General features: G+C 42.7%; 4 protein-coding genes across 4 annotated transcripts; 2 read left to right on the top strand and 2 right to left on the bottom strand.

Moving 5' to 3' along the window:
- Window positions 1-22,941: 22,941 nt before the first annotated feature.
- Window positions 22,942-25,718, bottom strand: LOC149276263 (transmembrane protein 138). Its single transcript, XM_089503811.1, has 4 exons — window positions 25,591-25,718; window positions 24,082-24,253; window positions 23,376-23,451; window positions 22,942-23,054 (listed from the first exon to the last, which is right to left on the bottom strand). The coding sequence occupies exons 1-4, from the start codon at window positions 25,716-25,718 to the stop codon at window positions 22,942-22,944; spliced, it is 489 nt and encodes a 162-aa protein (XP_089359937.1).
- Window positions 25,719-27,347: 1,629 nt separating this feature from the next.
- On the bottom strand, window positions 27,348-33,064 carry LOC149276262 (triokinase/FMN cyclase-like). Its single transcript, XM_089503813.1, has 16 exons — window positions 32,884-33,064; window positions 31,323-31,433; window positions 31,063-31,244; window positions 30,745-30,823; window positions 30,569-30,658; window positions 30,135-30,169; window positions 29,881-29,965; window positions 29,607-29,696; window positions 29,287-29,403; window positions 29,001-29,117; window positions 28,578-28,715; window positions 28,394-28,500; window positions 28,092-28,195; window positions 27,758-27,791; window positions 27,591-27,680; window positions 27,348-27,503 (listed from the first exon to the last, which is right to left on the bottom strand). The coding sequence occupies exons 2-16, from the start codon at window positions 31,414-31,416 to the stop codon at window positions 27,348-27,350; spliced, it is 1,518 nt and encodes a 505-aa protein (XP_089359939.1). The 5' UTR covers window positions 31,417-31,433; window positions 32,884-33,064.
- A 1,573-nt stretch (window positions 33,065-34,637) lies between these two features.
- On the top strand, window positions 34,638-44,874 carry LOC149276261 (DNA damage-binding protein 1). Its single transcript, XM_089503791.1, has 26 exons — window positions 34,638-34,698; window positions 36,341-36,489; window positions 36,773-36,889; window positions 37,331-37,667; window positions 38,152-38,249; window positions 38,371-38,529; window positions 38,642-38,725; window positions 39,074-39,190; window positions 39,264-39,366; window positions 39,548-39,623; window positions 39,701-39,809; window positions 39,907-40,085; window positions 40,497-40,660; window positions 40,770-40,877; window positions 41,085-41,292; window positions 41,502-41,597; window positions 41,677-41,788; window positions 41,873-41,996; window positions 42,141-42,305; window positions 42,559-42,653; window positions 42,745-42,915; window positions 43,182-43,291; window positions 43,564-43,733; window positions 43,831-43,933; window positions 44,411-44,534; window positions 44,791-44,874. Exons 1-26 carry the CDS (start codon window positions 34,638-34,640, stop codon window positions 44,872-44,874), a joined length of 3,423 nt encoding a protein of 1,140 aa, XP_089359917.1.
- A 3,418-nt stretch (window positions 44,875-48,292) lies between these two features.
- LOC149276260 (protein phosphatase 1 regulatory subunit 12A-like) lies at window positions 48,293-59,031 on the top strand. Its single transcript, XM_089503822.1, has 22 exons — window positions 48,293-48,559; window positions 49,125-49,255; window positions 51,975-52,093; window positions 52,551-52,710; window positions 52,988-53,132; window positions 53,462-53,536; window positions 53,655-53,740; window positions 54,085-54,236; window positions 54,400-54,476; window positions 54,938-55,227; window positions 55,483-55,587; window positions 55,703-55,793; window positions 55,918-56,076; window positions 56,211-56,334; window positions 56,467-56,597; window positions 56,731-56,787; window positions 57,061-57,080; window positions 57,230-57,317; window positions 57,584-57,688; window positions 58,163-58,213; window positions 58,365-58,415; window positions 58,945-59,031. The coding sequence occupies exons 1-22, from the start codon at window positions 48,293-48,295 to the stop codon at window positions 59,029-59,031; spliced, it is 2,571 nt and encodes an 856-aa protein (XP_089359948.1).
- The last annotated feature ends 9,065 nt before the right edge of the window (window positions 59,032-68,096 follow it).

The raw sequence follows: 68,096 nt of genomic DNA, 5'->3' as shown, positions 1-68,096 counted from the left end.
AAGTGTCGGGTTCTGTGTGAAGATAAGTTGTTGTAGGTGATGAACTTTCTATAGGAAGGTCTGTATTCAACCACAGAGTAGTTTCATGGACAAAATCCGTAGTTACATCTGAAATAGCCTGTGTAGAGACCTCATCAGTGGTATAAGAATCTGGAACAGATGAAGTTTCCAAAGTTGTTGTATCGGTGAAGCCATATCCTTCTGTAGTCCACCAAAAATACCTTGCAGGATTATTTGCCACCTCTCGTCTCTTGCGACCATAGGGTCTGTATTTGTAACTAAATGTCCCATCTCTGTATCTAAGGTATATGTCTTTTTGGGGAAAATCCTCCAAAACCAGCTCCATCACATACAGGCCCAAGGAAATTGTAGAGGAAAGTGATAGAATACAGCGGTTCTAAAATGGGGGGGGAAAAACCCACAGAATTTGTTGCTATTAGTATTGATGTCTGTATAGTGATAGAATTAAACTATAGAAGACTTCATATGCTTTACTCCCTTGACTATACATTTCTGACTTTCGAACTGCATATCATTATAAACGTATTTAGGTTGCATGATATTACATAAATTCTTTAATAAACCCAATTCTTTGGGGGGAAAAGCCCAACGCTATCCACCAGGACAAAAGTCCTTATCCACAGTTTTATTTAATTGTGTGAAAATACACTCACTTATATCTAAAAAGTACACGCCAGCCCTGTTTTCATATTATATGTATATTGGAGTTCATATTGCATGGGCTCCAGTGCATTTAACGGGATGGACGTCAGTGCAGGCATTCTTTAGTTATTGGTGATGGAAAATACACTTTCTGTCTCATTTAACTCCTCCCCCATCTGCCTCTATTGGAAACAGGAAGTGTTCATAGGTACGCTTCTTGCACATGCTCAGTAGCGCTCTCATTTAAACCAATGGCAGTAGTGGTAGCCAATGACATGTATGCTAGCTGAAGCCATTGACTTTATATACAGAAAGCATGCTTATATTTCCTGGTTTCAGTAGAGACAGCCAGAGGAGAGTTAAATGAGACAGAACGGGGCTGCGGGACAGAATGGGGGAGGGGTGGGGACTTTTTTTTTACATGGTGGATTAATCTAACGGTCTGCGGTGGAAATTTCGGTTGATACTTACCTGGTCTAAGCTGAAATATTGGTGTTTATTACAGCCATTACACTCCCCAGTCAATGGTTCTCCGTATCTACACCGTACAATGTCTCCATCGGGATCATGTGCCATTAAGTTTAAGGAGCTTGGACAGTTCTGAGGAACCCTAACAGATAAATACACATAACTTATTCAAGTGCTGACATTTTGTACCCTGCTTGAACTTTTGTGTGACCATTTAGGTTACCCAAACTAGAAGTGATCTCTGAAAGTGATTTCCATATCTATGCCGCACAATGTCGCCCATGTCATTTAGCATTTGAGGGCCATTACCTGATAACTGGTATTATATTGGTCTCTGGTGGGTTGTTGGGCATTGATGTGTCCGATCTGATTCCTAAATCCACAGCCGTTAGAAGATTCCATCCACTAACGCCAACCTTATTATTGACCCAGCAGCAACCGCCTTCACTGGAGAAAAGAACCACAACAAGGATGGATTTATTATATAAATGGATTACACAGCATCAAACCCCTACTTAAACCATTAAATGTGTGCCTGGGGCAAAACCAGCAGATGCCCCAGGTTCTGGCTAACCGTAGTTATGAGAACATCCAGACAATGAATGTTAGTGGTGAAAAGGTTATTTGAACATTGAATAATTGAAACCATACATTCATGGCTGGAGTCCAGCTTACCTGAGCTGAAATGGTTTATCGTTGTATAAGTGCCTGATGAAATGGCCCTCTGTTTGGTACCACGGATGTGGATATGAGCTGCTTTCCACGGGCGCATAGCTACTATATACAACAGATCCGCAGTCCCCAGAAGAGCAGAACCAGCTGAACTGATAATCATTATTCTGATCAAATGCTGCTTTGTACTTGAAGTCAACCTAAGAGAGTGAAAACATTATAATTATTGTAACTATTACTGTTATTTTAAATGACTGTATAAACCGCCAGGGCTCGGGTTAGTGGCGCCTGGATGCTGTATTTCTTAAAAGTTTCTGTGTGATAAAATCCTCATAGGGAAGAATACGGTTCCTTTAATGGGCAATCAACGGTCTTCTGATGATACAATTGCTTTAAATCAAATTGTTCAACTGTGTTAATGTTGTAAAACTATTGTAGCTGGAAACGGCAGATTTTTTATGGAATAACTTCGTCAGCGTACAGAGGCCCTTTATCACTCCCATCACTCCTGTGTTCCAATGGCCCTTTATCACTCCCATCACTCCTGTGTTCCAATGGCCCTTTATCACTCCTATCACTCCTGTGTTCCAATGGCCCTTTATCACTCCCATCACTCCTATGTTCCAATGGCCCTTTATCACACCCATCACTCCTGTGTTCCAATGGCCCTTTATCCCTCCCATCACTCCTGTGTTCCAATGGCCCTTTATCACTCCCATCACTCCTGTGTTCCAATGGCCCTTTATCACTCCCATCACTCCTGTGTTCCAATGGCCCTTTATCACTCCCATCACTCCTGTGTCCCAATGGCCCTTTTATCACTACCATCACTCCTGTGTTCCAATGGCCCTTTATCACCCCCATCACTCCTGTGTTCCAATGGCCCTTTATCACTCCCATCACTCCTGTGTCCCAATGGCCCTTTTATCACTACCATCACTCCTGTGTTCCAATGGCCCTTTATCACTCACATCACTCCTGTGTTCCAATGGCCCTTTATCACTCCCATCACTCCTTTGCTCCAATGGCACGTTGTGTTCTCTGATACAAGTTTAAGTTTAAAAGGTTAATTGATGGTTAGAAACCCTTTAGCAATTATGTTACAGCCAGAAATGTCCCTGTTTTCCAAACCCTTTGAGCGGTAGGTTATCTATAGCCAAAATACTTAATTGTTAACTGTTGGCTTACCACAAGTGCTCCATTATGATTTGTCCCTTTGAATCTGTAAGACATGAGACCCCCTTGCATATGGGAGGCAGACACTGCAGTGGAGACAGAATAATCCAAAATGAAATCCAGAATTACCATGTCAATACTCAATGAAAACCATGATAAGTAAAGAGTCCCATCGTATTATAAAGAGATCAAATAAGTGTTCCTTATAACAAAAACTGTTTCCTCGTCTACTTTAATGAGGCTTTTAGTATTTTTTAAAGAATATCTACATGATACATTTTAAAACATGCACAAAACCCACCATCAACTCTACTTTCAACTGCTACAAGGACGCATCTTAATTCCGACTGATACCTTTAGAAGAGAAAACAGGAGGTGTTATTTAGACAATCAGGTCCTCTATTACGTGTCGTGGAAAGGAGGACGATACTAACCTTTGGGAAGTTTCGGCTATGAAACAGAAAGGAATGTGGTCCCCTATATCACTGTCACTTGGTGTCCATTGGATTACTATGTCCTTTGTCGAAGAAGACCCGCTTTGGAAAATCCCACCTCTGGTTAAATTGGCCGGGCCGCTAACTTTAAAATCTGTGATGCTAGAACACAAAATAATAATTAATTATTATTATCGGTAATAGTAGTAATAATAATGTAACAAAGGCATAATGTGACTAAGTACCAAAAAAAACCCCCAAAAAACTTGTACTAGGTTTTAAGTAAGCTGTAATAGGATTATTGGGTATTTGCGGCTCATTTTATTTGCCAGTTTAACCCCTAAAGGGCCAGTAACAGGGCATATAGTTGGGGTCTTTAACAATGCTACCATGGCATAGAATCCCCTTAGCTCTGCAGGTGCATGTGAACCTTAAACAGGCAGAATGGCCAATTTAGGAATTTGCTTTTATCGACCATACACAGTATTTCATAAAAAGAAGAGGCGTAGGTACCCCCAAATAAATGTTGTTCTGATCAGGACCCTCTGAATTGGGCCAAAACAATTGGATCCAATGAAAGTTCAATTGTGGTAATTGGAAGAGCCTTTTTCTCTTACCGCAGTAAGCACCATGTTACATCTCATATTATTTTAAGATATTTCTGTACCTGGGGTACGATGCCTGCGCCGATAGATGTAGTTGGAATTCGGAACCTGCCGTGGCGTTCAATATTTCGCCATGAGAAGGAGTTGGATAGATGAACTGTGGTCTGTACAGTCCATATGCACAGGACGATAATCCACTAGTAACTAAAAACAAATTGCATTTAAATGATTTATAAATACCACTGAATTAATACATAATGATAATAATCTATTCACAATGTAAGACACCAGAGACAATATGTAATGGTGTATATATATAAGTATAATAAGCAAGATATTTGTATTTAATACCCACTTTATGGTATACTTCCTGTTCTTGATATGAATTATTATTATTATTACACCTGTGGTATGTTTTCTCTTTCCCATTAAAGTGCTGATTGATGCTGATTGGTTTAGACAGCCTTTGTAAGGGTTCAGAAGGAAACGGAAGAGAAATTCAAGCCAGGAAATTGATCAGAAAATGCTGGAGTTGCCACAGGCTGCCACTGATCTTAGATCATACGAGATTAACGTTTATATTCTCCATCTCCTAAATAATTCTATTGTTTGATAAGGAAAAAACACACAGTTGTGTGCGATAAAAGCTCTAGGGTCCATTATGGTAGAGTTTATCTGCTGACACTGGTCATAGAAAGGTCCTAGTTTATCTATTAAGCCTTATGGGGTACTTACCTTCCACTATAAACTGTAAAGGTATTTTACTCAGACCGTTCATGGGAGTCGTTGAAGGTTCTGAGGTTGTCTCCATAAAAGCACTCGTTACATCTACAGAGATACAATTTGTATTGGTCTTGATGAGGTTCAACGAAATAAGAGAGACTCATTGTTTAACGGAAACATACGGACTACAAAAAGTCAGAATGGGAAGTTAGAGGGTGGATAAGTGAAGTGAAACTTTGGTAAAATAAAAGAAATTACTGAATACTGTGACGTCAAAGACGCTTTGGAATGTAGACACATCTACACAGAAAGTCTTTTCATAGCTAATGGGCCAATTAGAAGACCCGAAAAGATCTTATCTACCATTAAATTCTGTAAAAACCCCATTGGAATTGGATTCTGTCCGGCGCTCATCTCCAAATACCTGTTTCACTTAACGTAGAGGTCTGCGTAGAACTCTGCGTGGTGGGGAATGCTTCAGAAGATACATCTGTATATGAGCTTGTGGTGGATCCCCAGTAATACCAGCGAGAGTTCTTGGGTACCTCTCCACTTTTGCTGTTATAGGGTCTGTATTTGTAAGCAATGGACCCGTCGTTGTATCTGAGGTATATGTTATTGCGTGGAAAATCCTCCAAAACCAGCTCAAGAACGTAAGTGCCCGTGGGCATTGAACTGGGAATGGAGAGAGAGCAGCGGGTCTAAAGATAAAAGGAAAGATTTTATACTTGGTGGTATAGTTTACTATACGGTTGGAGGTATTAGTGGCATCGGCCTCGCTTTTTGGCTTTATAGCTTCGGAAGTGAGGACCACCAGTGCGTTTGGATACTACCACCGCATCTGCTGACAAAGATGGCGCCAGGAAGTGACCGGCAGTATGGCAAGCGATGTATATTCTAGTACTGAAAAATTGTGCAAACCCTCTTTTATATATAAATATGGTTTGCTCAATAATTTTCTTGGGGTGATTAATAAATACATTTTTTATTTTTGTTACGCAGGAGAGCAGAAAAAAAGGCAAATTTATAAAAATATATTTTACTCCACACAAAAAAACCCAGAAAAAAGTAATTTTTAATAGTGATTGAATTCATAATAAAAAGCATTTATTTAAATAGCAATAATAATAATAACACAGTATTTAATTACTGTGCATGATAATAAACCCCCTTTAATATTGTAGTTAATCATATATGTATGGTTTATATCCATATATTTTTATGATCTATATGTTTATGATTTATATATGATCATGTAGAGATCACTTACTTCATCTAAGTAGATTTTCGGGGGCCGGTTACAGTTGGAGCATTCACCGGCCCAATATTGGCCATATCTGCACCTCACAATGTCACCATCCGGATCAAATGCCAATAGATTGATGTAGCTTTGGCAATTATTAGGGACCCTAAAATATAAAACACATTCATGATAGGATGCAATATATAAGTTGTATATTTTTTTTGGACAACAAAAAAATGATTTTTCCCACTTTTCTACAATTATCTTCGTGTAACTCCTGTGCTCCGGGTAAAAAGTTTCCCGCGGACAAGACGAAGCTCATAAGCCATACCTACAGCATGTTCCTAGAATGTTCCTACAGCATGTTCCCCCAAATCTTGCTTAACCTTAAAAATGTAATGTTTCATGTATAACTTATTTGGTTTTGACACTTTTTCTGCCACAAACTCTTCCCTAATTCATTGACTTTGCTCTTTTTACCGGCCATAGGATGTAGTGATTTATTTGAGCTCACTGATCCATTAACCCTTGGAGAAAAGCCTTTAACTGTTTCTTCTCATTATATTTTTGGATATGTGTCCCCCCTTAGTACCTAAATACCCTTTATCTACCTTTCCTGCCCTGATCGCAGGGTTCTACAGTCATAAAAATCACAATAATATCTAGAGAAGCATCAGAAATGCTGTGTTCAGGTCGTGAATTAAGCCACTTGAAAATGTTCAAAGCTCAATGGTTTCTTCTAATGTAGATTTCGGGGACTAGAAACATATTGCATTTATATATATAGACCAATAAAATGCAGTCCAGTACCTGATGACGGGTATTATGTTGGTCACTGGTGAGTTGTTCGGTTTGAAAGTATCAGATCTGGTTCCCAAATCTACCCCAGTTACAAGATTCCATCCAGAAGCACCAACGCTATTATACACCCAACAACAGCTGCCTTCTCTGGAGAAAAATAATAATAAAAAAAGGTTAATGTGACCTTTAATCTATAAATCACATGATCATAGTATCCAACTGTCCCTAATTTGGCCAAATAGTCTTGACCGAGGGAGCTCCTACCCTTCCCAAACAAACACAGGACAGCAAAGTATATCAACTTAAGAAAAGCTTTACTTCAGCTGTGGTTATATGGCCATGGTGCAATTCTACTTCTCCTCCCATGACACTTAACATACATACACATGTATTCCGAAAACATCATCAACATGGTTAATGACATCATCATCAACTAACACAAATGAAATATCGGGTTTCAGGATAAACTGTTTATTCCTGATGGAGATGCTGGCGTCCAAACCAACCATCCGCATTTACCGGGGTGTAGGGCCCTGGGACTGTTCTGAACTTATGCCCCTGGGCAGATGGTTAACGCCCCACCATACCAGCCACAATAGTGATAGCATCAAACACCAACAACCATAAACACCTTTTTCACCAAAAATTAGAATTTTAAGAGGTTAACCACAGGTTAACGGGAGCACCCTGTAGGAGCGTCTTACAGATACCACAAAGGGCTAACAGGTTTACAAAAGGCCCGTTAATTGCAAATTTCTCTGCTTAATAAACATTTCACCGACTTACGTAAGTTGGAACGGTTTATCGTTGTGTAAATGTCGGATAATGTAACCTTCCGTTTGGTACCAGGCGTTGGAGACACTCGTGGGCACAGTGCCATGCCATCTGTATACATCATATCCACAATCCCAACCAGAGCAATACCAGTAAAAGTCATTGCCGTAGCGATCTATAAACGCTGCTTTATACTTGAATTCCACCTAAAACAAAAGTTAGCGTTCTATGGTCATTAATGTATTTACAAAGCGCCAAATGTATTATTATATTATTTGTATACTAATTAGCCTAAACTCGTCTAATAAGGGCTGAGTACTTTCTGTATGTGTAATATATTCTTTATTAGAATGAGGAGATGGTGGGAGATTATCATACCTGGGAACCTTCTAGAGGAGATCCTTGAGATATTAACACTTTAATAGCCCATCGTGAAGGTTCTATGTAGTGCGTGGCCCAATGTGTTACCAAATGAGTCCCATATTGGCTTTCATGGAGAGCAATCATTAAATACTGGTAGCCAAAGCACCAGTTGGAAGCCTTAGATATTATTAAAGACGTTTAGAAGAAGGAGTCAGCTCCAGATTGTTGGCTCCTAGGAATCTGCCCCCTGAGACCCAGAGATTGGGGGCAAACCCCTGAAGACTCCAATCACCTCCGACTTTATGGCCTTGATCTTACCACGAAAGTTCCATCATCATTTCTCTCCCTGGCTCTGAACGTCATAAGTCCTCCTTGCATGTGGGACCCAGACGCCGCTGTGAAAACACAAAAACATAGGAATAAAACGTGGTAGGAAGCCATATTTACATTGTCCCCTCAACTGATCCAAGTGTCAAGACGCGCAAGCTTTTATACCCAGCGCCCAATGAAGTTAACCTTTGAGTTGGGAAAATGTCACGTCGTAAAGTAAACAGATTAAATACATCGCTGTCGGATTTAGGCAGTTTTAGAAACTTCATCAATCCACATACTTCACCGACGAAATAAGGAAGCAATCTGACAGTGGTTATAACGCCATAAATCTCCTTTTATATCGGCTCACAGTCGATAACTTAGCATATGATCATATTACGTTTTTATGGCTAAAACGTCAGTGTGTTATTTTCATAGTTTTTGTATCTTTGCTATTATCCAAAACAGTATAAAATAGGACAGAAAGATATAATTGATAATGATGACCTCTAGATTGTAAGCTCCTTTGAGCAGGACCCTCCTCACCTTTCGTCTCTGTAAGTCTAATTGTTATGTTATATATATACTTCTTCTTGTACCCTTTGTACAGCACTGCAGAATATGGTGGCGCTATGTAATAAATAATAATAATAAATAACCATCGGGGGCAGCAAGCAGGGTAATACACCCACTGTACACCGCTACAGAATATGACGGTGCCATATAAAACAATAAATAATAATAATAATACAGAAGCTAGAGCCAGGGGAGCTAATATGAAGAGCGACACGTTAAAACATGGGGCAAGTCGTATGAACAGGGGCTTATTCTCACTTAGGTCAACTAAGCATAGCATGTTTCCTCGTGTGTAGCTTGTTTCCGTGTGCGGGGTTTTTGGTGGATTTTCTGGTCATTTCACTTTGGGGATCAAGGACATCTTGGGAAATTACCTTTTTAACTAGATTACTTATTATCTTAACACTGGCGTGTGATGAGCCTTCGTATTACGTGTTGAAACGTGTCGTTTGCATCCTTGGCGTAATAGTAAAGAGGACTCATAACTTGATACATAAAATCCGAGAGTAATTTCTTGTAACCTTGCCGCCTGAATCTCCCCAGGTCTTAAACATTTTAGGTAGAGTTATATATTGTCTGCAAAGCAGCAGGCGGCCACAAATAATGTCTGTGAGCAAGGTTACGGAATCATAAAACACACCACGTAGCGGCAGGGCCGGCACTTTAAGGCCAGCGGTGGCCAATGATGTACGGGCCTCAACCGGCTGGATACACATGGACACATATTCCAATATTTATACTCGCACCGCGAGCCGCCGCGCGTATACGGTGGGCAGAGCGGCAGATCAGGGAAGTATTTAGTTCTATTGGCCACTGGCCTGGCAGGCATTTGCCGGATGGCCAGTCAAGGCCATCCTACTGGGGAAGTTTTTGGGGTGATAAACAGAGCCGGCCCTTACATGGGTGTCTGGATATGTGTTTCTTTCTGGGTATGTCAGTGTGTGTTTGGGTATGTTAGTATGTGTGGTTATGTGTATGTGTGTCTGTGTGGGTATGTTAGTATGTGTGATTATGTGTATGTGTGTCTGTCTGGGTATGTTAGTATGTGTGGTTATGTGTATGTGTGTCTGTCTGGGTATGTTAGTATGTGTGGTTATGTGTATGTGTGTCTGTCTGGGTATGTTAGTATGTGTGGTTATGTGTATGTGTGTCTGTCTGGGTATGTTAGTATGTGTGTTTATGTGTATGTGTGTCTGTCTGGGTGTGTTAGTATGTGTGTTTATGTGTGTCTGTCTGGGTATGTTAGTATGTGTGTTTATGTGTATGTGTGTCTGTCTGGGTATGTTAGTATGTGTGTTTATGTGTGTCTGTCTGGGTATGTTAGTATGTGTGTTTATGTGTATGTGTGTCTGTCTGGGTATGTTAGTATGTGTGTTTATGTGTATGTGTGTCTGTCTGGGTATGTTAGTATGTGTGTTTATGTGTATGTGTGTCTGTCTGGGTATGTTAGTATGTGTGTTTATGTGTATGTGTGTCTGTCTGGGTATGTTAGTATGTGTGGTTATGTGTATGTGTGTCTGTCTGGGTATGTTAGTATGTGTGTTTATGTGTATGTGTGTCTGTCTGGGTATGTTAGTATGTGTGGTTATGTGTATGTCTGTCTGGGTGTGTTAGTATGTGTGGTTATGTGTATGTGTGTCTGTCTGGGTATGTTAGTATGTGTGGTTATGTGTATGTGTGTCTGTCTGGGTATGTTAGTATGTGTGTTTATGTGTATGTGTGTCTGTCTGGGTATGTTAGTATGTGTGTTTATGTGTATGTGTGTCTGTCTGGGTATGTTAGTATGTGTGGTTATGTGTATGTGTGTCTGTCTGGGTATGTTAGTATGTGTGTTTATGTGTATGTGTGTCTGTCTGGGTATGTTAGTATGTGTGGTTATGTGTATGTGTGTCTGTCTGGGTATGTTAGTATGTGTGTTTATGTGTATGTGTGTCTGTCTGGGTATGTTAGTATGTGTGGTTATGTGTATGTCTGTCTGGGTGTGTTAGTATGTGTGGTTATGTGTATGTGTGTCTGTCTGGGTATGTTAGTATGTGTGGTTATGTGTATGTGTGTCTGTCTGGGTATGTTAGTATGTGTGTTTATGTGTATGTGTGTCTGTCTGGGTATGTTAGTATGTGTGTTTATGTGTATGTGTGTCTGTCTGGGTATGTTAGTATGTGTGGTTATGTGTATGTGTGTCTGTCTGGGTATGTTAGTATGTGTGGTTATGTGTATGTGTGTCTGTCTGGGTATGTTAGTATGTGTGGTTATGTGTATGTGTGTCTGTCTGGGTATGTTAGTATGTGTGGTTATGTGTATGTGTGTCTGTCTGGGTATGTTAGTATGTGTGTTTATGTGTATGTGTGTCTGTCTGGGTATGTTAGTATGTGTGTTTATGTGTATGTGTGTCTGTCTGGGTATGTTAGTATGTGTGGTTATGTGTATGTGTGTCTGTCTGGGTATGTTAGTATGTGTGTTTATGTGTATGTGTGTCTGTCTGGGTATGTTAGTATGTGTGTTTATGTGTATGTGTGTCTGTCTGGGTATGTTAGTATGTGTGTTTATGTGTATGTGTGTCTGTCTGGTTATGTTAGTATGTGTGGTTATGTGTATGTGTGTCTGTCTGGGTATGTAACTAAATGCAGCTTTGGAAACATCATTTATGTGAACAGAAAGAAGTTTGGAAACCACGTGTCAACCAATATAAGGTGAGTAAATAGAAACGGAAAGAACAATACTTCCCTTTAGATATGATCGGACTTTACAGCAGCAACCCTATAAACATCCTCCACAGAATGTTTGAAATATGGAACAAGCAAGACTTCTGTCAGGGGGCGCTTGAAATTCACGATCTTGTGTGACTCAATAAAAACAGATAAAAAATAAACAAAATATAGTGTAACACAGTAACACTATTACGGAAACCCAGGGCTATACTCCAATGGTTGCACTCACAATGTGTATGACCTTTAAAGCCTCCAGAATCCACTCCTTGGTGTATGTGTCAATCCATCCATATCATGAAACATATAAAACAGAAATCTATCATAGGGTGATATCTTTCTATATAGATGTACACGCAATGGTGGGATGCACTTACATTTAGGCAGATGTATCAGGCTTGTCTGTTGTATATCCTGGAGTTGTGCTGATGAGGCTGCAGCTCTGGATCTGGATCCTAATGAACTTCAAGGTCTTTGGGTCTTGGTGAGATAAGTCCTCTGGGTTCCAATGGCAGTGTTAAAAAAACTTTTTAAAGTGCAGGTGCAAATAATAATCCAACTTGGTAGTACTCAATAGATAATTAGTGTTCAGTATGTGTTATGTGCAATTCATGATTAATGGATGGATAGTGTATAAAACATGATTGAAAGAGTGAATAAATAAATAAGTAAATAATTTATTATGGGACTATTCCCCTAGATTCTGAAAGTATGGTTACAACTCATCAGTATAAAAAACAAATGTACTAAAAAAAAAGTGAATGTTTAAAAAATCGAATAAAAATCTGTTTTATATGTTTCATGATATGGATGGATTGACACATACACCAAGGAGTGGATTCTGGAGGCTTTAAAGGTCATACACATTGTGAGTGCAACCATTGGAGTATAGCCCTGGGTTTCCGTAATAGTGTTACTGTGTTACACTATATTTTGTTTATTTTTTATCTGTTTTTATTGAGTCACACAAGATCGTGAATTTCAAGCGCCCCCTGACAGAAGTCTTGCTTGAAACATCATTTATGGCAGTGTTGATCATAAGAGCTAATCCTAGAAATGATTATTTAATCACATATAATTTACGTTAATATATTGATGTTTCCCATGCAGTTTAAAGTAAAATAGATTGTTGAGTCTCCGCTCAGACTGACGTTATCCATTTATTTTATGACACTTGAGAAATGGCTAATAAAAGCCGACGCCTGATTTACTTCCCCTGGTGATTGATTTGGTGCTTAGGATGTAATCCATAACCAGATACCACAGGGAATCTTTGTAAATATTAGCGATATCCTTCCGATCGGTATAAAGGTTCAAAGTATTCCACGTGATAATTAATAATCTGCCTTTTTCATATTTCTACACAATAAATAAACCCAGCTAATCATGTTTATAGAGTAAAACAATAAAGCAATATGCTTACATATTTTAGAGCCACTTAATACAATGAGTGGAGGCATCCTAACTTCTTGTTGTCAGCACAGTTGGCAACTATGTGGCTAGTAGCCTTGCCAGCCACATTTTCAGTATAAAGGACTGAATGAATTAAACGAAACACAAAATGCGGCCAACCATTTAGAGACCAACGTATACATATACATATATACATATATACATATATACACACGTCCTCCAACCTATAAGATATCGCTGTTGAGTTATGCGTGTTTGTGGACGGCGACATAAAGATTTTTATCAGTTTTCATGGTCTGTCGATAAAGGTGGTAAATCCCTCATATAATGTTTGCGAGGAAGGAACGAGGAAGAGAGACGTCGCATTGAGTGTCGTATAAAGGTGCGGACGCCGGGGTTTGGCACAAAGTGCCTTCCGACAAGCATGGGTTCCTCGCTGCTCACGGTCTTGGTTTTCAGCCTGATCGCAGGTAACCTAGAACACCGTAACATAGAAACATAGAATCCGATGATAGATAAGACCCGCTCGGCCCGTCCAGTGTGCCCGTCGCCCTTAAACCTTTCATTTCCGTCCAGTGTGCCCGTCGCCCTTAAACCTTTCATTTCCGTCCAGTGCGCCCGTCGCCCTTAAACCTTTCATTTCCGTCCAGTGCGCCCGTGCCTGGCTGGGCATTATTAATAAACCCTCGGAATTATCTGCATAATACACAGATTTTCCTCTTCTTAAAACCGCGCGCTTTGTTGTTTTTTGTATTTTTTTTTTAACGTTTGTTTTAAATGTTTCAAGTTTTCATTCTTTTTTAGGCAAAAGATGTGTTTTTATTTGATTCTGATGTTCTCCCATCCAGGTTTAAAAGATAGTGTTGCTAGCAAATATGGCTTGATGATAAACAATAACGATGAATATAGCACATATACTATATATATATATATGTATATACTGTACATACATACATATATATATATATACAGTATATTATTCCAACTGTAAAGTCACAGATGTTTTATCATTTTATCATTTGTTTTATTATTTTTTTAAATGAAACATTGTTTTACACAACTTATTTATATATTTACCCCAACAATATATATATATATTAGATGATGATTATTATTATTTATATATTAGGGCAGTCATTTAAAGTAACATTTATATGTTACTTTAAATGCCTGCCCTAATAAATAAATAATAATAGTAATTATTTCTATTTCTATTAAAAGACAAGGGAGCATTTTGATGTCTGGATCCAGCACTAGTTTAAATGCAGAGGAAAAGCAGATATATATATATATATATATATATATAATTTTCCCTTAAAATACTGAATTTTCTCTGGGATTAGCTTTTATGAACGGATTGTGTAAATTCTTTTAACAGGGGCTGTATTAACCGAAGCAAATGCGATGAGTCCTGTAGAGGTAAGGATAGAAAAACCTAGTATTTGAGAAAAATATTGGATGAATAAAAATACTGATTTCTATATTTTTAAAATGATGTGAACTGCTTGAGCAGTGGTGGCAGCCTGTGGCAGAGCCAGGACTATGTCATAAAATCATTGTTATTTTGTGTGTCTGTGCAGCCTGTGTGCTCCAGATACACGAACGCGCCATGCAAGGATGAGTATAAACCACTGTGTGGGACGGACGGATACAACTATGGAAGTGAATGTCAGCTATGTATGGAAAATAGGTAAGGAGTATATATATATATATATATATATATATATATATATATACGGTGCAAAATTATATGACTTTATTCACTTTGGTTGGATTTGCATTAAATTCTGTAATTTTTTTTAAAAACAAACGCAAAATGTAGATTTATTAAATAAAATCACCCTGAATTTGCCCCGAGGCCCCACCTACTTCCTGCCCCTTTATCAGCTTTTGGATTCTAGCCCCGCCCATATTTACATCTGGAGCCACCCCCTTCTGTCTCGCTTAAGTAACAGAATTTCCTAACAGTGGCCAAGTATTGAGGACACACCAGATGTCCAACACATGTCCCAATTATTCACCACGTTAATAGATTGATTAGGGACCCAGACATACGGTAAATCACAATGAAATTATACATTTATTTCCTGCAATTGAAGACAATTTGTGTTTTCTTTTCACACTTTTGCTATAAAGGATTTTCTCTATTTCAGGCACAGATCAGAGAGAGTCCTAATTAAACACAATGGACGCTGCTGACTGCAAACAAAGTCTTCGTACCCAACAATCCCGAAGATGAAACTGTCAGCCAAGCGTCTTTTTCTGCAATAAAACTTTAATTCCTAATCATCGTCATATAATGTTATATGCAAAGTACAAATCCAGAACAATAAAAATAAAATACTGTTTAATATTTGGTATGTTTTACATTTGTTGTTTGAGATGCTCAACGCTAAACTTTTTTTTACAGGAATTCTGTATTGAAGCAGAGTAAAATGTGTGTTTTTTACACTATTATTTCATACTACACAAAATATACATCTGTTGGACCCAACGCTCAATGTCAAACATTCTCATCTTTCTTAACAAGTTGATATACCAAGAGGGAGAGGGACAGCACGCATTATACCTACAAACATCTCTCTCCTGTGCTTTAAAGCCAAAATGTGGTATAGTTTAGGGCTGATGAGGTCACAGAATGGTCCGGCGGGACAGGGACCACAGATTTTGTAAAGGATGCATAAAGTGATGTCATTTTATCCATTTTATGCACTCTAAAATGATATTTTCATCTGTGGACATAGTGAATTTTAGGTTGGTTCCAGACTTGGCCAAAGTCACCAGGATGTAGGCCATCTCCACTTTTAGGATGGTCAGCGGGTTTAGGTAGGAGGAAACCCAAGGTTGCAAGGTTTATCACAAAACCCAATGTCATCAAGATCAGAGTGAATACTTAAATCCAGAAGGTCTTACTTTTTGGGCAAGACCAAGAGGCATCAGCTTCGCCACAACCGATCCTACAGCTATGTGATGGTGATCGGCTCATAGAATCCAGTCTGATTCATTCAAGGTGCCATTGAAAAAAGGTCTTACAACCACAGCAGGATAAACACTTACATTACACAATATTACCTGAAAAAAAGGTTCCAAAAAACAGATCATTACTTAAATCACCGGATAACACTAAACACACAAAATATACCCTCTCAGCACATTGTAAATATAATCCTATATTGACCTCCAAGCTGCTCCAGACAAGAGAGAAATCATCAGTAGGTTTTTTTGTTTTTTTTTTAGCCTGGGGCCAGACTACTCTGCGCTTGACTATAATTAAAACCTTTAGATTTTATCGTATTTTATCATCTATTTGTTGTGTTCTGATGAACGTGCAAACCACATACAAGTCTATTTGTAACGGGACACGGTACGGTTAATGTGTGATAGTTTTGATAATATTTCCTCCGTTTCGTTCCGGTTGTTAATGGTTTTATATATAATTCGCTGTATGATTGTGCAGTATTGGATTTATGTCTTTAACATGGAATTATTCTCGTATTTTGAGGTCCTCCATGACACGGTATTCTCAGCGATGCTATTTAGCTGTTGACACATTGCAGCTGCTTTTAGGTCATTCGATGTCCCTCAAAATGGTCAATCATATGCCAAGAAGTCACCAGTTTGTGTGTCCTCCATGACCCTTTACATTTATCATTATAAAGGACTTTCAACCATTTAGTACTTAAACCACTGTGCAGGTGAGATAGAGGAGGGACAATGGAATAGGAAGGTGCTTCCTACACAAATATGATTGCAAGCTCTTTAGGTTAGATTTCAGTTAATGGAAAAGATGACAAAAATATTTACATTCAAGTCAGCTCTAACCCATCCTAATTCATATATAAATGTAAAAAGTGGACACCGTTAGATATTTGCCCAGGGTCCTAGCAGCATTAACAATGGTCTGTGAACCTGACACTAGGAGCTTGATATCTACTCTTTAGAAGCAGGCCTTTGGCAGACGAAGCGATCAAATTCTATATTGATGGCCCAACAAAAAAACAGTCAGCCTGGTTAGTTAAATAACAAAATACTTTCTATTTCAGATCCGCCATTACAGATCCAGAACAGCCATCAGACGGAATATGTGACGTTGTCTCCACCACCTCCCCTTCCACATGACATCCAGAAAGACACCTCCTAAATCCATGAATAACTAAAGGGAGCTTGATACGGAGAGATGAGAGACAGTTTTTCAAGAATAATTATATCCTGTCCACTGCGGCCATCACCTGAAGGGTCTCTATTAAAAGAGATCTTCAATATCTGTTTAGTTTCACCTTTTAATTCTGTTCTCTTCTCAGACACAGTTTGGATTGCCTGGGAAAATACAGTTCTAGTAAACCTTCAAGGACTATTAGAGAAAAGTGCAGATCTCCATATAAATAATCTTTTGTATGATATCAATCGATCCCAAATGCAGTTATGTATCACTAAAGAAGCCACGGACGAGGTATGTTGTATGTCACCCCTGTGTTAATCTGTACAGGACACGGGGGCATTTTCTCCAGTGACCACTTCTTCCTAGCACAAGGAGACAAACTGGACATGGAAACATCATGCAGACTGAAAAGGAAGCGCGATAATTGTAAACTGCGGAAGGGACTGAATTATCTGGCTGGGCTGGTTCTAGTTTGTACGGATAAGGCTTTAATCCATCTACTCTTATTGTTTTCGAAAGCCACCTAATTCAGTTACCAAAGAGGATACTGTACGTCCGTGGGGACGGAAGCTACCTAACGGCGGGCATCACCAGGGCACGGAGATCCTGGTAGAGTATAGTTTTATCCAAATATATACCAGCATGAATATCCCTCTTGAAGTAGGTGTTAACGCTTGGACAATAGATGGTCCTATATGAGTACGTTTGTGAATGGAAGTATTTTTTGCATATAAATAAAAAATAACCCTAAAAATATGTAATTTTGTTTTGTTTTTACAAAAAATATTTTTTTTTTTTTTTTTTTTTTGTACACAAGTAATATACACAGCTTTGAAATAAAAACACATCTTCACCTCTAAAACACACAGACAGTTGCCACGCTATGGTGGCTTACACAGAGCTGCAGAAAAATGAAAAGAAAACTTCACAGCATAGTGAATGAGGGTCTTGGAGATGTCACGACCCTGATGATTTGCACAGCAAACAGAGGAGGGTTAATCAGGAGACCAAGAGGGGCGTCCTGTTGTTCTTCAAACACTCAGTAGGATGGATCTCTGCGGACAACAGCAACAGTATTTAAAATTATGAGTTAAACTAGTTCTGTTTACTGGTATTATGGTTGACATTCTTGGAGGCTTTATCTGCATAGGAGACTATGAGTATGTTGTACAGAGGGAATAACAAGAGGAAGAAAACAAAATATATAGGCTACAAATAATATATATATATTATTTAAAGAAATGAAAGTTAACTAGGGATGTAAGAGGGTCTAGACCTTAGAACTTGGAGGGATTAGTGCAATGAACCATGCGACCGTGACGTTACCTGCAGAACGTGATCAAAGCAGTAACACTCAGTATGACCTCCAAGCCGTAGAAAACTAAGAGGATACAGCTCAGCACGGTCTCCAGGCGCAATGCGTATGTCTGAAGTAGCAGAAAATATAACGCCATCATTCCAGCTGGGACAGTGAGACCCACACTCACCACCAGGGGCAGCTTCCGTTCACAAAGGTTACCCCGACAACCTGTCGCAAAGAACAGACAGGTATTTATACATCTATACAGTCCATCAAAAGAGCTCTTAACCATAGTAAGGCAAAACAGCATAGATGAGTGTCCACGCTAAATGAAAATGACATTTTTATGTATGATATTGTTTTCATATTAGAACAAAAAGCTGTCTCTTTTCCGAACTTGGGATAAGAAGCTGCAGAGAGGTTTAAAGTTCCGATTATTACATAACTCCAGCCAAAAAGAAAAAGACAGCCCATGGGCCGCAGGACGCTATGAACCAAAAAACCCCCCCCCCAGATAATATTGATGGAAATCCAAAATGTCCTTATTAATTCATTAATATTGTTCTTCCCACGGGGGATCACCTGCCAACCAAAAAAGTCTCACCTAGATATAAACGTGTGACTTCAATACCAAGATAAAGAACTAGCATCACCACCTCCAGAACCAGGTTAGATGTGGGATAAGGTAGAATCAGCCCTGTGAACAAAAGAAGGAAAATGTTAACAGATTAAAAACAGCGCCTTTCAAAGTGTGCACCATGGACCATCACTCGCCCCTAGGACGGTATGACCCACACGTAACACAGGGTATATCTGTCTTTAAAAAGCGTATGTATGGGATCCACAGTAGGATCAGGAGAGGATTTTTTTTAGCCTGATATTGTAGATTTTATACTACTGCTGAAAGTAAATAGGAAGAAGAGGCAAAAAATAACTACTTTAAAGCCACAGTCAAGTCCCCAAAACTGTATTTTTATTGCATGTTGGAGACGCGTTTGCATGGACTAAACTACATTTTAATAAATGCAAACTGGAGCAAGTTATACAAGCACTGGTACCTTTAAGAAACCCGGCTTCTCTATTTTACATCGAGTTGCTTATGGTTTGCAATCACAGTGATTGGCAGTAATGAGAAAGTGAATACCTCTCCTGACGATCATTACGGGCAAACGCAGCACACTCACCTTTATACAGGAATACGAGGGCCTCGATTAGGAAGTAGGAGGCACAGTACCAACCATTTAGGAAGAAGAGGATTTCAAGAGGGGTGGAGGAGAGCTGATTTTTGTAAAGGAATAATCATTAAAAAAGGAGAGCACATATTTTAGTTAATACAACCAGAGGATCAAGCGGCATGATGCTGAGAAGTCACTAGTATAGAATTAGGTAGGAACACTTACCTCTTCAGATAAAAAAAAACATATTTAAAATAGGCTCTAAAAAACATTTTCTGTATATGGGTATTGTTTGTAACTATATAAATATATATTACTTATATACTTATTACTCTGGTGATGGAGGTATGGGAAATAGCACAGGCATCAATTGGTTCTTCTATAGATGATGGTCAACTATTTTTGTTATGATTGCAGTATCTCCCAATGTCTGCTATAGAATTTTCTTTGGCCGGTCCTGTTCTAAATGGAATGACAAGTGAAAGGCCAAAAAAGTGCCAACGACATGTGGTTTACCCATAACCCATGCCGACTGGGCCAGGTCGATTCAACTGAAGTAAGGATACAACAGCGCGTCTTCTGCCTGGGGAAGAAGCAAAGTCTTAGTTAGAGGACCATGCTTTAATGTACACCTCCCGAGTACCACCTTCAGGTACCCAAACCCCTCTGGTTTCTCTTCTGATCCTAAAATAATTTTGCCTTTACCCCTCGGTCTGCTTTTCCTGATGCCCATCTTCTCTAGGAACTTAAAGCTTTACAAGCTGTAATGTTCAACCATGTTTATAAATGTCATACAAGTAGCTATCCATGTGATCTGAGCTGTTTGAAATGTTGGGAGGTCTGTTGGTGTCATTATTTGGCACAGAAAGTGTCTTTATGTATAATATACAATCTCTCAGGCAACCTGTAAAATGTGGAGCAGTTACCATGGAAACCAATGGAACGTTTTAGGTATCTGCTCCACATGTGGCACGGTGCCCCTTAATTTCTCTCTGTAAATATGACTATATATAAGGCTACACACCCCCATAATAACGCATAACCCTCATTTATACCTGCAACCGTATTACTATATTGTTTTGCACATGAAGGTTCTAGAACCTGATGCATAACGTGAAATAAACACATGAACTGTAAGATCATACGTTCTAAGCCTCAAGCGAAACGCTAATACCAAGGAGGGGACGTAATATTTCTGCAGCGTTTATTGATCTGCCGCATTGTAGCGATCGGTAGAGACTGCTCACCTTTGGGCGCCATATTGCTGCTCCAAGGACGCTAGTGACGCCACTTCCTGGATACCGCAGCAAAGCTCCACGTCACGTGACTAGTAGCGAGCTGGGCGGAACTAGCATTGAGTTGCTGTCAGCTGTTGCTTCGTCTGCAGAACGACGACGAATTACAACGAATTATACAAAAAAAACCTGTGATTGCATTTGCTGTAAATTCTATTTATATGAAGATCTTCATAATATCTGCTGCTTCATCATATCCCCGGAGCCATGCCTGGCTACTGCATGCTGACCGGCACCTGCTTCTATGTCCCAGGCTTCCATATAGTTTGTGGATAACTCTTCACTTGCCTTTGTAGGAATACATTACATACGATGTGTGTGCATGTATATATATATATATATACACACATGCAGAATGTTGGTTTTTAAGTTATCATAGAGCATAAATGATCAGTTCCCTTTCATCCTCCAAAATGATGTCCTTACTGGTATACCCCAAGCAGGTGACCTCCACCTAGATGCTCCACCTGGGATCCAAAAAGCACCTGCTTCTACCCACCAGCAGGACAATGTCATATTTACCAATATTGTAAAAAAGATGTGCATGTGGACCTCCCACGTAGTGTCCTGGATTGACACACAGGGTCCCTCTTTTCCCACAGATCCAGGCAGATGTTTGAAGAATGGCTGAAACAGCTGGCACGCAGGGCATAAGCAACCAAATGCCAGGAGCCTATCGATCTTTGAGCTTAGGAACCACGGGAAAAACTCACACAAACACTAATAATATTAACAAACACCATTGTTTTTATTTTTCTGTATGCATTTTTAGGAACCTGTAAATTTTTACAAAAATAAATACAACAAACATTCATAGAAAATGATTCAGTTATGCAAAATATATTTAAAATGGTTACTTCTGTAATTTGTATCATAAGCCCCCGAAGGTATGGAACGCATAACATACTTGGATTAGCGAACACAGCGTGCCATTGGAACACAGGAGTGATTGGAGTAATAAAGGGCCTCTGTACGGTTATGAAGAGATTCCATTAAAAATCAGCTGTTTCCAGCTACAATAGTCATTTACAGCATTAACCCCGTCTGTGCTGGATTTCTGATCCATTCCATGTTAGACAAAATAAGCTTTTCTTTCAAAAACAAGGGCATTTCTAAGTGACCCCATACTTTTGAAAGGTAGTGTGTGTGTATCAAGCATATTAACTATTTGTTAGTTTAAGAATATTTGGCCTATCAACTTTAATATCCTCACAACTTTCAGGATGGTGTAACACCCCAAAAACATCACAAGGTGGCGACAAACAGCCATTTACGGTGCCCTTCAAGGGCTCGAACTACAACTCAGACTTCCAGGGGTCCCTAGATTCTCTCTCCTACACTCTCTACTAGAGTGCTGCACTGCATTAATTTTCAGACAGAATACAATATAAAAAATCTTGAATCTAACATAATCAGCAGTATATTCTAGAAGATAAAAACATAATGGAAGATGCTAACATCGTCTTCCGAATGTAAACGTTTAATAACTGCAGCTTGGCGTATTCGATACAAAAACCAAACAAGGCAGTTTGGGTTTTTTCGCTATAAAAATCACCCTACTTTAAGGGGATGCAAGGGGTACATTCACTAAACTACCCACTGCATTCAACTTCAAATATTCCATTTCATTAACATCACAATGCAGTATGGGAAGGAGATTGAATGTTTCATCTCACGACTTGGTGAATGAACGCCATTTATGACGATGACATTATTTCTCTGGGCAAATTTTATTTTAACTACTATTTCACAAACAAACGCTATTTATGCCGTTTCAGAAAGCCAGGGAGAAATCTCTTTTTTTTAACGAGGAATTTAAGGTGTCTAATATTTTAGTTCTTGACAACCAAGCTTTTCTTTAAAAATATATTATTGTAAAAACAAAAGTGGCCATAAAGATGTCATAAAGAGGTCTGTAAAACATGATACTTTGTGTTTAGCAATACTACTTGGTATCTGATCTACTGGCCTCATATGACAGAGGGATGTAACACGTTGGACCATGCATGTCAATACGCATGGTGTTCGCTGCTCCCACAGTGATCCAGCCATAAGATTACACTTTTCATCCCCAATGCAGAGTTTTATCCACGTATTCTTGCAAACTCCTTGCGCAGCCAGAGGGAGTCGCGGTAGAAGCGTGGATCTCCCAGGATCAGAGCTGTCCTCTTGTAGAAGTAGAAATACAGGACAGCCGCTGTCGGAACACATTAGGAAAGCATTAAAGGTAAAGGCAGGTAAAAGGGTATACAACGCCTACACCACCATATGCCCGAGTCTCTGCTCTCCAGACAGACTCTTATTGGGTCTATAAACAACTCCTGCAGGCCAAACACAGACAATTCCCCCAGTGTTCCCTCTAAGGCGAGTAGTCTTGAATGGCTACAGTTATAAGCAATCCTTTACAAAATGCGCTGTGCGACATCATACAGTATTAGAAGTATTTTTTAATGGTAATTCCTTTATTGATGATTGCTGCTCTTAGTGAGAACGCTGTGCTGTACGTGTGCTAACTTACCAAATCGTTGCAGCACATACAAAGCCTGTAGTCCGTCGGACCAGATAAAGGTGTTTTCACTTTTCCACCGTAGATTCTAGAAAGAAGAAACTGAAATCAGCTATTTTGCCATCATTTGGCAACAGTGTCCTTATTATAGGTCCTGTTAAAGCAATGCCTAAGGAAACAGCGTTTGGTGAAATGCCTATAGAAATGAAGTTTAGAAGAGCTATATGTAATACCCAATTTTAAAACCGTTCCCTTCTATTCCTACCTTGCCATGTATATATCTCTCAAGGGCTGCCCCTATCCGCTGGAACGCTCTCCCACAGTCTATCCGTCTTTCTCTCTACCTTTGGTCCTTCAAAAAAAATCACTCAAGACCAACTTCTTTAAGGACGCCTACGAACGTACACATTACCTGCCTTCCTCCCATCTTCCTTTAGCTCACCTTTCCTAGTCCCTCTCCTGCCTCCAGAAAATCCATATACTAGTGCGGCTGCTCCATCCCTAACAGAGGCACTTTAACCTCTTGCGTAAAACACCCTAACTCTCTCTAGATTGTAAGCTCCTTTACGCAGGGCTCTCCTCGCCTCGCCTCTTGTTTCTGTAAGTCACAGTGTTATGTTATATACTAGTAATGTCCTGTTTATCCATTGTGCAGCGCTGTGGAATATGATGGCGCTAAATAAAACAGACACTTTATAACATTCTAAAGGGGTCTCACCATGATCCAGACATGCAGGGACACGCTGAGGGCCAAGTAGAGAGCACACATCAGGACGGTGACCTGGAACCGCTGACACAGGAGGTTCAGAAGCCCGGCCTGGAATACGAACGTGTTGAACAGCATAAGGAAGAGGACGATTGCTGCAAAAAGAGTTCCCACATCCTGCAGTCTGAAAAACATGAAAGCACAGAAAAACTAGTAACGAGGACCCCAATGGTTACCACCATTACCCTGCTTCGTTAAAGGTGTTGTTCCACTTGGACAAAACATCCATTGCACGTTTTAGTATGTTAAGCAAATAAATCCTAGGCAAGTCTTTTTATTCTTTCTGCTAAAGGTTTAATTACATGAAAAAAACCCCACATTTTTCTATGGCAACAACCCAACAGTTTCTCCTTTTACATCACATGAGACTTAAGTGTTTTGGGAAAAGCTTTACATTAAAAACATTTATTCCTGGGAAGGCTTTGGGCATTCAGCGCTAGATGCAATGATGTCTCCAACGCTGCATTTAGCAAACAAAGTGTTAAACAGGCAAAACACTACATTTTAGGGAAGTGGACTGTAGGACTAAGGAAGGGACACAGAGTTATATAGTTAATAAGGCTGAAAAAAGACACATAGTCCATCAAGTTTAAACATTCCACAAACCCATTTACATGAATCCAGAAGAAGGCAAAAAACAGTAATCTCCAAGGGAAACAAATTCCTTCTTTATTCCAAGGCAGTCAGACTCACCCTGGATTAACGTTACCGTATTTACGTTTACCCGTTATAACCCTGCATGCATATCATATCTAGAGAAACATATAGTGAAAATCTAATATAGAGAGAGTTCAGAGGAGAGCTACAAAAATGATAAGCGGTTTGCAGGACAGACATTACCAGGAAAGGTTAAAAGATCTTAATACGTACGGCCTGGAGGAAAGGAGAGAGGGAAAGAAGATGCAATATAAACATTTCAATACTTAAAGGGACTTAACAAAGCACAGGAGGCAAGCCTATTTGAGGAGTAATGTTAGAACAAGAGGTCATGGTGTAAACCTTGAAGACCAGAGGCTTAGATGTTATGTAAGGTAGTTCTACTTTACTCAGAGGGTAGTAGATAAACGGAACAGTCTTCCAGCAGCAGTGGTAGAGGCTAATACAGTAAGGGAATTTAAACAAGCATGGGACAGACATAAAGCTTTCCCCACTACGGGACCTGACCAAAGACTGATGGGGCTTTAAACCCCTTACAGGAAAAATGGGCAGACTAGATGGGTCGAACGGTTCTTATCTGCCGTCACATTCTATGTTTAATAAAACCCAGATAATGTACTAAGTAAGAAAGCAATCTTGCCGTTGGTGACGGGTGTGAAAGAGAGATCTCTGCGGTCCCTTGCGTGGGATAGACAGGTAAGTCGTTTCCCCGGGTTATGCGTGTTGGGCTGGGATTTGGCATACTGACTAAATATGGCGAAGGTTGGTTCACAAGGCTTTCTGGTGGCGACAGATGATACTCACATGAAGAGGACCAGCTGGATGACAGGAGCCGAGCGCAGGAGCTCAGAGAAGGAATTCACAAAAAGGTCGAAGAAAAGGAGCAGGAACTGAAGGGAGAGAACCAAGCTGTAGTTACCGGGCTGGAGCATCCTTCACCGACAACCGACTGACCTGCAGGATGAGACAAACACACATTACGGTGACGGGAGAAAGACAGCAGCGACAGAGACATCCGACAGTGCCAAAAATTAAAGGCGCAACCGCGGAGGCGTCCTCCGTTACTCGCTAATTCACGGTTATTTCATGGGATAAACACAGGGCGCCTTTCTGTATTAGCGTGCACCAGTGATACGATAACAATCACATTGAGCATGTCGGCTAATAAATAGTTAGAGATGTCGTTAGCTGCCGGCATCAAAGGCTCCACCGAGAAGGAAGGAGAATCAAAATGAATTGGGTTCTCTGTCATTTAAATTTCTACCCTACGCACCCGGAAATCTGGGCAACATTCGCTAAACGATTATAGTGAGAAACGCACGAAAAGAGAACATAATAACAAAAATAGGACACGCAAAGTGGCGTGGAGACTTAATATGCACATGGCATGGTAACCAGGGCTAGAAGGACAACTCCCATCATGTTCAGCCAGACTCCTCATGATTGAGGATTATGGTAATCGTAGTCCTGGGAGAACCAGTATGGATTTGTTTATTAACAGCTAAAGGGGGGGGGGGGGGCTCAAACAAACGAGAACGAAATCATCCCTCACCACCCCGGTTCAAGTCTACCCTCAATAATCCCGGTGCTTCCGGTCGTCTTTAGTCCCCGCGGAGCTCTCGAGCTTCGGCTGCCATGACAACCATTAGCTGTGGGATCACGTGACAACAAAAAAACCCGTTCACAGCGAATTCCGGCGTGGCGAAGCTTCTCAGCCAATGAAAGACGAGCTTCTACGTCATATCACCCTGGCGGCCATATTGCTTTTGGGAATCGGCCCATTTAGGGCAAAGGATCAGATGGACTTTTTAAAACCTTGCTTATTTTCAGGGATAATTAGTCAGCGGTACTGTTTACAGACTCCATCAATATTAATTATATTATATATATATTTTTTAATTAAAACATTAATTTAATTTATGAGTACCTATTAAATAGTATAATATAAAAAAATACTCTCCACATATAATCTGTGACATGTTTGCAGGATACATTTTCCTATTCTTCCCGCTGTGATCATGTATAAGTCTGTCTGTCGGTTCTGGTTTTGTCGGACCCTTTGAATGTATGAAATGTAAGCAATGCTGGAGGAATTGTTGGCGCTATATAAATAAAAGATAATACCGAATTGAATGAATAAACACATTTCTGCTGTTTCTATACAAATTGTTGTGTTTTATTGGAAAGCAATCACTACCGCCGGTCCAGTGGAAGTTGACTTTATTTAATGTATTGTTTTTTATAGTATATGAATAATGGTAAAGAGGGTCACACTGTTTATACAAACTCTAATTGCATCTATAGCAAAAAAATCTCACCGTCGCTAAAAGAAACCCCAAAAAACTTACAAATCAAGTGTTTATTCAACTGAGGCCGCACAATTAGGGGGAATCTTCAGAAATACAGGAATTAAGAAATATAGCCAGTCCTGCTGCTATCACAGATCTGTCAAAGAGGTAGACCTGGTCTGGTCCATCTGTGTCCAAATGAGACGATCCAAAGAACCTGCAGACTTGGTGCTTCCTAAACACTAATTCTGGGCTTACAAACATACCGAATCCTCACTTCCCTCCCAGTCCTTCCCAAACGGCTTTCAGAATAGCTGCAGCTGCCACGGCCCCGGGGTCCGGACGACTAAGTGAGGATGAGCCGATGTAGCTGGCTCTCCCAGCTCCTGCCGTCATGTGCCGGGTGTCCTCGGCAGCCTTAGCGGCACTCTGCGGGGAAGCGAGAATCAGAGGTTTATACGCTGCAAGGCTATCCAAATCAATGCAAAACTGAGACTGCGCATGAGCAAACATCACCTGTACGGCTGAAGAAAGGATTCGCATTACATCACAGTTTGGACCGCGCAGGGGCTGGAGAGCTTGACCCGCGGCACACAGAGAATCCAGCTGCGGAAAAGAGGAACGCGTCTCATAACTCAAATAAGACCCACATGTGTTTTATCGATGGGATAAAATGTACTCACCATGGTCCTATCGCCAGGCTCTGCTCCTCCATACCTAAGCAGAGAGTCAAATGTCAGCACTCACATTTAGACTTTACTACCTAATCATTTGTGCTTCACAACCTGCCCGCTTTTAAAAAGTTACCTTATAAGCTTTTAAAAGTTACCTTGTGCTCCCGATGACCTTTCTTTTGAGGCCATTACAGCCACTTATGATCCCATCGCTTTCCAGACGGTGCAACCTTTGTTTTTTCTTAAGTACCAAAACCATATCCACATCCGTTTACATATAAGCGCTAACGAACGGAAATCAACGGCCGACCGTGTAGCTCCTCATACCTTCTGCTATACATACCGCTTCATGGCTCCTATACCAGCATCCATCGCAGCTGCCCAAGCTGGGGGGCTGGAGTCATCCTGCAAAGGCCGTGCCGCCGCAGTCAAGAAAAGGCTGTATAGCTGTGAAAATAAGCAAGTAAATATAAGCACACATTGGCAAAAACCTACAAGTCATCTTAGGAATCAACTGCAGACAACACAACTTTCGATTTTGTATGACCCGCTTTATTAAAAGTGTTTTGGAGGATAGGTTCTTTATATGGCATCAATTCTGAATATCAACATTATCCGAAGAATTTTTGCAACCGGTGCCCTTACCGCGCCAGAAGTGCCTCCCATCTTCTCCAGGAGGACTTGAGACAGAGCCGCGAGGAGCCGCGCCGGATGCGAGGGAAGATGTCCTCCACTCAGCCAGTCCTCGATGGCTGGAGAGATATTACAATTAGGATGCCAGCTGACTGAAAGCACACGACACACAGCACCCCAACCTTACACCACGCACCATGTGCCGCTCGGGCATGCGTGCTTCCACAATCGCCGTCCCCCGCTGCACGATCCAAATCATTTAATTCTTCCTCCAGGGAAAGGAGAGCTCGACACACATGTCCCAGCACACGGACGCAGACCTGCACTCGTTCGGCTAACAAATGGAAATGATATGTGCTGTAGTATCCCACGTTTGAGCACAGACATCGTTTTACCTACAATGCATTATTATTAAAACAAGCAGATGCCTCATGGATTTAATATGCTACTAAAAGGTGGTCATGGCATCTGGGCTAGCGCGGAGCAGGCAGATGGCTTCAGAGATTGCTCTATAGCCTTGTCTTCTTCCAATGGAGTGGAATAATTAAATGACTATACATTACTATACATTACTATAGATGGCCACCATGTATACGGTAGACAAATAAATAAAACTCACCATCTGGCTCAGGCTCTTCAGGTAGCGGACTTTCTGGAGGACATGGAAAGCAGCGAGTCTGGCCAGTGACCCGAATGCATGGGACCCTGGGCCAAGCAGGAGCTGCAGTTTCATGGTCTGAGAAAACGAAGCACACGTGGGCAAGCAGATACGTTATACAAGGGCATGGAAGGTCATCTCTGGATGGACAAACCCTCAACATAGTAACTCATGCGCTACTAACCAGTATACGACACAGATAGCAATTTATGACTCTTGACCTCATATTGAACAAAGTACTTGTTACCATAAAGCTTCAGGATTTCTTGAGAAGACTTCATTATGGTCAGAGAGACTCCACTCATCTCCAGCGCTGTCATGAAGGACCCCAGCACTGCGCGCTCAATCATCACTCCCCTCTCCTCTAGAACACAATCCAGCATTGCGGCAAATCACAACACAAGCATTGAGTGAGAGCAGATAAAAGGAGTGAGTGAGAGCAGATGAAAGGAGTGAGTGAGAGCAGATAAAAGGAGTGAGTGAGAGCAGATGAAAGGAGTGAGTGAGTGCAGATAAAAGGAGTGAGTTGGGAAGGTTGTAGAACGGGCTTGACTTTCAGATACTTACCCAACAGACGTACTGCTGAATTGGCAACAATCTGAAGCTCCAGACAGGATAAACCTCCAAGATTATTCACAACCAGAATCACAGAGTCCCCTGGAGAGAGACCAAAAGAATTTGTAGCAGAATATAGGAAAATAAAAGGTAAAAATGTAAAAGTGACCTCAACAAATTGGACGCTGCTGTGGAAGGAATATTTGAATCGGTCTCTTTTGCCAATCAATGACTCTCTAACCAGGGACTTATGCAGCCCACCAGGTGGACAGGACCTGATACTCACCTGAACTCACTTCCACTCTTGATTGGCTGGCTGGGTCTGTCATGTGATCTATCATAATTTTCACAACTTCATCAGATGACATCATCTGTTGCGCCAACGAGAGACATTTACATTCTTACCTAATGAATAGGCCCCGCCATTAAAATAATTGGGCAGTCAAGGAAAACTGTTACAAAAATATGCATTTTTAAACACACACAAGGGTACGATAAACGGATAATACAAAACAATTAAATAAACCCAAGGCAACAGACCTTATCCCTGCGTACGCCGGCCTCTCCGTGTATACCTAGATGGAAAATTCACGTTACAGAAGCACATATATATCTAAACAGTAAATATACACCATTGTGCAAAAAAATCAAAATCAGAAAAAGGAATATCAAAAGCAGGACAGATGTCAAAGCACCTAAAGGGGCTGCATCTTCATATATATATCACCTGGGTTGGATTTACATCCAGGATACCCCTATTCACAAAACTACTGGAATCCTCCATGCCCTATGGATATACAGTATACAGGAGGCTTTCCATGTGAAACACAGAGCATAAGAAAAAGAGTTAAATAGAACGGGCAGGATTGGGCTGGAATGAAAGCACATATAATGTTCCATGGTCTCCTGTAAAAAGGCTCTCAGTAAGTCCATAAACCGAGTGGTCAGCATATTAATGCCAACAGCTTCCGTACCAAGCCCCAGTTCCAGCTCGTCTGCAGCAAGTTGGAAAGTTGGCCCAGAACCCGGGACGCTGCATGGAGAAAGACTGACACCCAAGGTTCCTGCGTGGGTAAAAAGATGAGAGAACTGAATGACATCTGCATTAATCAGCAGCGACATAAAGAGCAGAATATTCTTCTTCTCCTACCCATCCTAGATGCTGCCAGTGTCACGGTGCGGAGGATTTCTTGCAAACTTTTGCCCTCTTCAGCCAATGCTCCTGCAATCTAAAGAGAGAGAGGATAGGGAAGATATGAGGACACTAAAAATGAGGGCAGGATGGGGTGGCAAAATGAGACAAAATGAATGGGATCGTATTCCACCAGGACAAAAGCTGAGGGGTTATTGTTATTGTACACCCCACGGGTTCCCTCTGGACCTAGAGCAGTTTGCTTTGGGGTTTCTCTTTATAAATCATCACAATTCTTTATCTTCCCCTTCCCAGTCTGCCATTTGTGGGTTTTACCTTGTGGATCAGCACCGTCCCACAGATCCCACGCCGTCCGGCTTTCCTGGGTGAGGTGAATGCGCAGTCATCTGCAATCACAACCATCTCCACGTCCACCCCTTCTCTACGCGCTCGCTCCAGAGCCAGTCCGAAATTGAGACGGTCACCTGTGTAATTCTTCACGATCAGCAGGACGCCGGCTGGAAACGAAACGGGTGAGGAAAGGTATGGAGGTACAGGCATGGCTAACGATTTGGGAATGTCGGAATAGCCCGTACCTGCCCCGGCACGGGCCACAGCTTGGATTGCAGCCACGATACTGCCAACTGGAGGAGAGGTGAAGACGGGGCCGGCAATGGCTCCCGTGAGCATCCCGCGTCCAACATAGCCTGGCAAGAAAATAAGAGGACAAATTATACCGTTATATAGGAGGAATATTTCTGATTTTCGGACAGGATTCTCGTTGTAAAATAATTAATAAGCTGCTTTTTTTTTTACTGAATTTCACACTGACCGGCACCTTCAAAACTCTACTGTTCAAAACTTTGGGGTCACTTAGAAATGATATCTTCATGGGCGTACAAAGTGCCCTTTATCACTCCCATCACTCCTGTGTTCCAATGGCCCTTTATCACTCCCATCACTCCTGTGTTCCAATGGCCCTTTATCACTCCCATCACTCCTGTGTTCCAATGGCCCTTTATCACTCCCATCACTCCTGTGTTCCAATGGCCCTTTATCACTCCCATCACTCCTGTGTTCCAATGGCCCGTTATCACTCCCATCACTCCTGAGTTCCAATGGCCCTTTATCACTCCCATCACTCCTGTGTTCCAATGGCCCTTTATCACTCCCATCACTCCTGTGTTCCAATGGCCCTTTATCACTCCCATCACTCCTGGGTTCCAATGGCCCTTTATCACTCCCATCACTCCTGTGTTCCAATGGCCCTTTATCACTCCCATCACTCCTGAGTTCCAATGGCCCTTTATCACTCCCATCACTCCTGTGTTCCAATGGCCCTTTATCACTCCCATCACTCCTGTGTTCCAATGGCCCTTTATCACTCCCATCACTCCTGTGTTCCAATAATTGCTAATTGCTCGTTAGAAAACTCTTCTGCAATTGTGGTACAGCTAGAAATGTCCTTGTTTTCCATGAAAACAGCTCAGTGACCCCAAACTTTTGCACGGTAGGGTACTTACATATCTATACGCCTGTGTGTATCTCTGTGAAGTGGGGAATATACCGGTAAAACATGAAAGCGAAACAGCAGCAGCATATGAGCTTTTCCTTATGGTTTATTCAAGTTGTAACGTCAAGAAGAAATTGTCTAACAAGGAGGCAACCCGAACGCGCTGTCTGCAAATAGGTTGCCTCCTTGTAACTCGCTATTGAGCCACTATCGCTAGCGATAATGAAGACGGTTCTGGATGTCCGGTTCTAGGTCAGGGGCTGGCCGTTAAAAATAAGACCATGAGAGACGTACGTTGAAAACGTTATTTGTTTACTCTTGTTCTAAATAGAGGCAGTAACTGATACCAGAAAAAGAAGCTGCAACTTGTGAGCGAGGACACAGGGTTCATCTCCCAGCATGCGCTGCCCTGGCCGAGAGCCTGGCAGATAAGAGACAGGCGCTGGGAAAACTATAAACATGGATTTTGCTGCGACGTGGGCTACAGCCAACAAACCTTCGCTCTCTATAATGTCCCCGGACACAAAGGCACGGCTAAAAAAGGCAAAGCTGGAAACACACAGGGTATTCCCACATATTGGACATGTATGATGTCACACATATGGAAATAGACCACAAAGATCGTCCTCTCGCGTGATCTCTACCTGCGTGCGCCGGCTCGTGTCCTGAACCACCTCCAGACAACAGGGCCACGCGCCCCTCGATTCTTTCCAGATCTGCTCGGAGGACCACTCGGTGGCCTTGGAGAAGGCGCAGACCGGGACAACACGACGTCAGTCCTCGCAGAGCATCGTCCACACAGCCAGTCACCGAATTCAGAAGCTTCTTGCTGGCCTAAGAACAGGGATATCTTTGTAGTTACGGCGTCCAGGGCAAATAGGGGTTAATACGGAAAAAAAAATGTGACACCAAGCGGCACGAAGAAGACACAATAGGAAAGGTGCTAACAATTATATGGGAAGTCATATAAAAAGAGAGATACGGCTGGATTGGGATATAAATTGGCAACTGGTAAGAGATCAAAAGGCACCATGAAAGATGGGAAAAGTCTAGAAAGACAGCTATTGGCTACAAACCTCCATGCTGGAATCTTATTCAGATGACAGCTCCTGTGAAGAACACAATTTACATTATTATTATTATGATCTTTTATTTATACAGCGCTTCCTACATTTCATATATTCTTGGAGTCGGCCAAAACTAGAACCGATACATTTGGTAAAGAAGGCTCTGCTCGCCAAGCTTACAATCTAGAGGGGGTAACAATGACGCAATACACAGAGCCGAAATAGTCACAGCAGTCTGTGAAGTCAGGGCCATAGAACAGGTACCGGACCTGCACAGAGTCACGTAAACGGATATACGAAGCTAATGCACTTAGTTAGAGGAGATTCGCTTTATACGATGTGCTACAAGACGAAAGGAGTCTAACAGGTGAAACTGATAAGATCAGAGGCAGGAAGAACTCATAATCCGGGGTGGGATGCGAAGGTACAGCCGAGGCGCAGAGCACCAAGAACACTACCAGAGTATCGGAGATTTACAGCCAGGGACAGCTGCACAGTGATTTAGAGATCAGGACAGGGGCAGTTAGGACCGCTAGGACAGTGTCAGAGGACAGGGTGTATAGAGATGGAAGTGATGAAGCTTACAGAACAGCGGGCGGCTGTCACCTCCGGGGCTTCCGCTGAGCAGATGTGTCCTGCGAGGACTTTAAACTCAGTCCACAGTGTGAAGCGCTGATCACGTGATCGTGTGGATGCCAGCGGGTGGATTATACAAACCAATTGTGGGTGGTTTATCAACTGGCATTAAAACAAAGGAGGTGGCTGTTCAGCGAGCGTGACACGTCACAAATCCGAATTCTCCACCGCAATCCTTATCATGAATTATTCAATCAGATTCAGGAGCCATATGCCTTTCCCATAGTTAAATTCACTCACTGTATTACCTTCTACCACTTCTGCTGGGAGGCTGTTCCACCTATCTCCCACGTTCTCAGTAAAATAAACTCCTTTGAAGTATTTACACGTTTCACTACCTTTCTCTCTTCTCCAAGCCCTATAGAGGGTTAATGTAATCACACAAGCAGCTGGGCATACCTCGATGACTTATGTGCTATCCAACAGGCAGCGCGCTGAATTCTGGGACTTGTAGTCCACCGAATCACTGCGCACTCTCTGTCACATTCACGGCCGTCCTATCCGTTCTCCACTCTATGGTTCGTCCAACCGCTCTAGTCCTGATCTCGTTTGTTGAGAGAGACGCTCCAGCCTCGCTCTTCCTCTATCGTTGGTGCAGTGTGTTCCGGTCCCTGTGAGTGTCGGCCTGTTGCTATCTGTTTTCGCGCCTGTCGCTCTGCGGTATTGTCGCGACAGGAGCCCTGGCAAGCTACACGATGTCCTATAATTACGTAGTGACAGCGCAGAAGCCCACGGCTGTTAATGCCTGCGTGACAGGTATAAGTCACATCGTGAAATGCTTTTTGACCTAAATACATAATGTGTGCCCACACTGTTTATGTAACATGTTCTGAATGCATGCGTGGTTACCACAAAAGTCACACCAACTCATGTGTGTCCTGAAAGTGTTAACTGGATGCTGGCTTTTACCCCAAACCATGCATATGCCCCCCTATTCTTCATGCCCGTGTAGATACATTCTTTGTTATCGGGTGGCTCCCATTACTTAAGCTCAAGCTAATAAAGTCTGCCAGCATGATCATCTTACACCATATCATGCACTTGGTGGTGTCCCAGATTATTAAGGGGGCAGCGGTTTATGGCGGGCGGACTCGGTGGGCCGAAAGGTTCTTATCTGCTGCCAAATTCTATGAAAAAATGTGATTTGTGAGTTTCTGGGGAAAAGCACCTTAATTGCAGAAAGTGAATGCTTTTCCTAAATGTAGTTTAAATGTTGACTTCATTTTTTTGTGATATAACATATTCTGTGATTTATATAAAAATATTTACGGCAGCCAACTGCACTAATTACCCCGTCACCCCCCCCCCCCCGTACGTATCGTTGCTCGCAAAAATGGCGTCCATACATGATTACGTTAGTTTAGCCGTCACGTATGTTTTTCTAGATGCTCTCGCGCATATTATTATTTTTGGGGATTTGGAGACCACCCCTGAAACATGACAAGATGAAAACGTAAACACTAAATTGAAATGTTGTTAAACACATGATTCTGTTGTTAAGCATTCTATTTTTTTTAGCTGTGGTAGCATGTTGTAGATGTAAATAAAACAGAGTGTATGTTAGAGATCATCCCGTAAAGAAGAAGAAAAAAATCACACGGCTATGTACAGTAATGTTAAGTTAGCATTTTGTTCCAAAAAGCATCCTTTTATCTACAGGATTGGAGGCCGCCATTGTTGTCAGCACTACACTGAGCTGATGCTTTATGGCAATGCTGATGAAGTCCATTCCTCCATAGACTTTCATTAGTGTGTCCGGCAGGGTGATTAAGACTGAGCCATTCCGTTGTTCACTATAGGCAGTAAGATAAGGAGTAGTCAGGGCATTTGTCTAGCTGATCAGGCTCTGATAACGGAATGAGAACACATACAAAAGCTAATGCAGCCGTCTGAAAACTTTGTTATGCAAAAACTACAAATGTTTACAAATCAAACAGAAAAGCAGAATATTTTTGAAAACCTATTTTTAATTTTTATACAAGTAATAGGAGAAAAAAACATATGATGGGAGTTCCCATGTTGGTTACCCTGATGATAATTTATTAAGAACTATAACGTTAATCATTGCATATTCAATATGTTTGCTCTGCACATTTTGTTCTGTACATTAGATATAAGTGTATTTGGAGAAATGTTGCTGTAAGACACTATACCTCGCAGCATTGAACAGTGCAACTGATTAGACGCGCCAAAATACTGTGGGATAGGCTAGATTTTAGATGCTTGACAATTTAAAATTTACATTTTTGACTATAGTGTTGCCTGTTTTGTGATGGAGTACCAAAAATCCAATGCCAGGTGCCCAGCTGCCATAAAGTACTGCGGTAGTGGTCTCTTATCTCATTTCATGTACAGTCAATGCGTATTTACTTTATTGAATTCTGATTTCCCCTCACAGGGCATTTTACATCTGAAGATGACTTAAATCTCCTAATAGCCAAAAATACACGGCTGGAGATCTATGTAGTGACTCCAGAAGGACTGCGACCTGTAAAGGAAGTCGGAATGTACGGCAAGATCGCCGTCATGGAGCTTTTCCGACCCAAGGTGAGCTCCCTTCGGGTTTTTGGGAGGTTTTGATAGGGCTTATATTGCAATACAGCGTTGTGTATGGTGCTCTAGCAGGATCCTGTGATTTATGTGTGGGTAGCATTATATAAATACATGTAAATATTGTGCTGTCATATTATTTTAGGCAGCGCTGGACATCTCGGAGTTTTGGGATTCTAGCACATATTCTGAAAGTTGAATGCATGCTTATGATAAAAGATGAGAGAATGTGGAAGATGCATTATTAGCTGAGCCATTTTTTTTTTTACTATATTTCCAGGGGGAGAGTAAGGACCTGTTGTTTGTACTGACAGCCAAGTACAATGCTTGCATCCTGGAGTATAAACAGACTGGAGACAGCATTGATATCATTACCCGGGCACATGGCAATGTACAGGTAAGGACCTGATAAAACAGGATTTCTTCCCATAACTTACTTTCATTACTGTCAGTTTATTTGTATGTTTTGTTTTTTTTTATTCAGCATGAACCCTGACCAGAATTGGGTGAGATGATTAAAAATGGTGCAGTTGTGACATAGTTTTTGCAAATATCTATTAAATGATTTCCCCTAGATAAAAATAATAAAAATATTATTCTCTACCTCCACTCATGTGAAACAAAAAAAAAAGAGTATGAGAATAAAAAACTACATCAGGTATGCTATTTTTGTGTCGTGTAAAAACCCATTCAGACATTTTTTATAGACAACAGATTTATAGGAGAAAAAAATGAAAAGTAATGGAAAGTCAAGCTTACAGTTGGAATAACTATTATTTATACATGTAGCCATATTTATTTTAATTTCACAATGTTTTCCTCCCATTTGTCTTTTCAGGATCGCATTGGCCGCCCATCTGAAACAGGCATTATTGGCATTATTGACCCTGACTGCCGTATGATCGGCCTCCGCCTTTATGATGGACTTTTCAAAGTTATCCCTCTGGAGAGAGACAACAAGGAGCTCAAGGCCTTTAACATACGTTTGGAGGAGCTTCATGTAATTGACGTGAAGTTCCTATATAGCTGCCAGGCCCCTACAATCTGTTTTGTTTATCAGGATCCACAAGGTCGCCATGTTAAGACGTATGAGGTCTCCCTGAGGGAGAAAGAATTCAGCAAAGGTCCCTGGAAGCAGGAGAACGTGGAGGCCGAAGCATCAATGGTTATAGCAGGTATGTATACCGTCAATACATTAGGAATGAAGTCTGTGGCAACCTGTGATGAAAGTATATTTTCTTGTAGTATTTATATACATCACAGTATAATCATTACTAATTGTGGATTGTTGGGGTATCTAGATACAGATTGGCAACAGAAGGGATTTATCCTCTCTGTTCCTTTTAGATTTAATCTTTTTGTGTTTTTAGAATAGCTTTCTTAAATTGCTTTGCTGTGTCTGCACATCCACTGGAGATCTTTCCCAGGTATCTGCAGTATAGTAGAAATTTCTAACGCTAACCTTTTAAACCTTCACTCATGACCTCTTGTTCTGGCGCTTTTCTTTTTATTAAAAAATGGTTCTTATGTGTCTCTAATTTGTGGTCTCCAAAAACGGACACAGTATTTTGTGCTGAAATATTGTGTACTTTTGACCACTGGTAATGATTTTTGTTATGAAAAGCGTAGAATTAATTACTGAATATTTATGTCTCTCAGTCCCAGAACCCTTTGGCGGAGCAATTATTATTGGTCAGGAATCCATTACCTACCACAATGGTGAAAAATACCTGGCAATTGCACCTCCAATTATTAAGGTGAGTATAAACACCCTTTAGTTATGTCAGATAAAAAAATAGTAGATAATGCTTGTGTGATCGTGTATTGCATACAAGTGAATGTTTGTTGATAATGAACTGATTTGTTCTGTCTATTCAGCAAAGTACCATTGTTTGTCATAACCGTGTTGATGTGAATGGATCTCGTTATCTGTTGGGAGACATCGAGGGAAGGCTTTTCATGCTTTTGTTGGAGAAGGAGGAACAGATGGATGGTAGTGTTACTCTGAAGGACCTCCGAGTGGAGCTTCTTGGGGAGGTAAGAGATGAGAATACCTGGTGCAGTTTCGCTTTGTTTGGGAAATGTGTAGATGAACAGAGCTCTCTGATATTTTAACATTAAAGCCCCGTTGTTTGTCTTCTGTCTTAAGACGTCCATCGCTGAATGTCTCACATACCTGGATAATGGAGTGGTGTTTGTGGGTTCACGACTTGGAGACTCCCAGCTTGTGAAGGTATTAAAATATTTTGGAGGCATTTACTCTTAGCAGTTCTATAAGTATGAAGTCTAATTAACCAACTTGCAACTCTACATATTGTTGCCATGAAATGCTGTTTGCTAGCTAGAAGAATGACTTAAAGAACCATGCGTGCGTAATTGAAATTGTTATATTTAAGGATCAGTTGCAAGGTCTGTTTTCACAACGATATCCTTCTCTTGGCCGAAGTCATTTTACATTCTATCTCCCTTACGTTTGTCACCCACCCTCTACCGCTATCTCTCCTTCAATCTTTTCTTTGAACCGCAGATCGTTCTGCAGTCTTAAACTTTCCCGTTTAAACATATTCTTCTTTCGCTGCAGCTCACGGCCGACAGCAATGAACAGGGTTCTTACGTTGTGGCCATGGAGACCTTTACAAACCTGGGGCCTATTGTGGATATGTGTGTGGTGGATCTTGAGAGACAAGGGCAAGGACAGGTCAGGTGACGTCTATTTATTCCATGCACACCTTTTGCATTGTCAGCATGCTTACATCTCTTCTGTTCTACAGCTGGTAACCTGCTCTGGGGCCTTTAAGGAAGGATCTCTGCGAATTATCAGAAATGGCATTGGGATCCATGAGCATGCCAGCATTGACCTGCCGGGGATTAAAGGTGACATGGGAACCCAATTCAGGGCTGTCTGCAGCAATCAAGTCACAGACAATATTAGTGAAAGTTATTGCTGGGAATTATACATCATATATTACCAAATGTTACACAAATAGGCATTTTGTATCGGGTGTACAGTATAGTAATATACTTTTACTTGTCTCTCCTTTGAACTAATCACCAGGTCTGTGGCCTCTAAGAGTGGCAGCCAATCGTGAGACAGATGATACTTTGGTTTTGTCTTTTGTGGGACAGACCAGGTCAGTAGTTTGCTATGTATAACTAGTCAGTCTAAAGGACTACTTCAGATGCTAAGTTGTGTCTATGCCCTGTGTAGGGTTCTGACACTGTCAGGGGAAGAAGTAGAAGAAACGGACCTTGCTGGATTTGTAGATGATCAGCAGACCTTTTTCTGTGGAAATGTGACCCACCAGCAGCTCATTCAGGTAACTATGAAGAAGGTTCCTCTGTCAGTCTCAAGTTCACTTTTTCCGTCCACCTTTAAACTGGTTAAACCCAAATACTTCTAATTCTTCTTTATAGATCACATCAGCCTCAGTGCGACTCGTCTCCCAAGACCCCCAGAGCCTGGTGAGTGAGTGGAAAGAACCTCAGGGTCGCAAGGTCAGCGTCTGTTCCTGTAACAGTCGCCAAGTGCTACTTGCCGTGGGGAGAGTTCTCTATTACCTGGAAATCCACCCTGGAGAGCTGAGACAGATGAGGTAATCAAAGATCCCAAAATGATGCAATGGAGAGGAGTGTGGAGCATCTTTTTCATTGTAACACGTTTCTCCTTGCCTGCTTTATCTCTGAAACTGACCATTTAAGCTTCCAGTGTTCCACAGTAGACACAAAGTGACTGCTTGTTCAGGTTCACTGGTTAGATGCCACCATGATTAAGTCAGACAGATTGTAATAGTAGTTGAATGAGAGAAAGTGTAATAGAGTGGAAGCTGGCAACAGATTATTTTCCTGTCCACAGTACGGTTAGGAGGTAGACTTTACCCAGAGAAGCCTCTGTTTTTACAAGAGAAACTCTTCTTTATTTCCAACTCTTGTGCTTTAATTCCAATTTGATGATTTCCTCGCTGCTGGCGTCTTTTCATTTTTGTTTTTAATGGTCTGTCCCGCAGCTGCACTGAAATGGAGCACGAAGTTGCCTGTTTGGATGTGACGCCTCTTGGCGGCAGCGATGCCATGTCCTCTCTCTGTGCCATTGGGTTGTGGACAGACATCTCTGCGCGGATTTTGAGTTTACCAGATTTCCAGCTGCTCCACAAGGAAATGCTGGGTGGAGGTATTACCAAATAGCCCAATGTGGACAGGACATGGTCTTCACATCAGAGAGACTGCAATTATACAAAAGCTTCCCGAGCTACGTTTTTATTTATTGCCTCTCATTACAGAGATCATCCCTCGTTCCATCCTTATGACGTCATTTGAGAATAGTCACTACTTGCTGTGTGCTCTTGGAGATGGTGCTCTCTTCTACTTCAGTCTCAACACCGAAACAGGTTTGATGGACATGTTGAGGGAATATAGTCCAGTGTTTCATGGTTGGCTTGTGGACGTGAATAGTTACAGAATTCTAGATGTGATTCTTAACTTATTAGTAACTCGTAGAAGTAACATCACTACCGCAAGTTCTTGTGTGAATGGTCTAAGTCTTCATGGTTTTTGGATGAAAATCACTGGCAACATTAGACTTTTCTTTTTCACAGGTCTTCTGAGTGACAGGAAGAAGGTGACTCTTGGAACCCAGCCCACCGTGCTCAGGACTTTCCGCTCTCTGTCTACGACCAATGTGTTTGCCTGCTCTGATCGACCCACCGTAATCTACAGCAGCAACCACAAGTTGGTCTTCTCCAATGTGAACCTGAAAGAAGTCAACTACATGTGCCCCTTGAACTCTGAGGGATATCCTGACAGGTGAGGCTGATAGGTTGGTTTCTGTTTAGGCTTGTTAAGATGCTCATTAAGCAATGGTTTGGGTTACCCACGAGTCTTGTGCAATCGGAGTTCGGACGGCATCTGTACAGATTCCTTTCTAATACATTTTGTTGTAACAACCTCTTCTACTCTTCCACAGCCTTTATCTTACAGTTTTATTCCTTCCCTGTCCCCAATCTCTTTTATAGCTTGGCTTTGGCGAATAACAGCACACTGACTATTGGAACAATTGATGAAATCCAGAAGCTTCATATCCGCACAGTGCCGCTGTACGAATCTCCAAGGTGTGTGGGGTTTTACATGGATTGGCGGTATAAAGCAGCCATAAGTAGTCAATGCCTTACAATCTTCTCTTCATTCCAGGAAGATTTGCTATCAGGAGGTGTCGCAGTGCTTTGGGGTGCTGTCAAGTCGGACCGAGGTCCAAGATGCTAGCGGAGGCAGCTCTCCTTTAAGGCCTAGCGCCAGCACACAGGTTGGTATCTAAACTCCAGCCACATCAGGTACAGGTTTGTGGTTCCGTTTCAACAGCTGAAGGATTTTATTTTTTGTTATACAGGCCCTCTCTAGCAGTGTGAGCTGCAGTAAACTCTTTTCAGGGAGTACATCTCCCCATGAAACCTCGTTTGGAGAAGAAATTGAAGTTCATAATCTGCTGATAATTGATCAGCACACATTTGAAGGTAACCAGGAAAAAATGAAGCTGATTTTTTTGCATGATGACGTGATAAACTGCTCAGTGTGCCAAATAGGTCGTCTTGTAGGATGAATCATGGATGGGCAGTGCAAACCTTTTCATTTGTTGGTCGTTTTCTCTGTTTCCTCAGTCCTGCACACGCACCAGTTCCTGCAGAATGAGTATGCACTAAGTTTGGTGTCTTGCAAGCTGGGGAAGGATCCAAGCACTTACTTTGTGGTGGGAACCGCTATGGTTTATCCAGATGAGGCAGAACCAAAACAGGGAAGGATTGTGGTTTTCCAATACTGTGATGGTAAGCAGAACTAGTTCTGCGTGTTCATAAATACTTTAGGTTTTTATAAGGTTATCCTATGGAACTGGTGTGGGAGTATACTTCGGCACTGCGGAATAGTCTGTACAGTACAAATATGACTATATGTTTCCTTCACACACTGTGTAGCGCATGGCATACCGTTCAAATAATGACTATATTCCCACAATATGGTTCCTTTTTAAATGCTTCCGTAATGTGTGATGTTAAGGCTAACTCTGCGTACTCCATTCAGGGAAGCTGCAGACTGTGGCTGAAAAGGAAGTGAAAGGAGCCGTGTATTCAATGGTGGAGTTTAATGGGAAGCTTCTGGCCAGCATCAATAGCACGGTGAGCCTGAAGAGTCAAAAGCGAGTGTGCAAGACTGTATAGAAAGGCAAAAAATTGTGTTGCTAACCAAAGACACCTTGTTTTTGTATAGGTGCGTCTGTACGAGTGGACCGCTGAAAAGGAGCTGCGAACAGAATGCAACCACTATAACAATATCATGGCCCTGTATCTCAAGACAAAGGGAGACTTCATCCTGGTGGGGGATTTGATGAGATCTGTACTGCTGCTTGCCTACAAACCGATGGAAGGAAACTTTGAGGAGGTTGGGATTTATGGAAAGCTGATGCGAACTGGGGAGGTCTGACTTAACGTATTGGGCAAAAGGATGGAATTTATTTCTCTAGGTTACTGTATTTAATAATAACAGTACATCGAGGCAGAGTGATAGCACAGATGTGTATAACTGTGTTAGGGGCGACCGGCTGAAAGACCCATGTAATTGAGGACTTTGTGATAATTCTGAGTTAACTCCAGTAAGCTATTTGACAATATGGTTTTTCTTAAGTTAGGAATCTGTTTTTCCTCCAGATTGCACGTGATTTTAACCCCAACTGGATGAGCGCTGTGGAGATTTTAGATGATGACAACTTCTTGGGAGCTGAGAATGCGTTTAATTTGTTTGTATGTCAGAAGGACAGGTAATATAACAGGTTCTGTAATGTTGGGGGTTTCTGTTGTGGATTATTAGCAGTCTGCCATATATTGAACTTTATATCTTAAGTATCAATTATCAAATCAAGGTTTTGTGAAGAATCTGGTGGTGGTCGGTGCAGAGAACTGCCATAACTTTCTCTTAAGGGGAAAAAAAAGCTCCTCTTCTGGGCATGACTTCTTGGCTGGAATTCTGTAAACTGCCGGGTGCGATATTAATGTTTTTTTTTTATTTTTTTATTGCTATTACAACTATTAGTGCTGCCACAACAGACGAGGAGCGCCAGCACTTGCAAGAGGTTGGCCTCTTCCACCTGGGCGAGTTTGTGAATGTCTTCTGCCATGGATCCCTGGTGATGCAGAATCTTGGGGAGACGTCTCCACCAACACAAGGCTCGGTACTTTTCGGGACAGTTAATGGAATGATTGGTGAGATCAAAAAATGTTTTGGTTTTTTTTTTTGCTTCTCAATTCCTTAAGATTTTCAATATCTCTGATGTATCAATATTTCCTCTTTGTCTCTTAGGACTGGTGACTTCAGTTTCTGAGAGCTGGTACAATCTCCTCCTGGATGTACAGAACAGACTCAACAAAGTCATCAAGAGTGTGGGCAAAATTGAGCACTCCTTATATCCTTTGTGATTCATTTAGACATCTCTTATCCTGGCGCTATTATGTTTTTGCCTCGTTCGGTGGCTGATTTATACAGTTATTTGGCAGAGCATGTTACAGACTGTATCAAGTCATACAACTGGTGTAAGTCCTGAGTAAGGAATATTTACTAAAAAGCACAATGTTACAGGTTTGACATGGACATTAACTACCCCATTTCAGAGCGACCTGCTTGTATTTAGAAAATGTATTATATGACATATGATTGTTTTTGGAAGGGTAAAATGATCCTGTTTTACTTTCAAATCTTAAAGGGGTTTCTATCAAGTCAGCAAACTTTTTTTTTTCCTTTTCAATGGGGTATATGTTTAGGGTTGATTTCTCTGTACTCCCCAGCCCCCCCAAGGGGAAAATAATGGTTGAGGTTCACATGGCTGTTGGAAATTTAAGTGGGCTTTTACAGCCTATACTTTTCCTTAACTTGCTTTTGTTACCTGGAGGTCTTTCCATACAGAGAGAAAGACCGAACCTGCGACAGGATTTATCGATGGAGATCTAATAGAAAGTTTTCTGGATATCAGCCGGCCAAAGATGCAAGAAGTGGTGGCCAATCTTCAGGTGAGGATAATTGAGAATCCACCATTGCTCTTGTTAATGTGATCATCCTAGAGGTTGACCGGTGTGTACAGAATGTAGCATCCTTTTGGCTGGATTTTATTAGTAGCATGTAAAGATGTATATGTCCTTAGGCTTTCAAATATAAATAATTAGTAAGCAGAATCATCTTGGGAAGCTATGCCTTCATGAAACGTGAGCTTTGTTAAGCACTGGATCATATGGGTCATATAAAAAGAATATTGTCATTGAATTGCAGATTGATGATGGCAGCGGAATGAAGAGAGAGACCACCGTTGATGACTTGATAAAGATTGTAGAGGAGCTGACAAGGATTCACTGATTCTCTGGGCATTGCTTGAAGTTTTCCGCCTTGGCTTCCCCAATCCTCCTAGCACCAAGGGATGGACCCTCTCTGTGGGACCTGATGGACAATGAAAATGCTCAAAACTCCAAGTGATGGAGGACTTCTCTTTGCTGCCCTTCTGGCACTTAAACCCTTTGCTTCCAGCGGGGATCACAGAATTTGCAGGCCCCTCCGTTAGCAAAAGGAAAAAAAATGTGTGGTTGTACAACATACCCTTGCCTGACTCCCCCGCCCCGTTCTTGTTGCTCTCACCCTATATTCATACATGTATTTTTTCCCCCCCTTATAAAATATTGTGATAAGAGTTGCTTTAAGGACGCTGTATGTAGAAAACGGGGTGTGTGTCTGTGCAGGAATGGGGCTGTGTGCAGCAACTGGGTTGTTTAACATGATTTCTGCTGTAATGGTGCCGTGACCTCCCTTATGACTTCCCTTTACGAAAAGGGAAAGGCGGTAGATCATTTTGTGAGGTTTTATGGAATAAATTAGACTGAAAGTCACATAACAGAGAGCTTATTGGTACCTGGCAGAAGATCTAGCCGACAGTGTCATGTCTAATAATCTGATGTGTATCGGTACATGTCACGGATCCTAGGACTTGTATGCATTTACCCAGCGCCCATAAAATGGGATTTGGATGCAGGTCTCTTAGTTATGGTAATGCATTCGGCTCGGTTCCTCATTTAGCTCATCCGAACTAGGCTGGAACTTTTCTACTACCGAGTTTGCTGTTGACAGAATTGATCAGATGTCTCCAATGTGGAAGAATCCCACCGCTATCAGTTGTCAGATTGAAGACCAGAATTATAACTACATAGATATGGGCCAGTAAGCAAACGAATCATGCAGGTCATCACCCCATTGTGATTCTTACTATCCGGTATTCCAAAACACTTACACTGCCAAAAAGTGTATCTGTATATGTGGAATCAAAATAAAAAACAAGCCTTGTGCTGACAACTAACTATGGGTCGTCCTCAATCACCAGATAAAACTCCTATACTCCTCAGCCAGCCTACAACTCCATGATGCGTGCTTAAGACGCCGTAAGAATTCTCCGATTAAAGGAACGTCTTGTAATGCCTACGTAAAACCTGAATTCACTGTAAAAAATGGCTTTTTCAATTAAAACAATTTTTCTTTATAAGTTAGGAAAAAGTTGCATTGCCAAATTTGTGGTCAGTGAGTCCTTAAAACATGCGTGGGGTTCTGCCGGTCTTTTTTTAAGTTACCGGCACAGTAAAGTTGAGCTCGTTGATAGAAAGAAGACCTAGATTGTCCTTCAAGATGTTACTCTCCAACTGCTCGGTAAATTGTAGCCGGCTGGTTACCATCACGGCGAGGGTGTTAATAGCGAGTGTATGATGGGAACTTGAACCTCACGGGTGTCTGGAACATCAGCTTACTTAGTTAAACGTCTCCCACGTTGGTGTTCGGAGAAATTGTAGCGGGGCGCGTCTGTCGTGTAGTTTTATCCGTTTTAGTGCCTCGCTGCTTGTAATAAATGGTTATTTGGAGAGCCGCTACCAAGGATGACTCTCTCCATAATAAACATGCAGCTGCTTACTTTATGTGCCGGTCCGACTGCCAATGCTGGGATTTAAGAAGTTGTGTTAAAGGCGAGATCCACGTCCGGTATAAAACTAAAAAAAAACATTCAACGCACCGCTGTCTATTAAAGTCTGAATTCCCTGTTGACGGATAATTACGCTTTACAGGGGCATGAATTCCGGGTGAGGCTGGGGGCAAAGCTTTCCGCAGAGGGCAAAGTTCTAGATAACGGAGCATTCCTTGTGAAGGTGAATAATACAATGTATAGAGCCGTTCTGGAGAGAAGTCTGGAACAGACCGCAGGGACGTGCCTTTGGGTTCATGATGGTTGTTCTGCACTTAAAAGTTAGACACCCAAAACTGAGTGTTTGAACTATGACCCAAAATTGTGTGGCTGTATGTCAACCGGGGGTTAATATAATGAATATAATGCTCTGGTTAGAATCTGTGGTAGTAGAGTAGTACCTGCCACCAGAACATGCCCATATGGCCAGCGAAGGCATAAACGTGGTGGGGGGATTGGAGCGGTGAGGATCTGTATTGTAGGGTTCTAGGTTAGAATGCTGCGCAGCCATTGGAAGTTACATCTTGACCTTCCGTACGGTTCTGCCGTAGTCTTGGGTTCCCGTATGGTTGGAAGTCTCAAAAGTACGTATTAATAAACTTGGTGTAAGGAATTTCTGGATGCTCGTGCCTTTTTGGCTAGTAACATCACTCATTCAATAATCGCAATGGCCCGATCGTCATTGAGCTCATAGCCCGGTAGAACATGCGCATCATGGTTCGCTTTGAGGTCGAAAGGAGTTTATTTTCCATTACAAATCTCAACTAAGAAAAAGTAACCATTTCCCAGGAATTCAGATTTTTAGCTTAGACTTTTCGTTGAGCGCTCTTATTGTGTGCTTTGAAGGGGGGTCCGTAATGGTGTCTTCAGTAAGGGGGGCCCGGGTGCTTCGCGGTAACGTATTCAATCTCTGAAGAAATGTCTGCATGTAACGTGGGAGAAACTTAAAGACTTAAATTAATTATGATATTGTTTGGGAATTCAATGACAAAAATGTAACGGATCCAAATGATAAAAATTGGAAAGTGGTGTCATTACCATAGCAACTGTAGAATGTTACATTTTACAAATGTATATTAATCTCCAATACCTCCGCCTAATAACTGCCCCACCGCTATTCTACCTCCAATACACCCCCTGCACCCACATTTCCTAGCCTGCTCTACCCTTCCCCACTCCTGGATTCGGCCCCAAATCCCCCCATCTATGCTGTTACCCCACTGTGGTTCTCCCCTTCTCCCTGTCACCCTCCAAGTCATCGCCCCCTCCCTGATCCATGTTATTACCCCCTTTGGTAATCCCCTGTCCCGCTTCTCTCTTTGCTGTTACCCCCCGTAGTTCTCCCCAGCCCTCCATCTCCCTGACCTTCGCTGTCACCTCGGTCTTCCAGCCCCCTGATCCATGTAGTTGTAGATTGTAAGCTCCTCTGTCCAGGGCCCTCCTCACCTGTTGTTTCTGTAAGTCTAAGTTATATGTACTGCTTGTTATGTCCTGTTTACCCATTGTACAGCGCTACGGAGTATGATGGCGCCATATAAATAATGGTTGTTCCCAGTCCCCCATCCCCCCCCGGTCCATTCGGTTACCCCCATGTAGTTCTCCCTGACCTTTTCTGTCACCCCACTCTTCGCTGTCTCGCCCCCTCCCTCCGCCAGCATCCCCCGCTTCTCCCACCCCGGCTCCTCCCCTGTCCTCCCCTCCTCGCTCTCCCTCCTCCCCTGGCCTCTCCCCGGTGCTCTCCTCCCTCTCTCCCGCCTCTCCCCGGGAAGGACTCGGAAGATGGCGGCGGAGGATCGGTGCCGGTCTGACGCTGCTCGGGAGAAGCGGCGGGAGCAACTGAACCGCTGGCTGGTCTCGGACACGGAGCGGAGCGTCCCCCCGGGGGGCCCCGGTTCCTTCCGCCGCCCTGGCCGGGTCCGCTTCGCGCAGGGGGCCGTGTTCATGGCCGCTTGTTCGGCCGGAGACCGGGAGGAGGTGCGGCAGCTGCTGGCGGCCGGAGCCCCCATAAACGGAACCAACGTGGACGGGCTGACAGCTCTGCACCAGGTACATGGGGGGAACTTCCTGCCAGCACCCCGAGAGTGACAGGGACCCCAATAATAGCAGGTGGCGCTTTAACGGGATCTACCCCATCTAGAGCCCGGAATACAACCGGGGGGGCCCTGCATGGAACCCCGAGAATGACAGGGACCCCTTAAACAGGATGGGCCCCATAGATAGGAGACCCCTCAGCAGCCATTCATTCCAACCCCACGTTTATATCTGCGGGGCCCCCCCATCCATTCTGCCCCGTTCTATCGGTGATATTCGGGACCCCTTTAATCCACGCGCCGTTCATCAAGCCATATAAGTCCATGCGGCCGGCGTCCTCGCCTTCCATACCCCCCGGCGCCTCGGGGCACAACCATACCGTACGCTCCGCTGGGACGTACCGCGCCGCTGCATACGGTGTCACTCCCAGCACATCCAGGCGCAGCTCGCTTACTTGTCATAATCTGTTAGATAACGCTTCAAAAATAACCTCTCCCTCCCGTCCACTTTGCTCTTAATACCCCCCCCCCCCATGTCTCTTCTATACAGCCACATATCATGCCCTCTTTTTCCTCCCCAGGCCTGTATAGATGAGAATATGGATATGGTTCAGTTTTTGGTGGAAAACGGTGCGATGGTGAACCAGCCGGACAACGAAGGATGGACCCCTCTTCACGCAGCGGCGTCCTGTGGCTTCGTGAGCATCGCTCAGTGAGTTCCCTCCGCGTTACCCCCTCTCGGACTATGCTCTCCCTTTTTTTTTTTTTTTTTATTACGTTTTGTGCCTTTTAATTTTTTTTTAATTTTTTTTATTTCATATTTATTTTTTGTTATTAATCCGACCGCATTAAAATTCCCCCTGTTTAATAAAATTAATAAATATTAGAGAAATTCTAACCCTTAAGGACCCCTGGACTAGTCTGCATTTATAGACTCAAATACTGACCCAATAGCCCCCCCCCGGGCAAGAGGCCCTTTTGTTGCCCCCCCCCCCTCAAACACGCCGTGATATAAAGTTGAAGGCGTAGATCTCTTGTACACGTCTGCCACGCATTGCCACCCCTGTCAGGCACCAGACTGTGTCTTCTACCCATGGGGGGGGCGTTCTGTATAGTAACCGTTAGTGCCCCCCTGCTGCTGACTCGTCTGGCTCCAGGACCGGCCGGGCGTGCGAAAGGAATTAAAACAAACTCCCCGCTCTGTTTTAAGACTTGAAATCTGTGCCAAAGAACTTACAATCGTTTGTTGGGGGGGGGGGTTGATGGAAACAATACGTAAGGGAAGAGAACGCAGGCGTGACGGCTCTGGGCCCCGGGCTCCTGACGCCCTTTACCTTCTCCTGTCACAGAAGTGACTTATCGCTAGGGGCTAGCCTGGCCTGTCAATTCCAAGCCTCGCTCCCCCTCAACGAAAGGGTCTGATTGGCTGCTTTGGGCCAGATGTGCTGTTTGATTTTGTACAAAAACATAGGATTTTGGAGACTTTGTTTTCGGGGTGTGACGGCTGCAGAGAGCAGTAATCTCCGTAATTAATCAAATGTCGCTCTGTCTCGCGTTCTTCTCTGTGCGCAATGTGTCCAGGACAGGGACAGTGTGTATATATATATATATATAAGAAATTTTAATTTTAGTTACCATGGTAACAGGCGTGTAGACATTGTAGTTTTAAAGGAACAGTAGATCTATGTACAATGATGCACACGACCGGTCAAATGTTTGGGGTTGTTTAGCCATTTCACTTTGTCCATTAAAATACCAATAAATGGATCAGAAATCCAGCGCAGACGGGGTTAATGCTGTAAATGACTATTTTTAATGGAATCTCTTCATCAGCCTACAGAGGCCTTTATCACTCCCATCACTCCTGGTTCCAATGGCCCTTTATCACTCCCATCACTCCTGGGTTCCAATGGCCCTTTATCACTCCCATCACTCCTGTGTCCCAATGGCCCTTTATCACTCCCATCACTCCTGGGTTCCAATGGCCCTTTATCACTCCCATCACTCCTGTGTCCCAATGGCCGTTTATCACTCCCATCACTCCTGGGTTCCAATGGCCTTTTATCACTCCCATCACTCCTGGGTTCCATGGCCCTTTTTCACTCCCATCACTCCTGTGTCCCAATGGCACGTTGTGTTCGCTGATCCAAGTTTAAAAGGCTAATTGATTGTTAGAAAACCTTTTTGCAATTATGTTAGACAGAAATCTCCGTGTGTGCGTAATGTGTATATATATATATATATGACTTTTGGTTAGCTGTGCTTAGGGCTGTTGGAGACATTTTCTCTGTGCTGGAGGGGGGGTGGTGGTGGCGGCCCTGGGGCCCTCAGGCCCTCAGGCCCTCGGGCCCTCGCCGTTATATGTGGTATAATGCTTTGCAGAAAGGCCGGAGTAGTTCTTTATACTCTGCAGGCGGGCCGTGATCTCTCACCGGCTGTTTAACCCCTTAAATCCATATAGACGACATTACAGGATTATTCTTCTAATTCTATGTGAAGGGGACGGGGGGGGATTATTTAATCCACGGCTGAGAGCCAGGCAATTTATTTAATCTGAGCGATCAGTTACAGGGCTATAGTTCACAGTCGGCGCTTTATTGGTAATTATTACATGGAAGGATACGCCATAAGGCACGAGGAGACTCCAGCCAGCAATGACTCCACACATCATCCTCAGCCACCCGCTGGCTCGTCTTGCAGTGTGTCCGATTACGATGGGTTTGTTTAGCTGAACGCCTTTCGCCGGCTTCTTGATGATCTCTGGCATGCTGGCGGGACAGGTTCTTCCAGGGACACACAATCAGCATTAAGGTATTCGGAGCGATACACGCCTAAACGTTTTAAGAGAAACAACAACAACAACAACTTGCCTTTCTGGCTATTTAGCATCCTTACGAGGAATGCGCGGCAGGGGGCTCTGGCATCAAAATGGTTAAGCCAATATACGCATATGGTGACCCTAATTTTGGGGACAGAAAAAAAAATCCTCTGACGTCACAGCGACTGCGGGCCCCCCAGAACAGCACATGATCGGAGTGCCTTTTATATTCCAGAGCTGGAGGGGGGGGGGGGGGATGGCGAGATAGTTGTCACTTTAAATTAACTATTTCAGTTCCACAATTGTTGACCATGAAAAAATTCTTCTGAACCGGTTCGTTGACGGACATTATTTTAGTCTGCCTGGGGTCGCTCTGCTCCTTAGAAGACGCGAAGAAGACTTTTTTTTATTATTTTTTTTTTTTTGTACGCCCGAGACCCGTCAACACAAAGCAAAGTTATAAAGCTGAACGTTGTGTGATTCTGCCCCATTCATTAAAGTTGGGGGGGGGGGGAGGGCACACTTTGTTTACCGCCGTTTTTATTCTTTTTCCTTCAAGAACCGATCCGAAAACCCATTGTGTGCCGATCCTCTGCCCTTTCTGTTTGAACAGGTACCTGATATCTAAGGGGGCGAGCGTTGCCGCCGTTAACAGCGAGGGCGAGCTACCGCTTGATGTGTCGCACGAGAGCGCCATGGAGAAGCTGCTGAAAAGTGAGATCAAAAAGCAAGGTATGTCCGTCACCATTTAACGTTTCAGAATGTTCTAATTCCACGATCAAAATAAGCAAAGCATATATTAGAAACCCACCATGGGGGCAGCCGTGCTGATACGCCTCATTATCCATCGTCTTTTAAGCAGGAATTAATTAATATGCTTGCTTTGCCACCTTTTGCGGTAGATCTCTGCTTTTATATGGCGAACTAGTAACTTTTTAACCAAATATTCCAAAGCCACTACCAAAAAACAATAAAGCCCGATCCATATGGGGTTGTAATAAATGAATTGTTACGCTACGCTGCGAACATGACCGTTCCACCTTAAATTATCGGCGTATTCACCATTAAGCCAGTTTCTATAAACCGGAACAGTTACAGAAGCCATTGAGGTTCTACAATCCGGTGGGAAAACGAGCAGATTGGAAAGTCCAGGTACAGCTTACCTAGAGTCCGCTTCTTTTCTGTTTAGGTGTAGATCTGGACATCGCCCGGAGGGAAGAAGAGGAGATCATGCTGAGAGACGCGCGGCTCTGGTTGAACAACGGGAAGTACGAGGACGCCAGACACCCCACCACCGGCGCCACTGCACTCCATGTTGCGGCGGCCAAGGGGTACACAGAAGTCATTAAGTAAGTTGGGTCCGTTACGTTTGGGGCTTGGGTAGAGTTTTAATTATAAATAAGGAGCTGAATGGCAGACGAGTTCGAGGTAAGCATGAACGATAGATGGAGCGAGGAGACGCACTGTAAAGAAAATCCAGGGTGAAGATTTTCCATATTCGCTATACTCTGGTTTTCTTGGATTTTGCCCCTTTTTCCAGTGTTCATATAGTTTTCTCCCGCCGCGTTGTGCCTTCTGTACATCTTCCGTCCGCCCCATGTCTCTCACTCTTCCTGTCTGTCCCAGGCTGCTCCTACAACTGGGGTTTGACGTGGACTCCCGTGACTTTGACGGTTGGACTCCTCTGCACGCCGCGGCTCACTGGGGCCAGCAGGATGCTTGCCGTCTCCTGTGTGAGGCTCTCTGTGACATGGAGGCTGTCAACAAAGTGGTGAGGGGGTCGGAGGTCTCCTCACACGATACACGGACGCCTTTTAACCCCCCCCCCCCGAGTTACCTTTGCACCTTTTTGCAGTGTCTCGCGTGTCTGTCCTCCTGGCATCTCTCACGGCCTCTCTGTGTGTCGCTTGGGCCTTCATCTTGTATGTTTTTCCCCAGCCGTTTTCTTTGTCGGCTCTCGCTCCTGACAGATTTCTTGCAGTTGGCTCTCGAAACCCTAAAGCTAACAGCGTTTCTCTTCCAGGGTGCTTTCTGTGTGCCACTTTTATTGAATATAGTGTATTTTTTTTGTTAAAATATCCGTTTTTTGGGTTTGTACAGGGACAGACAGCTGCTGATGTCGCAGACGACAGTATAGAGTCTTTACTAGAAGAGCTAAAGGTCAAACAGAGTGTGGTGAGAAAGCTCTTCTTACATTTATGTCTCTTTCTACTTTCTTACCTAAGATTTATCTCTTTTTATTATCTCTCGTTTCTTAATTTTGCTCCTTTTTTTTTCGTCTTTCTCTCCTTAGCTGCGCGTGGAGAAGATGAAAAATGCTCCACAGATTCTGTCTCCAACCGGCCCTCCCAACCAGAGCGTGAGCAGCAAGACCAGGAGGTGCGTGAGGAACCTTGATGCTTTTTGTGCGGCTGTTATCGTGTGTAATGTGGGTGGAAACAGTGTGGCATGGCATATATATATATGTGTGTGTGTGTGCGCGTTGTGAGTGTTGCACACTGATTGTGTCACGGTGAGTGGTTTGTGCCATTTTGGTTTGCTGTGTTTCACGATAGAGAAGCGGTATGTTGCACATGGATTGGGGCACACGACTTGTGTTTTTTTTGGGGGTGCACGGTGTGAGCTTTGAGTGTTGAGTGACACCAGGTGGTGGCCCCCAGGCACCTTTGCACATCTTGCACTGACCCCTGCACGGTCCCTGCCCCTGCCCCTTGTTCAATTAGGAGTTCTATTTCTCGTCTGAGCAGCCAAGAGAAGGTTGCACTACGGGTGCAGGATAAAGAACGCCGCGCTCAGCCCTCCACCATGGCTGGACCTACCGCCCAACCCATTGCCTCTAGCTCCGACGCCGATTCCGGCTCTGACGCCGAGTCCGGTGAGTGAACCCCGTGTCCGTCGGTCATCTTGTTTGCCCGTCATCTCTTTATTCCATCTGACCCATTACTGTTTAATTTCACCAGTATACATTGTCCTTTTACTATGGTTCAGGCTAATTCCTAGGACACTGACACTTATAATCCTTCATTTATAATTTGCAGAAAAGGTGAAAGCTCAGGAAAGAATTAATAACCTGAATAATCAGCTGCGGAACCTTTCAGGAACTGCTGCAAAAAAGGTGAGCGAGCGTCGCCGATAAAAGCTTTCTTCTACGCGCGGTGTTGCCAGCGGCACTGCTGATGGGTGCGTGTTTAATCCCACCACGTAGCCTCCGGTCACTCAGGACCAAGCCAAGGCCGAGCCAGCCTCGGGATCGTGGAGGGCCTCTCTTAGGAAGACCGGAAGCTCCAGCGCGTTGAGTTCTGGTACCGTTTCTGAGGAAGGGAGGAGAGCGGCGTTACCAAAATCTGCTTCCAGTTCCCAGCTATCAGAAAGGGTAGGAGTCGCCGCATACGATTTGCCACCACAGCGTGACTTTTTGTCACCCCCCCCACTTTTTATCCAAGCTTCTTCATACCTTAAATCCTCCCAGTTCTTTATATCTTATGATACTCTCGTTTTTTCTTTTTGTTCGTTCTTTAGTAGCCGAATACCGCTATCATTCTAATGGCCGTCATCTTTTTCTTTTTTTGTCTGTAGGAAAAAACTGGAGCTGAGCTTCGCTTAGCCCGTGTGCCCCCCAGCCAGAAATTGCTAGGCGACCAGGAGAACCCTCCGCTTAGCCGTGGTTCACTTTTCCAGCAGCGTTATGGGGAGGACGGGTTGGCTTCACTTCGCAGGCAGAGAGGAGAGGCCCTTACCGCTAAAACAGAGACTCCTGTTTCAAAACGAGAATTCTTGACATCTAAGCCTGAACCCTCTGTATCGACTACAAGCACAATGCCTGCCAAAACCGACAGCAACGTTTCTGCACTTAATGCTCTTGGAAGGTAATGACGATTGTTTATTAAAACGCATCTTCATAACAGGTTTCTCACAATGTGACGTTCGTTATCCAACCTTTGGTATCAAAGATGATGATCTGTTGCTGACACGGCTTAATGGAGGAGCAGGTGGCCATTTGTTCATTCGAGCTGGGAAAGAAAACCAGATGATCCAAATTTTCCTTGCGTTTTTCTTTCCCAGCTTGTATAGAGATGTGGGTTCCAAAGTATAGTTTAATTGCAGCCCATTCATTCTTTTAGACGCACAGACGCTTCGAATGCTGCCAGTACCACCACAACCTCCACCACCACAGCCACCACGAACTTGGAGACTACGCACAACCCTGAGACCAAAGAAAGACGCAGGTAAGCACACTGCTTGTTTGTTGTTTTTTTTTTGTTTGTTTTTTTTTACTGTCTTTGCATTCTTCTGCCAACCCGCTGTATGTTAATTGTTTTTGTACTACACTCAACACAACAGGTCCTATTTGACCCCTGTGAGGGATGAAGAGGCAGAAGCTCAGCGCAAGGCAAGGTCTCGTCATGCTCGCCAGTCTCGTAGATCAACTCAGGTTTGTGGTTGCCTCCTTCTTGTGTTTCTCATTTGGTTGTATACACAGCACCATCAATGGTCTGTGTTTGTTGGCTCCCCGGCTCCTTCTCAATCAGCTTCTCTCTCCCTCCCGTGTTCTGCAGGGAGTGACTCTCACAGACTTGAAAGAAGCTGAAAAGGTGATCAAAGGTCAACAGGAAAACAAGGAGGCTGAGCCAGAACCCGTCAAAACCCAAGAAGAGGAGAGCAACAAGGACAACCAGTCGAAAGCCAGGAGCAGCCGTGGGTCAGGTGAAGACGCGGTGAGTGAACGTAGGTCAGGTTCTGATACCTCGAACATGCACGGTGTTTTGGGTTTGTAGGAAAGATCGATGCATTTCTGATACATACTGAGGCCATAATATGTTATATATATTGTTTTCTCTTATATTTGAAGAGTGAAGTCAGCTGGAGGGCTAGGATTGCCAGCCTGCAGAAATCAGACCTTTTAGGACTAACTACTCCAGATTCCGGTCCAACTTCCCACCGAAGAGCAGCAGGGCAAGCTTTAGAGAGCAAAGGTAAGGTGACTGAGAATAGGAAATACTTTATGGAAAAAGTTAGTTTTTTTAAAATTGACATTATGTCAAAAAAAAAAAAAATCAGCGTGGCTTTGGGGATCGTAATGTCTGAAACCCATCTGTTGCTTGTAGAACTGCAGAAGTCCCAGGAGGATGAAAAGGAAAGTGATGAGAGAGGTGGGAGGAACAAAGCCGGCATTCGGGACCGCAGGAGGCCGCGAGGGAAGAGGAGATCCACGGGGGTTCCACAGACCACCAAAGATGTAAGAATTGACTGGTAGCGCAGAGAGTGTTGCGGTGTAGAGACGATATAGTCTGTGAGGCTCAGATGGGAACGGACCTAATGATGATCCAAAGGATGCTTCTGATTTGTTTTTTGTCCAATTACTGTTTCAGAGCGATGGAGAGGAATCTGAAGAGGAAGATGGGGAAGAGGAGAAACCACGAGCTCAGGTGCCTAGGCTCATTTGAGAAAACCTTTTCTTAATTAAGTAGGATGTTGGATATATGTTTGTGCTGAAGAAATGTGCATGGTAGATAATTCTTTGTAACGTTGGTTTTATGTTTGATGTTGCTGCCCGGCTGAGCTACCCTGTCTCTTTTGATTGGTAAGTTACTCGCCAGATAACGTGATCTGCTCCATGATCTGCTGTGGAGTATTTGACTGTAATCTACCTTGGAATTTAAGTGACACAATGTCTCTCTTCTCTTTTTTTTTCCTCCCAGGTAGATGGACTTGGCTCTCGGTAAGATACATTTTATATGCTGTGGCTTACTTAGTCCTTCTAGCTGTGTGTGCAAAGATCAAACCACAAAAAAACGTGGGAGGTGGTTGCCACGCTTATGCAATTGGCAGAACAATTCAGTGATCTGTGTGTCTCAATCGTCGTTTCAGGGCAGATAATGTATTCAACTCGCATACCAGCGGCCGTGCAGAGAGAACACTGGGAGCAGAGCATCGGGATACAAAAGACTTTAAGAAAGTGAGACAACTTGTTGTGTGTGTGGTCATCTCCAATGACCGGAAATTATTTTGCTACATAGTGTCATGTTCTTCAACATCTCTGGTTAAAGAAGATGTTAAGTTGGCAGTTACATGTAACATCTTTCTTGGGGGTTTATGGGGCTGCTAAACCTGCATAAAGACTATTTTTAGGTTTAATGAGATGAATTTACCCGTTTGCTTATGTGTTGGGGGAGTCATCCATGTACTGATCCTGTTTCTTTTTGGGTTGTTCTGTTGCTCCAGCTCTACGAGGACCTAGTAAGAGACAATGGACGCCTCCGTTCGCAGCTGCTAAACACCCAGAACCTGGTGAACGAAACTAAAGCAGAGTTGGAAAGAGCCACGCAGGTAACCAGAAGCCGGGACCCAGAGAAAGCTGGCTGGGTCACTGTGGAGCAAAAACGTTAAAGCCTTTCGTCCTAGGCCGTGAATAGACACCGTAGAAGAATTCTTACAACAACAATTCCCATTCTGCTCCTTACACGGCGAGGATCTTGGAAGTTGTAGTTAAACTGGAGGGGTTCCTGGGAGATAACCCCATCCATAGAATGATTTGTTTACGTTTTGACACGGTTCCCAACACTATTTCTTGGTGCATAGCGGGAAGAAGTCGGAACAGCTGGCTAGGTCAGAGGTCAAGTAGTGGCCCCAAGCTAATTAAAAGGGTCAAGTACTCCAGGTCAAGTTAATCTGTGACATACGGTCTCAGAATGTAGTAGGACGCGGCGTAAAACGATCAACTAGTTGATCTCGGACAAATAAGAGAGACCCTGTGGTCAAAGTCACCATCGTTCACAAACCCTTCATTTGTTTGTTCCTCAGAGACAAGAAAGAAGCGTTGACAGATCTTTCTTGATTGATACCGAGAAGAAGGTAAGAGGCAGACTCAGCTCAGCGGTTTTCTTGCACATGGCGTGCGGTGCTCAGACACTGTTGATTTTCTAGCGCGTACGTGTTATGTTTACTATGAAGGCCACACGGACTAATGGGATATTGTCCTTTCTCTCCTCTGTGCGATCCGCAGGAGAAGATTATACTGGAGCGCAGGGTGTCTGAGCTGCACGAGGAAATGAAGGTAATTGCAAGCAGCTATAGATTTTTTTTTAGTTTAATGAACTAAATTCAGCATATATATATATATATATATATATATATATATATATATATATATATATATATATATATATATATATTTTTTTTTTTTAACTAGCTACAGACTTGGCAAAAAAAGTTTTTAGAAGATTGTATTAACCCCATCTTATCCACATCTACATATTTTCCCTTCTCACCGATGTTTCCAAAGCACAATATCCCAACATTGTTATAGGATCAGTACTGGCACGCAGAGCCCTTGTCTGGTCATGTATAGCGCATGCCTGGTCATTCCGTGTTCGTTAAAATAATCAGGCATGTTTTTAGGCCCAGTCTATACATGTTAAGAGCCTCCTGCCTCTGAAAAGACAAGTCGTGGAGCTTTGTTGCTTGGTTTCCTCAAATAGTAACTTAGTTTTCATGTTTGTGATCTATTTTCAGCGAGGGGTTTTTATGGAGTTGACCCCACTGCTTCTTCTCATGACTCTTTCTGTTTTTTTCAACACCCTCAGGTTCTCGGGGATCTGAAAGCTGACAACCAGCGCCTGAAAGATGAAAACGGGGCCCTAATAAGAGTTATTAGCAAATTGTCCAAATAGTGCAGCTGTTGTGGGCCTGCTCTCTGTGGTACCCGGGATTTCCTGCTCTCCCACTTTTCACAAGCTTTGGGACCGACCAGTTGGACATAGAATCTTAAAATGAGATGTTGGGGGCGATATGATATGAATCCCCCCCCTTTCTCCCTATTGCTTCACTCCTTTCCTTTTTTTGTGCAGCCACCCCTTTACCGATCCGGGATTTGTCACATCGGAGGTCTCTTCATTCGTCGGCAACTCCAAGAAATGGACCATAAAAAGCAGTGGATTTCAAATGTAGCTTACAAAGCTCTGAACCCCAAAAAGAAGCCACGTAAAACGTGTATTTTTTTTTTTTAAGACCTTACTAGATCCATCCTCGTTTTTTTTTTTTTTACTCTTAAGATGAGTGCAACGGAGTTTCTTTGGAAAGACTTCGCTTGGGTCCTTCAGCCGAGAAGAACGTGCGTAGGGACCATCTACAGATCTCCTGATGGGTTCCAGTTGCGGAGAGCTGGTGTTTTTCCTCGAGAATGTATATTTTTGTCTGTACATTTAGAAAACGGGAAACACATGCAGATATTAAGCTGTTTTCATTTTTAAATCGGGTCTACTTTTCAATCTGAGGAACAGGAGAGAGACTTCCTCTAGTTTTATTTTCTGAAAAAAAGCTGGACAGACGACCAACCCCGTATCATATTTTTTTTTTTCTTTTCTTCATCCTACTTTCCCTTGTGTAAATTAACAAGAGCGACTTAGGCCGTGGGAAAGCTGTGTGGATTATTTCGGCTACGGGGACCTCAGATGTGAAGGGGTGGCTGATCTGCTGTGTTCTGACTGTAGTGTCTCACCCGCGTGTGCACCGAGAACCATTCTACATCCATAGAAGTTCTCCACCCACAGAGTTCTACGCACGGATTTTTCCGCGTGGGCCGAGCGCCAATCGGATTTGCAGGATTCAGGAACGAGCGCCCGTCTGTACGCCCGTAATTTTTCCATTTCCGTATTTGTTTTTTTGTTTTTTTATATCATGATCTTTAGCGGCGGATTCCCCACACTGTTGAAAGAAGCTGCAGGGCTTAGGGGTAGGTATCACGAGATTTTTGAAAACGTATTTTTCTTAAGCACATTTGAAACACTAAACAGGGATGTGGTATGACATGTGGTATGGTCACCATTTTATTTTTCCTTCTCCCCACTAGTGTGAGCTTCTGATTTTGTTCTTTTTTTAAATTTTTATTTATTTTATTTAGTTTTTTGTTTTTTTTGTTAAGGGGTTGCAAAAACAAAAAGAAAACTGCCCCCCCCCCCCAAAAAAACCCCAAGTTAGATGCCAGTGTATGAGATAATATGGGTTGGGTTCTGAGGTCACATGTTCTTAAACTCGGATTTCCATAAATAAACGTAGTTTTGGGGTAGACGTGAAATCGTGAGCTGATATGGCTTTTTGACCTCGGAGGATAACGGCGGTTTTTTTTGTTTAAGGGAATACTGGCCAGAGAAATAAAAAATAAAAAAATACATTCTAGATACATGTTAACGAGCCGTACAATTTATAGACTTCTCACTTTTGAGTGCCTTTGGTAAAAAGCCCACATACCTGGGTGCCAAAGACAACGCGCGAAGCGTTACAAAGTTTCCGGATATTTGTTAATTGCCGATCCAGCGTCGCTCACCGCGTCGCTATCCAGCCGAGAATAGGATTTAATTTGTTTGCGTTCGCCGCGAGAGCGCGGATATAGGAGCGCTCTTTCTGCCAGGATGGCCGAGGATGATCAATAACAAACCAAAACGAGACGGTCGTTTCACAAAGCCACGCGTGACGGCTTTTCTGGCAGCGGAGCGACTATCTTGTGACATGGCGGAAAGCTGTCCTCGTTCCCAGAATGTAGCGAGAGGGGGCAAAATTCTTAATGCTTGGGCAGGAAGCGGAGCGGTGAGAAAAGGAGGCTGGAATCCCAGTACATTTCCTGGCGTGGAACCAGCCGAGGGACGTCAGAGGCTCTAAAGCCAAAAAAAATCCCATGTGTAGATCTGGATTTCGGACAGAGGGAGGAAAAAGAGAGAGAGAGAGAGAGCGGCCGCGTATTCCTGCTAACACCGAGTCTCCTTCCCCGTCAGCGTGCACCCCATGTACTTCCCTTGCCTGTGTTAGTTTTACACTCACGTGTTATTATTTTGTGCAATACATTATATTTATAAATGGTTTTACCAAACACTGCGTTCTGTTCAAGCTGCAGTACTGCTTTTTTTTTTTTTTTGCTTTAATATTGTTTATATAATTTATAAATGCACAGTTTTCAAGGCACTAATTTGTGTGTTTGCTAATTTGCCAACTCTATGATTTCCCTAATTGTGTCCTCTGATGATGTCACTTCTACCCCCCCCCATGTGTCTGACTTCTGGTTCTCGTCCCTTACTCTGTTAACCTTTTGTTGTATAACTTCCCTTCTCAAGACGCTTTTTGTGTCTTAATGGTGATTGGATTCCCTCCGGTCGCAACAAAACTGCAAATAAACTCACTTTGAAACAAGAGCTTTAACCTGTGTGCCTTTTCCTCTTGAAAGAATAACTTATGTGATTGCCGCTCAGTATCGGCGTCCATTATGGTATTTTAATTTCTTGTAGCGGTGGTGAAAAGGAGAAAAGAAAAGTAAAATAAAAAAAGCCTTTGTTTTGACGTGACGTCTCACCTAAAAAAAAAACCAAAACAAAAAAAACCTAAATATAGTATTGATTAAAGATGAAATTAATTACTTCTGAACCCTCAAATAACTTCTTAACCATGTCGATCTTTTTTTATTTCTTCTCAAAAGATCTTTAATAAAAAAAATAAAAAAAAAACTTTTCAGGCCATAGGACATCTATAGGCTGAAAGGCTTTGTTGCCTTAGCAGCGGAACAAAATAGAAGATTCTTTTTGTGTATTTTTTTTTTTTTTTCTTCTGTTTTTTCATCGCTACAAGAAAGTGTAACTCAACCAAAACTAGGCCACGGCGTCTTTGGGGAAAAAAGTGCATTTTTATTTCTTGCGCTAGTTTTAAATCTGCTGCCACTCTCAATATAACTGATAGGCTGAAAAGCTTTATTGCCTTAGCAGCAGAAAAAGAAATTAAGATTCTTTTGTTTTCATTTTTCACGGTTGCTGCGCTGCATATACAGAATGGGCCAGGTGGAATCTTCACTTCTGTCATGGTGTTCTTGTAAGAATGTTTAGACAGACCTGTGATCTAATGCTGCGCATGGACTATTCTCGGTGTATCCGGAACTTTTATACAGGGTTTTTCCATGTTGGTTTTCCAATAACTTTTTTGCATTTAGCGTCCTGTGCTTTCCACACCCGCCTCCAATTTGTACGTCCAGCAGATAATGGATCTTGCAATAAACCGCACTTAACATGCATAGAATTACCGCTCTCCGCTGGAGAGTACATTGCCATCGCTACACAGGCTCACCCCGCTTTTTATGTTACTGCTTGGCGGTGACATATACAGAAGACAAATCTTATATAGAGGTCGCCTTTTGTTTTTTAAAGACTGGGATGGGATCAGCTGGCATCCTTTTCTCCAATATATTTTGGAACCTCAAAGTTTACGTTCCCCCATTTGCATCTAAACGACCCCCTAGAGACGGATCCTACAAAAGAAAGGAAGGATTTGTGACCCCCAAAACGTGAGACCATAGAGCAGGTGTTCTACTGTAGCGCTGGAGCTGCAGCTTCTACCTAAAGTGGCTACTTTTATTTATTATACATTTTAAACCATGCATATTAAAGTGCTCACAAAGTATTATGTATTCTGTTCCGGTGAGGTTACCCAGGACGTTAAACTGTCCCTTTAGTGCCAAACAACATTACCGTATACAACGCTACTTAATAGACAAAGAAAAAACGATTTATTTTTCTACGGGCCGCTCCTTTTAAACAAAAAAGGTCGCGCAGCCCAGTGTGATGGCGCTCGGAGAGCTGGCCTGCCTATTATTTACAGTTAAAGGCATTGCGAGGCAGTTCATAGTTGGAATAGCTTTCCAGCAGACAAGGTCGAGGAATTCAGCGCTTGTGATGGGTACAGGGTTAACCTGGAATCCAAATATTTGGATTTAGTTAGATCCGAAAAAACGGGCAGAGAAAGGGAAAAAAAAATGGAGAAGAAACCCAGGAGTCTATGAAGGTTTTTTTTCGCTACGTTATGATCTCGGTGGTAAAGGAACATTCAAGTCAAAAGTGGGATCATACATGAATTTAGTTAACGATTAACCCCTTAAGGACAATTGGCGGTCCCTAAAAACATTGAAAAAAATGCATTTTGAGCACGGCTTTGTCATTAAGGGGTTAAACATGTAATGATCATAAATAAGACTCCCAACTGGTGCTTTGGCTACCAGTATGTTATGGTTGATACTCCTGCTTGAATCCAGGTGTCTCGATTAAGTGTATCTTTAAATAATGACAAGTTAAGGTTTCATTGGAGCCATTTGGTAGTGGAGGAGTTGCTACACAGAATCTTCACAGTGAGCTTTTAAAGGGTTAATATTTCAAAAGTCTCTGGATCAGCTCGTTTAGAAATTGCCCAGGGATGGATCCTCAAGAGTTGCTTTGGGACGCTTTGATCCAACGATCGGTTGATCTGCCCCTTTGCAAAATTCTGAATTTTATCTCGTTTATGCATCCAACGCAGAATGAGGGGGAACCTCCTTATACGCTAGAGTCGCCTATAGGCAGCCTAAGGGCCCGCTGGTGGGGCCACCATGTGTTATCAAGAAAGGTCATGTAGGAAGGGGACATTAGAGACCTAATTCTCATAGGATAGTACAAACTGAGTCCTTGAGAGAACTGGTTGGTTTGTTAAACGGTGTTGAGCCTTCTGTGGTTTCACAACTCCTGGTCAGAACCAAGAATGTAGAAGGCATTTACATCCAGGGATCTTTTTATATTCATCCAACAAAGATTATTTATCCAACACATATGTGACTCTACAACGTTTGCCACTAGGTTGCTTGCTCTGTGATAGCTTTTGCTTACATTTAAAGGGGTGCCGCGGAGTCCTGTTTTCCGCCATCTTCAGTTAACAATTAGTGGAAAAACCTTGCGATCCCTGGATTTGGGACAAACTGGGGCTGCTAATCCCACTCTCGGAATTAAGACATTTAAAGTGTGTGAGAAAGAGACAGTGGGGGTGGAAGTCATTTTTTTTTTTCCATAGGACATTTAGTAACGTCTTTTTTTTTTTTTTTGCTTGAGATGCCTCTTCTTACACCCCCCTCAAGGCAAAAAGGAGAGAGTCTCATATCCCCCATCGCTTCCTCTCTTTCTCTGGCAGCCACCTAAGGAACAATAAACAGCCAAGCTCTGTATGCCTTAAAAGGCCTCGATGCGGGGATCAGGCTGTGCTTTCACATGAGAAGAATCCGGCCAGACTGCGAGAGGACTTCAGGGATCCTTATAAGGTTAAATTCCCAAACACTCAAGAAGCAACATTGAACTGGAAACAACCTTGGAGTGGAAAGAGTAAAATGCGCCCACCTAGTGGCAGAGTGGTGGAACTGCATGCTGCCAATTACTGTACTTTCTTCGTGTTACATAGTTACAGTAAATGCAAAGTAACAGAATGTGGCAGAATCCTGTGATATCTTTTTTTTTTTTATTGGACTAACTGTTATTTTGTAACGACTGCCTTTTGGGAGTCTTCCCTTTATCAATGTTTTTTTGAGATATTTTTGAATTGATAAAGGGAAGACGTGCAAAAGCTTTTTATTACAAAATAATTGTTAGTCCAATTAAAAAAAAAAAAAGGTCTTACAAGATTCTGCACCATTCTGTTACTGTGCATCTACATAGCCGGACTAACACGGCTACTCATAGTTATAGTATATTATATATATATGCATTGTCTATTGGTCTCTGTGTAAAAGCTCTGCAAAAGCAAAGCCATGAAATGAAATCAAGCGCTGATTCTTACAGGAGACATAGAAACATAGAATCTTCTGGCAGATCAGACCCAATCAGACCCCGTCTAGTCACCCGTTTCTCCCGCTTTAAAGACCTTCATCAGTCGTTGGTCTCGTCTTAGATTCAGGAGCCATATGCCGATCCTGCGCATGTTTAAATCCCCTCGCTCTATTAGCTATAGTAAACACAAATATAGCCACCTAAACTTGAAGTCCATTCTGGATTCTTGTCGGCCAGTCTTTGAAAAGTGGAGTCCGATAACACAGAGTCCATACCCTGGCACTTAAATCACTTATGTATTTGGTGCCCCTCTTGGGCAGAACTTATTAACTAGAGCCCCCAGAGCAACATCAAGCGAATAGGAAGTAACATACATAATATATATATTTGATTTATGGAACATCCATCATCTCTGGTTTGAGAAATAATGATAAAATGAAGACGTAAACATCACCCCAGTGAGGGAGATCTCTCCAATTCCTGTGGGGACTTCTTAGTACATAGAATAATATGGAGAGGTTTCTCTCTGTCTGGAGTCTGAGTTTCGTGAGAAAAGTACTCGGGAGGAACGTGGACAATAAAAATGTCCATGCAATAATCCATCAATCAGTAGAAGGCATAGACGGGACTACGGTTCCAAAATAGAATGAATCGAAAATAGGAAACGCGCAAACCAAAGCGGCAAAGAAGAAGGACTATTTTCACACACATCGTTCACTCATTCGACTTCCTGAAACTAGTTGAGTTCCAAAGACACCACGTGGGACTCTTTTTCAGTATTTATTTTCGATTTATTGCCTGCCACGTGTTGGCGAAACTCAGTCCAACGAATACTTGCAGAAGTTTTGGAAGCACCGATATATCGCCAGGAAAAACACACAGGATTCATTGTTACTGGTACCTGGACTGGCCATCGGCCACATGGGGCAAATGCCAAGTGGGCCACTGGCTGACAACGCTCTATACTCATCCAATTGGATAGGCCCCAGCCGCATGCTGCATGTGTATAAAAACATAAGAAGTGGCCGCACGTGTCCAGATGGTGGCCGGCCTTGCTAGTACCTACCTCTCTTCAGGAGATCCCCAGACCTCTGTGCCCCTTTTTCCTTCCTTGATGCCCCCTCTTTTCTAGGCGCTCAGAATGTTTGCTGCGTATGAGGGTATTACAGGGTTCTACAGCCCTAAAAGCCCCTATAATGTGTTTATAAACAGCAGGGAACGGCTTTATAAGTAAAAGACTTAGTAAGCCAGAAGTTCTTGGTGACTCTTGGCTGCTGCAGCGCGTCCCCCTTTTGGATTTGAAACGGCGTTAGGTGAAGTAGTGTGTTACAGAAAAAGTTTTAAGACTTTGGCTACCTGAAGCCCACTCTTGCAGGTATGAGGGAAACCGGTCCCACTGGCGCTGTGGGTGGTCCCGCTGGCGCTGTGGGCGGTCCCGCTGGTGCTGTGGGTGGTCCTGTTGACTTGACACACGCTATTGTTGGAGAAGAAGTGGGCGGGATCAGGGCTCCCGTGACCCGGAGACCAGGAGAAGCGATGCTTCAGCCGGGGTCTCCGGGCGGAATCCGGGGGAGGGGCTATGGCTATACATCGCTGATATACCATAATGTACACACAGCGCACATAGCATCACACTGGATTACAGAGAAACACAACACTCATAAAAGGAGCCGGCAATAATTTAAATCGTGTCTTACCCGACGTAGCGTAATATCTTTTACTATAAATACTGTAAATATCGTATTATTACAATATATATATTATATATAATATATATATAACTATTATTACTGGATATTACTCATCAGCGGGGTCACGTGGCCGTTGTTAATTATCTGTAATGAAAGTAGGACACGGGGGGGGGGGCAGCGGGAGAGCGTTCTTTTTTTTTTTTTCTATAACTCTTTTATATGAAGTTTCCATAGTCCCTGGAAAAACAGCACAAAGCCTTGTGGATGTCAGCGCTCCGGGATATCTGCCTTTTAAGGCTCTGCACATGGAATCCGATCTGCGGGGCTTCGAACGCGGTATTTATAACACACAAAGAGTAACATAAGCACGGGGTATAATATGGAACGTTCCCTCCGCTCAGCCCAATCTATATGCAAATAAAAACCCAGGAGAAACGAGCTGACGGCGTAATTGTCTTTTATCATACAGGGGGGGCGCTGACTTCCTTTTTCCTGTTATTAAGTACGGGATGGAAATAAATATCCCCATTTATAGCGTCAAACTTTATATAAGAAGTTATGTTGAGTTCATTTATTTACTATTAATTTTTATTCGGTATGTTCGGTTTATAAACGTTTAAAGCTGAGTGTATGTCGGTGAATACCCACGCATACCTCCCAAGTTTCCCTGTATAGGAGAGACAGTCCCTCATTTGGACCGAAACCCTTGATGCCCCTCTTCCCTCCCCTGATGCCCCTCTTTTCTAGGAGCTCAGAATGGTTGCTGGGTATGAGGGCATCGCAGGGTTCTACAGCCCTAAAAGACGCCATAGAAACAGCAGGAAAATGATTTATACATTAAACTGTGTAAAGAAAATGCATTTTTTTTTAAATAAATGAACACAAAAGTAACATTATTATCTATTACGATGCCATGAGGTAATATAAAAGGTTAAGCTCCACCCACGGCCACACCTCTTACCACACCCCCTACAACGCTTTGAAATGCTGAACAAACACAATCTTCAATGAAGTCCTAACAGGTAGAATTAGAACCCGATGGACATTTAGCCCAACGATGGGTGTTTACGCACAATGTGGTTTGAGCCAGGATTTAACAGGTGGGGCAGGGTATGATGTCATTGTGCAACCTTGATGACATCACTACTGCATTCCCAACAGAGCGCGACAGAATGTTGGCAATGCAATAATACTCAGGTCTGAAATTACCATCTTTTTGTCACCCCAATTATATGTCTGATAAGGATTTGGGGGCAGCATCTTGAAACCCCAGGAACATTGGCTGCGCATGCCTTCCAACTGCCCTGCTTTGCGCGGGACAGTCCTAATTTTACCACTCTCAGAAGCAGACTTCTGCTGGATTTGGGACTGCCATCCTGGGGTCCTGATTTCGTTCTCCAGTGTGCCAGTCATATTGTGTATGGCAGAATTGTGTGCATTGGCCAGTCTGAG

Source organism: Sceloporus occidentalis, unplaced genomic scaffold (genome assembly GCF_023333645.1).
Source record: "Sceloporus occidentalis isolate IW3139 unplaced genomic scaffold, rSceOcc1.0.p SCAF_243, whole genome shotgun sequence".
Classification (NCBI taxonomy): domain Eukaryota; kingdom Metazoa; phylum Chordata; class Lepidosauria; order Squamata; family Phrynosomatidae; genus Sceloporus; species Sceloporus occidentalis.
Note: the sequence above shows the minus strand (reverse complement) of the source record. Positions and strands in the feature narration are given on the sequence as shown.

Bases quoted from the DNA above. Each gene is read 5' to 3' on its own strand.
- LOC149276261 (XM_089503791.1), top strand. From the start codon at position 34,638: ATGTCCTATAATTACGTAGTGACAGCGCAGAAGCCCACGGCTGTTAAT. The intron at 36,490-36,772 runs GTGAGCTCCCTT...CTATATTTCCAG, and splicing joins TGGAGCTTTTCCGACCCAAG to GGGGAGAGTAAGGACCTGTT. The intron at 37,668-38,151 runs GTATGTATACCG...TATGTCTCTCAG, and splicing joins AGCATCAATGGTTATAGCAG to TCCCAGAACCCTTTGGCGGA.
- LOC149276260 (XM_089503822.1), top strand. From the start codon at position 48,293: ATGGCGGCGGAGGATCGGTGCCGGTCTGACGCTGCTCGGGAGAAGCGG. The intron at 57,318-57,583 runs GTGAGACAACTT...CTGTTGCTCCAG, and splicing joins ATACAAAAGACTTTAAGAAA to CTCTACGAGGACCTAGTAAG. The intron at 58,214-58,364 runs GTAAGAGGCAGA...TGCGATCCGCAG, and splicing joins TGATTGATACCGAGAAGAAG to GAGAAGATTATACTGGAGCG.
- LOC149276263 (XM_089503811.1), bottom strand. From the start codon at position 25,718: ATGCTCCAGCCCGGTAACTACAGCTTGGTTCTCTCCCTTCAGTTCCTG. The intron at 24,254-25,590 runs GTGAGTATCATC...CATGTTTTTCAG, and splicing joins ATCCAGCTGGTCCTCTTCAT to ACTGCAGGATGTGGGAACTC. The intron at 23,452-24,081 runs GTGAGACCCCTT...TCTTCTTTCTAG, and splicing joins CCCTGCATGTCTGGATCATG to AATCTACGGTGGAAAAGTGA.
- LOC149276262 (XM_089503813.1), bottom strand. From the start codon at position 31,416: ATGCTCACGGGAGCCATTGCCGGCCCCGTCTTCACCTCTCCTCCAGTT. The intron at 29,697-29,880 runs GTGAGTATCAGG...GTCTCTCTCCAG, and splicing joins AAGAGTGGAAGTGAGTTCAG to GGGACTCTGTGATTCTGGTT. The intron at 29,118-29,286 runs GTAACAAGTACT...TCGTTTTCTCAG, and splicing joins AGAAATCCTGAAGCTTTATG to ACCATGAAACTGCAGCTCCT.